This window comes from Pinus tabuliformis, chromosome Q (genome assembly GCF_031772625.1).
Source record: "Pinus tabuliformis cultivar Carrire ecotype Pingquan chromosome Q, CPIR1, whole genome shotgun sequence".
NCBI lineage: Eukaryota > Viridiplantae > Streptophyta > Pinopsida > Pinales > Pinaceae > Pinus > Pinus tabuliformis.
Genome location: NC_142296.1, coordinates 917,543,221 through 917,615,309, shown reverse-complemented (window position 1 = coordinate 917,615,309; position 72,089 = coordinate 917,543,221). Strand labels below are relative to the sequence as shown.

The 72,089-nt window shown below is 41.9% G+C and overlaps 1 protein-coding gene across 1 annotated transcript; it reads right to left on the bottom strand.

Moving 5' to 3' along the window:
- Positions 1-25,823: 25,823 nt before the first annotated feature.
- On the bottom strand, positions 25,824-66,467 carry LOC149222449 (putative rhamnogalacturonate lyase B). The gene is made up of 2 exons (XM_089387599.1): positions 65,010-66,467; positions 25,824-26,134 (listed from the first exon to the last, which is right to left on the bottom strand). Exons 1-2 carry the CDS (start codon positions 66,403-66,405, stop codon positions 25,824-25,826), a joined length of 1,707 nt encoding a protein of 568 aa, XP_089243725.1. The 5' UTR covers positions 66,406-66,467.
- Between the last annotated feature and the right edge of the window lie 5,622 nt (positions 66,468-72,089).

The window sequence follows — 72,089 nt, the reverse complement described above, 5'->3', positions numbered from 1 at the left end:
CAAGAGGTATGGACTGGTAAGAAACCCTCTCTTTCACATCTGAGGGTATTTGGATGTGATGCATATGTACATATTCCAAAGAAGAAATGAACCAAGTTGGATAGTAAATCTGAAAAGTGCATCTTTATTGGGTATAAGGATGGTTTAAAGGGTTATAAGCTTTGGAACCCAGTCACACGGAAGGTTGTGTACAACCGAGATGTGGTGTTCAGAGAGGTAAAAGATGTTATTAAACATGAAGTCCAACCAAAGGAACTTGAGAAGATAGAGTTTGAGCTTAAGGAGGAAGAATCAGACTCTACAGTAGAGGAGGAATCAGAAGATGAAGAGCCACAAACTCTGGGTGTGAGAAGATCAATTCAAGAAAGAAGGCAACCAGAAAGGTATAGTCCATCTACTTTCTATTCAAATTTTGCTTTATCTATTACTAACGATGATCCCAGAACTATGAAGGAAGCAGTAGATTCAGAGGATGGAAAACTCTGGAAAGAGGCCATGGTTGATGAAATGGCATCTTTGCACAAAAATGAGGCTTGGGATCTGGTGGAGTTGCCGGCTGGAAGGAAACACATTGGCAGCAAATGGGTGTTCAAGAAGAAGACAAATGCAGAAGGAAAGGTGGAGAAATACAAAGCTCGGTTGGTAGCAAAAGGTTATTCCCAAGTGCCGGGAATTGATTTTGGTGATATTTTTTCTCCTGTTGCCAAGGTAACTTCTATTAGATTACTTTTATCTGTTGTTGTTGCTTTTGATTTTGAGGTAGAACAGATGGATGTGAAGACAACATTTCTTCACGGGGATCTGGAAGAGGAAATCTACATGAGGCAACCTGAAGGCTTTGCGGTGAAGGGTGAGAAGGAACTAGTATGCAAGTTAAAGAAGTCTCTGTATGGGTTAAAACAGTCACCAAGGATGTGGTTAAACCAGAGGAAGTATGTCGAGACAATACTGTAGAGGTTTAATATGCAGGATAGTAAACCGGTGAAGGTTCCTATTCCTATAGGTGTAAGGTTATCTTCTAAACAGTGTCCCAAGACACAAGAAGAGGAAGAGGACATGTCCCGTGTTCCATATGCAAGTGCAGTCAGTAGCCTGATGTATGCAATGGTCTTTACTAGACTAGACATTGCACATGCAGTGGGAATATTGAGCAGGTTTATGTCAAAACCAAGAAAGGAGCACTGGATAGCAGTGAAGCGGGTTTTCAGGTATTTGTGTGGCACTAGTGATTATGGTTTGTGCTACCAAGGAAGACCAGGATTGGATAGAATGTTGGATATTCATGGCTTTGTTGATGTAGACTGGGCTGGAGATTTGGATCAGAGAAGATCTACAAGTGGGTATGTGTTTAACCTATTTGGAGGTGCAGTCAGTTGGATGAGTAAGAAACAATCTGTAGTGGCGCTATCAACTACAGAGGCAGAATACATGGCAGCCACTCATGCAAGCAAGGAAGTAGTTTGGTTGCAGAGATTGTGTTCAAATATGAGGTTAGTACAGGGAGCTATGAGGATAGACTGTGACAGCCAAACTGCAATTTTCTTGGCAAAGAACCCTGCATATCATTCAAAGACAAAGCACATTGATGTTGAGTATCACTTTGTGAGGGATATGATAGAAGAGAAAAAGGTGTTGCTGGTAAAGGTGGACACTTTGAAGAATACTATAGATGCATTGACAAAATCTGTGCGCTCTGAGAAGTTCTCTTGGTGTAGAGAGACAATGGGCGTTCAGGGTTGGAAAAATGACTAATCTCTCTTGTGGCCCCCTGTGGAAAGAAAACAACAAGTGGGAGAATGTTGGGTTGTGTTTTATTCTTTCCACGACTAGCCCACATAGTTAACCAGGGGGTTAGAGGGGGGGCAGAGCCCCCCTTCGTTGCGCCGATTATGTAGCAGGGAGGGGGGTCACAGGGGGTTTGAGGCATACCCGTAACCCCACTTTATGGGGTCTGGGATAGCGCCCCGAAAATTTTTGGTTTTGGACCCTATGTTAGGATGGGCGGACCCACCTATGGTTTTGTGCATGATTTTCGCACATCTTTTTGGACGCGATGGTTTTCGGTCCATGGTATTCAACGCGATGGTTTTTGGTCCATGGTATTAGATGCTTCGACATGTATAAATATGTATTATAACATTGAAAGGAACATAATGAAAAATCAAGCTGGTAGTCTTGGTTTTGGGATCCAGGGGAAAATCTCTATGTATATGTGTTTTATGTGTTATGCTCTCGCATTGTTTATTTTCTGTGTTCTAGAATTCGTATGCAAGTAATTTATGTACGGGGTTAAAACCTACATTTAACTCCCAACTAGAGTTATAAATTTGACCCTTTTAGAGTCTCCTTCATAGTATCCATGTGGCTAGCCCATTTTCCATGAGTAATGGGGGAAAATATGGCATCCTTTTAGAATTATGATGGTCAATCACGACAAATCAACTTCTGAGAGGCATAAATTTTGTATTCGTAAACCTATTGACTTCTTTCTTGAACTCTTGGAAAGGAATCCATGTGTAGAATAATGCATTGGGTGTTTCACCTAGGCAAAAAAGTTTTACCCCCAAAAAGCATCATTTAAGGCCTCAAACTAGCTTCAGAAAGTTTCAAGCCCCAATTCTCCAAACTAGGTCATATTGCTAAAACTGTTTTTGTAAGTTGTTTCCTTCAAATTTTTTGGTCTGAAAGCATTAAGATGGATGGAAAATTATGTAGTTATCTAATACGAACTAGTGGGGCATATTTATCATATGTGATTTGATGTATTTCTTAGTGACATAATTTTACAAGTTATTCTATTGTTCTCTAAGACTATTAACTAGTGAATTTTATTGTAAGATTAGTAGAAATAGGGTCTCTAGATCAACTTATTTTTGAATCAAAAGAGTCAATTTTATCCCACAGGGTGTATAATAGATGGTGATGGGGAGTACTACTAAGTCACTTTGTGATGTGAAGGTCACTAGTTCGAAACTTTGTGGGAAAAAATCTAGTCATGTTAAGGGATGGTGTGGCCCACATCGAGTGTGATCCATGGGTGATTTTGATGGCTTAGATTATATTGGGTCACAGTTTCTCAAGCCATAGGTCAAGCCTGATGTCAAATGTAGACAAATTGACAAAAAATAGGGTCAATTTTGTCACCACAAGACCAAGTCGACCCTCCAGATGGACAAATCAGCCAACCCATAAGTTATGTCTCTTCATATGGTCGAACAACTATATATTATCTATTGTGATCCACATTTTGGCAACCAATTTGATTTCTGTGAAATCAAGAAGAATAATTTCATCGAAAGTCAAAGGAGAGAGAGAGGAAAGTCAAAGAAAATAGAAATTTGAAGTTTTCTTCCCTAGATCTGCTCACATGTGCGATTTTTTCTGAGGAATTGTAGGGCCAAAATATCAAGAGCGCTGAAATTGCAAGGGCCAAGATTAGAGGGCCAAAATTTTAGGAGGTGACCAGATTTCACATGTTTGACCAATGTTGAATTTGTTGAATTTGAATTGATGAAGAATGTTTGAAGGAGGGTTTTCTTGGGTATGCATGGAAGTATTTGTTTTGGTCTTGGGTCTAGGATATCTCACTTTGATCTGATTCTATAAGAAGATAATTTTCTTGGGTTTTCCCCCTTTGTGGGGTTTTTTCCCTAGATTGGAGCCTATATCTTTGTGTTCTTTGTCTCTTGTGATCTTCATGTTTTGAATTTTGGTAATTGCTTGATGAAGAAGAGAACTAAAATTTAATAAGAAGCTAACAACATTCACAAGTAATTATCATGACAAATAAATTAACCCTAATCTACCAACATCTTAATTTCTCAACATGGTATCAGAGCTAAGGTGAAGGGTAGGCAGTATGAAGATCACATATTTCTAGCATATCTAATATACCCTTATAATAGTTATATCTCTCTCTATCAAGGAAATAATTTTTAAAGAAGACATCATTGTATATATTCCTATAGCAACTTTCAATATATGTCAAGAACACTTGTAAGATAACAAAAATGTTGAAGAGAATTCAAGTCACATGTTTGAGAGTGAAATTATGAGGCTACTCTAAAAGATATCAAAGTTATTAGATCAATATAATCCAATTCTGTTGATGGTTGGAGGTGACTGCTAAGAAAAATCCTAAAGGAATCTAAGTTGAATCCAAGAAAAGTGATTCAGATCTCTGTTTTGGAGCTATATATTTCTGAACTAATTCATCTCTGCAATTTACAAAGTCACAAGGAAGGTTGAAGAACGAAATTTAGAAGAAAGAATATATATGATCTCGCTCAAACAAGAAAATAAGTGATGCAAGTTTTTGTAATACATCTACAATGATCTGAGTTTGTGTAGCATGTCTCTCAATATTGATGCAAATAATAAGGAATGCTTATTTTTGCACCTACATATACATATAAATAGATTGCCTAAACTATCTCTGTGGACAAGTTCACGATACAAAATATTTAGAAGCCTACTCAATGCAAAATACTAGAACTTGTATCTATGAGAATCAATTTTTTTGTGATGGCACCCAAAACTTCTATGACATCTCTACATTTTGAATCAATTTTTGTGGCATAAATATGGAACATAAAAGGACGTGTATCTTCAGTGGCGTATTCTATCATTATGAAGCAAGTGCAAATTTCTCTCACTATAATGCAAATTTTCTATGACAATACAAGTTTTAATGATGAATCTTTATCAACATAACTCTAATATTTTTGGACATATACTTATCAAACAAAGAAGAAGATTAGAAGGTGATGATGGTGACTTGAAACTTGAACAACTAAGCTTACTGTAGCATTATACAATTGAAATCCGAGATCTGAGCTATCCAAGTTTATACCAAGAACAAGGAAGATGTAAAACCACATTGAAATAACATCCTAAACTTTCCATGACACTTTGACTATATGAAAACTTTGAAGGATATTATTTATATAAAGGATTGGATTGTTTCATAAGGGTTCATTGTATGCATTGTAAGTGTACCTATAAAAGGAACCAAAAACTCCGAGGAATCCTTGAAACAATAACTATATGAATGATATACCTTTATGCAAAATTCTATGATCAACTCCATAATACAATACTGATAGACAAAGGAACTACATCTATGAAAGAGACCGAAATCATCATTAGAACCCAAGAATATATGACAAAGAGATGAATCATCTTCCAAGCTTGATAAGGCCTATACTTGTGAACTCTAATCATCAGAACTAGTGTTATCTCTCCCTGTAGAAGATCTATGTCAAGATTGGCAATGATGGTTGTTAACATCACAAAATTGTACACCTGTTAGTACAATCCAGAAGACACTAAAATGTGTCCAGCAGAATGCACAAGTGAACATTTTCCAGCTAAATACATAATGAAGTTAAAAATCAAATTTCTCCTAAGATCCAAAGTTTATAAAGTAAAAAAAATTAAGACTGCGTGTCTATTTCTTCGATAGACGCGCGTGTCAAATTTCCTTCGAAAGCTGTTTGGTTGCAGAAAAGTATGACTCAGTGATCTGGGACCACTCTACACACTTGGGGCCAATTATCTGACATGAGATCAGTCCAGTACATCCGAATTTGAGTCACCTTGAAGATATGCAACCCTTAATGGAATCATCTTGTCCTACTCATGTGTCATTATCATGCATGAACCAATAGGGGGAAGATGGATTCAAAATTTCTATATAAATAGGCCAAGGGAGAGCCAAAATATGAGACATTGTTATGTTGGCCAAATTAATATCTGAGCAAACCACCATTGCATTATTGAAGCCAAATAAGGGAAGACCACTAGCATGTTGTCGATATTGCTTCTAAGAAATCTATCATCTTAGTTAGAGAAGATGAATCCACCATTGGAGAGTCTTCATACTTCTTTGAGATAGAGGAGAAACTTGCAAAGAGTTTGAGGAAAAGAAACCCCCTTGCTGAGGATTTTTGAGCACCATAGCTCAAATAATTCCCTTCAAGTGTCTAATATTCATCCATTGTATTCAACCTCTACTACTAGTAGTCAATAAAGGGATATTTTTCTGTTATCTTATTGATTTGTTTGCTCCATTTGAGCATTGTTTGTGTATTTACCTCTTTGTTTAGTTTATGTTTATGTATGCATTGTTTCCACTACTTACAATGTTGTGTTTATTTAAGTATGTCCACTAACAACACCAATTCTGATTGTGATCCTTTGCAGGGAACAATCAACTTCTAAGGAGGTGTCTTTTGGTACACCTTTTCCACAAAAGCACTACCACAAGAATGGAGACCATACTGGGGACTTTTCATTAATCTAAAGATTGTTTTTGTAGGACCTCCTCTCTGCACAACCATCCTACAAGGCACTCAACACCTCTTTGGAATTTTTACAGACCCCAAGGACCTGTTTTAAGCCCACAAAAGTGAAAGTTTTCCTTTTCTTTCTCGCCCATGCTTCTTTTTCTTTGACAGGCACACACAGGCATCTATGTGCGCTAAACATGTGAGATCAATAGAAAGAAAAAAGGAGCCTTGTATTTGTCTCTTTTCTCAGGTGATTGGAAACCTTTAATGAATTTCTTTCACCTCTACATTCTGTATTTTCTATTTAATACCCTTGGTTTCTTTACTAACCTCAATTGGTGAAGAAATTAGAGTATTTTTAAGTTTGCATTTACAAATGCACACATTGCTTAATTAGGGAGAAAAGTAAGTGGCCAAATTCCACATATGTTTTTCAAACTATTTTGCTTAAATTTTCTGCAAATCACATAGCTTAATTAGTAAAGAAGTAAGTGGCCCATCATCCACAAATATTGCTACTAACCAAAGCATTTCATTCATAACGTTTGGGTACTAGGAGCAAATTTTTTAAGAGAAAGTAAGTAATCTCTGCTTCCCTTGCATCTCTTAGACGAACTTGGGCTTGCATATGAAAACTTTCTCGAAATCATTTGAATTTCCATCTCCCTTGTTAAAATCCACATAGTTTAATAGGAAAAGAGTAAGTGGCCCATAATTCAAAAATATATTTCTTTTTTTCCATGCAAGGAACAATCAACACTTAGTGTAATTAGAAGGACATTATAAAGGATCGCCTCATATCCGCATCTTATCACACTTTGTATGTTCATTTTCATCACACACTAAGATTCCATATGCTTTGTACTCAAGGGCATCCAATTTTCAGAGCTTTTGGTACTTAGTCTATTTTGGCTTACAAAATCACTCCATAAGTGAATTAAGACTCCTTAAAAACAACCATAAATTGAACCAACTAAGTTTCCCCACAGGGTCCACTAAAAGAATTATAGTTCAGGTTAGGACCATTGGGGGTAGGCAACCCATAAGCTTCCATGGTCATGTTACACCTTTGAAACATAGTTGTTGAATTTTTAGGAAGCTTAAAATCCTTCAATCATCTCGCAGAAAAGAATACCCGAGCATGGCAGAGACCCGATTTAGAGGGGGTTCGACTTAGGTCTAGTGCATGCGATACTCTTTGGGGCTACCTGACCCATATAGTGCTCGGTACTAGTAACTGAATCCAAGAAGCTTAAGACTCGAATGCTCACATGGGATGAAGGTACTTTAGTGACGAAAATCTAGGGAATCCTTTCCCTATAGGTGACGGTGCAAGCAACACTTAAGCCTCATTACCATTACCTTGGTTGATTCTTCGGCTGCTGGAAGGCGTCGCTAGTTATTTTAGGACATTTCCCCAAGACCCATTAGAAGATATATTCACAAGGCCCAGTTACTTTGAGAGTGGAAAGGACGATTAAGTCTACATAGGATTTTTTATCATACGCAATAGACAAAAACTTTTTCTTATTTTCTTGATCACACAGTTTAATTATTAAAGGAAAATAAACCATTTATATTTTCACTTCTTTTTATGTATGCGATCATATTGCATTGATACTTATCTCCTTCCCTCACCATACACAAAGTAGCACACACTCTACTCGACACCATACTAGGGACCCCACAACTCCCTGTCGATCTAGACATTTTTTAAACCTCCCCTTATTACTGGGAGGTGTTCTAGGACTCCCGCCATTTAGGCTTAGAGGACGTCATGCAACCACCATTATTGGATCTTCCTTTATTGGTGCATATTTTCTCGGAACCCCTCCCCAAAAAAGTACACCCTTCACCACTCTAGAAAGATCCCCATGTGCTACCCTATTTGGGAGCGCACACACCTCTCCTTTGGGTAGTCCTCGAGACACCCATCGAGGTAGTTCTCCTGACACTTCCCCACAAAGGACCCCTTTGCATATAGCTGTCCAGAATCATTTTTCGATGGTAGGTAATGCACAGATACCGTTCTTAGCTTTACTAAAACTACAAGATTTAAGAAAGCTAACCAATGACCCGATCGCCCATAACCAAATTTGGTTGGCTATGCCCACCAACCTCCCTTCGAATATTCCAAAGTTCGAAGGAAAATAGGGTGAAGACCTAGGGAACCATGTCATGAATTTTCACCTATGGTGTTCATCTAATAGTATCACCAACGATACTATTAGATTACAATTATTTCAACGCACCCTAATTGGACCTGCAACGAAATGGTATGTTGACTAACCTGCTACATCACACAGAAACTTTAGCTCATTAGCTACAACTTTCCTCATGTTCTTCCAACACCCGGTCCACCATGATTCGGGTCTGGAACTCCTCACCCACTTCAAACAAACACCCACTACACACATCTCAGATCATATCCATGAATGACGAAAATGTCGTAGCCTGTGTAAAAGCCAATTTGAAGATAAATTCCTCTTAGACTTGTTCCTGAGATCCCTCACATATAAAATCTCTAAGGACATGGAAAATTCATCCCCAAAGACCGAGGAAGAAGCCATTAGTAAAGCCCAATAGCTGGATCTTATCCATACCCAAGTCGAGTACATTTATCATGTGCTCCCAGATGCCCTGCGCCTGCAAACTTATAAAGAGATCCTAGGTGCATCCAATGTTGCTGATGGATTAATTGGGTCCATATCTAAAAATCAACACATCAATAACTACCAATACCCTAGATATTCATTCAATGACCAATAATTTGATGATACGCAAAATGCACCACCATTGAAACATACAGGGTATTATCATGGTCAACCCACACCTATGCAAAATACAATCAACAGGGTTAACCAATATCAACCCCCTCAAGGAGGCTCATATCCTACCCCACAGGGAAACCAATACTCCTCTAGGAATACATACATGATGTTCTCTTCCCAGAATCCATACATTAACTAGGGACAAGGAAACCAATATTCTCCTTTCCCAATGCAACAACAGAATAACCCACCAATGCAAAATAATGCAAGGGTGAATCTAGTGAAACCTTCTCTCGCTTCACAACAACAATCAAAGGAACAACTAAATTCAGAAAATCCTTTAAATGTTGCTAAGAAAAAACCCAAGATTAAGCCAAAGGGAGAACCCAAATAGAGGGGAAATAACCAACAACAACCCCCATGGGCATAGGGAAGGGGCAACCCCAACCAGAATCAAAAGTAGGGAACAACCAACAATAATCCATAGAAACAAGGTAAGAACACAAGTCTACGGACTAATCATTCATGTGCTATCTATGGGGAATAAGGTCATTATACCCACTGTTTTCCTCAAATTCTTGACTTAAAAAGGATGCAAGGCAGTAGGGGGCAAGGAGGTCAACAAACAACATTGATGCAGGACCCCTTCCCCCATTAAGGAGTAGTTAACATGCAACAACAAAATCCCCACCCTCATCCATCTAGAGGGATACCCCATAAAAATCCTAACCATGATATTTTCAATATGGGAGAAGATATCCTCTTGTAAACACATAATCAAAATTATGAAGCTCCCTGAGAGCCCAATCCGTCCACCTCGTCTACGACAACACCTACAGGGTTGTTGACCATCCCTTGACCTTATGTAGAATCTATGCTGAAAATGGTCAAAGGACCTTTACGATGCATAGGAAACAACTCAAAAGGTGCTCATATATACAACATTGTCGATGACTTAGCACAATCACCATTAGCTATGTCAACATTGGAAGTCCAACAAAGATACCCAACCCAATTGAAAGCCTTACCTTCTAATCTAGTCGCAATCAACCCATTCGATTCTCACTTAATGGTGTTCAACTTGGATAAAGCTACCCCACGGCTACCATCAGCCATTGCTTTCCAAATCCCAGTCTCATTCCAAAACATCAACATTCATCATTGCATCGTCGACGAAGGGGCTTCCACATGTATCATGTCCAAATCTGTGTGGTAGAAACTGGTATCCCCTGAACTCAAGCCTTATGACATTACGCTTAGAGCATTCGACGGGCACCCTTCTCGTCCCATTGGTTTATACCCTAGCGTGCCAGTTAATTTGGCTGGAAAAACTATGTTAATAGACATCGAAGTACTAGACACCCAGTTGGATTACAACATCATACTAGGCCGAACCCATATGTACGAGATGCTCGCAGTCGCATCATCAATTTTTAAAACAATGATGTCCCCCCAAGAGGGAAAGATCGTCACTATTGATCAACTCACATACTATGAGAAGGAAACCTCACCCACACATGATGGTGTGCTACCCTTATTATTGTCCTCCCACGAGTTGATCACTACTTACACTGAGCTTATCTTGGGCTAGTTTAATCAATCAACACTCCTAGGGACATTCCCAGTGACCCTCCGGTGCTACAAGAACTTTGCTCCAACACCAGAGCACTAATGTGCATGATGACCTCATAAAAAACTACCCAAAATCTGGAACTAGTTCCAAACACCACACATTCTACAACTATGGATTCTATGACCATACCTCTTACTATTACACAAACCCCCTTTTTGTGCCCCCCACCTGACTTTGTCTCACACCAAGTCATGGCAACCCTTACATTACCAAATATGGATCTCATGATACCAGTTTGGTATCTGGTCCCAATGACCATTTCGACTGATCCAGGACACATTCTGGTAGGTAGTATCCTTGTACCTCCATCTCAGGAAACCATCCCTACTCATCATTGTCCTACACCGACACCTACCGGGGCCGGAAAAAAGGCTAAACAAAACGATAAAAGAGGAGAACCCTCAAACTCCTCTAGGACAATACAACCTTGTGCGTTATGTGAAGAATTTGGGCACCCAACACACATGCCCTGAGTTAGATGAGTTAAAAATCCTCATGCGCGCGTCTAAAACATCGGTAACCTTAGCTCCACCAAAAGGAGAAAATATGTGCCTTTACTTAATAAAGAATTTTGCACCAACCATGCATGTGCTATATGTGAAAAACATGGGCACTACACTCATTTATGTCCTGATATCCCTCGATACCGAGAGACATTAAGCACACTCATTCAAACCAAAATTATTGAGCCGATAGCACCAACCCAACCTCAAATGGATGATGGATGTAAGAACATCTTCTACATTCATGAAGAACCAATTTCATGCTCTAAAAAATCTTCTCGCAACGCATGAAGGCGATATGAACAACCAACTCCCTCCTTTGCATTACCATGTGCTCTATGTAATCACCCTACTTATCCAGTAAACCTCTGCCAAGAACTATGGAAACTTTACCAAAACCACCCAGTCACCTAGGTTGCTCAAAGAAGAAAACCTAGATGCCAACACCATACATGCACTATTTGTGCAGCACTATTTGTGCAGGAAACCATCATAAGAGAAGGTGCTCCCACCTTCCCAAATTCCACAAATCATTGAGTTTTGTACGTCGATTCATGAACGAAAACTCTTATCTGCTAGACTCATATACTAAGTCCACAGAACCCATTCCCCCACCCGGGGAAGAAGGACCCCTAGATTTCTTATGTGTGTTTGAGGAGAAATGACAACCAACAATAAAGAAATCCCCTAGTCATCATACCTCCCATTACCACCATCAATCCAGATCGGGCCAAAAAGATATAAAACCACCTAGAAAATAAAATCATCCATCACATGCACCCTATGTGATAAAACCAACCATTTGATAAATGAATGTTGTGAACTGAGAAATTTCAATGACATCTTCCACTTAGTGGCCCAAATCCCACACAAGCATCTCTCCAACCAAGAGAAAATCACATGTTGTTATTGTCGCATATGCTCTCAATTCCACCACATAATGAATTGCTAGTATCTTCCATGGTTCCACACCAAGAACAATGCTAAAACCAACCCATACAAGGAGGCCATGTCACACCAATCCCACGACCCAGAGATGGATACTGCTACAGGATATCCCATCTAAACTGTGTTATAATGAGGCTCGAAGGCCTATTTATTGTTGAGAAACAATGGAAAACCCTTAACATCCCAAAACCTAACCCTAGAAGATGAAACGCCAAATTGTGGGCCCCGTTTTGGGTAAGTTGGTACATCAACTTCCCGGGGTCGTAACTTTGGCACCTGATCTCTGTTTGACGCGTACAATAGCTTGTTAGAAAGATCTATCCAAGCACTACAACTTTGGGAAGAGAAACATCAGTCCATGGACCCATGTTGCTCCCAGATTTCCCAAAAAACATCGTTTAGGGCCTCAAAATGGCTCCGGAAGTTCAGGACCCGAAAAACTGCTAAAAATAGTAAATTGTGCTACAATTACGGAAACTGAAAAAATGAAAGAGATAGTTGTGGGTCTCCAAATGGGATAGGTGGGTGGCCACCAAAATCCACCTGGATCATCCCTAGTAGGCCGCACTAGTACTTCTAAAACCGATCGAAACATAACTACCCACTCATACAAAATGCCACAAAGCACACTCCCATGGTGAAAACTCCTGAGTGTACCACACTTTACTTGCGTAAGCTGTGACAACATCCCCTGATGTAGTAATCGAGTCCAATCAAAGAATTTCCCAGCTGTAGTTGCTGCAATACTGCTATATGGGGCCCCGATGCTCTGTTAGGGGATGCTGACCCCATCAGTTTCACAATCATAGCTAGCGCTGCTCGCTTGGCTAGGTCTAACACAACTATAATCTTAATACAACCCTCCTCATAGGGGTCATACCCACAATGAGCGACAACCTCTACCTCTGCCCAATGCCGAATATCCACATGCTCAACTGGAAGTGGATAAGGTAGCACCCCCCCATGAGGCAACAAACCAATAACAAAGTAGATATCAGTATGAACTGATATCGGAAAATCTGTTAGCTGAATGGCCATCACCTGACGGTCCACATCCCAACATCAGATCAAGAAATGCAAGAACCTATCCTACGACCTCATCATGGGGTTTTAAAGGAACTTCAGAAGCGGCCACCGCACCAGGAGTTGGCTAGCTGTTGGATCCTGATCCACAGATGTACACAATCACTCCCAATCCCTCTCCCTCCAAATAATTCTTCCACCCAAGATACCATGTGTCAAAAATATAATCCTGCAAGGCTATTAAAAAAAATAAAAATAAAACCCATGAGAAACCTTTTTCTCATAACAAAGCACCTATGAGCCTGACAGATGGGATGTCGCACATTTTTTTTCTCAATAAACGCTAGATGCATGGATGCGAGTCTGTCAGGCCCTTAAGACGCGATGTCCAACACGCCCATGACCGCGCACCTATTTCTCACATAGGAACATGGTTCATGCGTTTGTGTCTCACATAGACACGCGACCATCACGCGATAACATAACCAATCCGTGACAAACCCCACAGGGTTTTTCCGCGACATTTCTCCCCTTAGACACATGGTGCATGCATTTAAGTAAGACTTTTGCATGGAGTCACCGCACAAAACCCTAAGGTTTGTGTGATAACTGTGCAACTCCAACCGAGTCGCCCATGTGACCATGTGAAATTAACCCTAAAAGGCCATACATGGGACCCCTGTATGAACTGCCTACCCTAAAAAATACTAAATTGATGAAGAGAAAGGTACAAGCTCTTACCTAGCTCTCCCCGCGTGCATTCCAGGTACTCTGGCTGACCGCAATGGCAAGAAAAACTCCAGGAACTCGCTTTGAACTCTACAACTCATGTTGGGCATGATGTCGTTTATGCCCTAAATCTGCCTTTGCGTAGATCGATAAGCCTTTAGGGTTTATCAATATAACTCCCCTTAATCAACTTCTATACCTTTGTGAATGTTTACGACTGTCTTTCATGGACCCTGATTAGGCGGATCAAATACTTACGCGCATCAAAGATGACTTATAACCCAATAATTACTCTGATTGGCTTAAGTGTTCAATAAATTCAACATATAACAAGATATCCTTTGCGTAAATAGTTAACAGTAATTGCGTTCATGTATTAATATAAATCATGTAAAGTTGCACATCAATACATCATTATTTCATAAACCCATTATAACATAAGGCACATTCATATAACATAAGTAAAGAGATAACACAAGTATTTATGCAACAATATTCTTTATTGATAATTAGTTCAATCTTATAGACTCGAGACTTCCCTGCGCACTCAACTGCAGGGGTCCGCGCACTCAACTGCAGACTCTATTCTAGGCCTCTATGCACACAGCTGCAGAGCCTTCCTTCTATTCTAAGACTTATTCACTCTTACTATTACTAACCCATTAAATTCGTCTTCACCATCCGTACTTGCCTTAGACATCCTAAGACACACCTATTTATACAATCCCATGGTCCGTGCACCATGGGTAGATCTTCAAAAGCTGACTCAACTTATATAAAAGAAGGGTAAAAATCTTTATGACACTTTAACTATCTATGCACTCCGCGACCACAACTTGTAGATACTTTACATTTTATACAACAAAAATTGTGCTTTTGCCCCAAAATTGACCCTATGGGACCCCATCCCAACGGGCCCCCAACACAAAGATCGTGACTCACCCTCAAGTCACTCTGCTGGTGCGGAGATCTTACTGTGAAGACCCCCCAACAATACTTCTGCCACTGCCACTTTAGCCGCGCTCTGCATGGCTGCCTATTTGATGTGCTCCACCAGCTGTTCTGTTGCTGGTCCTGCACTGTCTTCCTTGATTTTCTACTGCGTGCTTTGTAGGCTCGCCAAATTCTCCTGAATGTTGGTGGAGATAATGTAGGCCTCATCCAGCCAAGGCCCCAATCTGGCCTTGAGGACCACCTCTTTCTTCTGCACTGCTTCCACCTGTAGATGCAGTTGCCTGGCCTCCTGCAACTTAGCAAGGCATTGTGTAGCAACAACGGTGCGCGTCGTTGCTCTGACTTCATCATACTGTTGCTGGAGTTCGCGAGCTTGTGTATTCAAGGCTTGCAGGGTGGGATCTTCCTGTAGAGTTGTGACTACCTCCATTGCTTTCTCAAAGAGCGCGGTGCAGTCTGCCACCATGACATCCACTATTGCAAATCCATCCTTCACATCGGCTTCACTCTGTTCCCTGATCTCCGGTGGAGTTGAAGGCTATGACTTCAATGCTAACTCTGTGATCTTCAAGCTAAGCTCAAATTATATTCTAGCCATTTCTATCTTGGTGTCGCGTACAACTGCAACCAACTTTCTGATTTTCACCTCCAACGATGCTTCCTCTGGTATATGCATCTCAGGTACGATTCTATAGGCTTCTACCACCGTGGCTACAAGCTGGTTGTTCTGTGCCTAGAATTTCTTTTGTGCCTCTAGTGCCTCTAATTTCTCAACGAACCTTTGTTCATTGTTGACTCTGTATTCCTAGCTACTTGTATCACAGTTAAACATGACCTTTCACATCTGTGATTCACTCCTTTTTCTGAAATATCTACATGCACAAAGGTTAGCTATATATTTTGATCATATCACATTTACACATATACCAAAGGATCAAAATCATACAACTGATTGCATCGCTAATCAAATCCTAGAATGACATGCATCACATATATATAACCATCAAGATACATAAAACATCAACAAAAGATACATCTAAAACCAAATGTAGAAATACACAAGAAGTATAGACACATCCAACACATCATGAGAGCCGCCGAAAAATGATCTCGTATATACATCAAAAAATATATGAGTACAAAAGATATCACTTTCCCATGACCAGGAAAAATAAGTCAACAAAATATAGGGGAGAATCCTCATAATGGGTGCTTTCCCTGGTACATACATAATATCATAAAAAAAGCAGAACCAACAAGTCTATCTAGGGCCCTAGCGGCCTAATATCTACATCAAGAGACAAAATTAGATCAGCTGTAACCATAGCCATGGCTATACAGTGCAAAACTGGTCGGTGTGCCCGGTCCAGTGACATCATCATCTCAACAATGACCTCCGCCAAGCCAACCCATCCATCGATAGGCAACCCTCTAGTCAGGATCTCCACCCGACCCCATGCATGATGGTAGCTCCGTAACTCTACCTTGGAAGCTACCAAGTGCACCTCTGCATCCTTAGCACGTTCGCACCATCGCTCTACATCCTCTCCCGCTGCAACAATGCCACCCTCTCTAGAGGGCCCACCAATCTCGAACCGGTGCTGCTGCACTGGTCGCTCAGGACCACCCCAAGGAATAGCCAGTGGCCTCACCACCCTCGGTCTCTGTGGAACAGGGGCATCCCATGCAACGCCCATATGCCTCGGATCGTGGCCTACCAAATAGGCTAGTGGTCACCCCTGTGGCCCCACATCTGTAAGTAAACAAGCATGGTGTCAACATCATCATAAATAAAATATCATAACGATACATGAAAGCACACATATGTATACAAATGCAGAAATCAAAATATACCTACTAGTCCCCAGGCATCACCCTGAGGAAGTCCCATATCCGAGTCTCCCTAAAAGTCCATTCCATGATAAAGAAAATCAAGAATCGATTGAGGATTGGAGTTAAACCAATCCTCTATAGTGGCGTTCTAGTAACACCATACCTCGTCACCCCCATCTCTCGGCATCTCACCTCCCCAGCGGCGCATACGTGGGTCCCTTGATCCGGATTTAAATAGGAACGCAAAAAATTACAGAGACAACCATAAACACAAAGATGCAGTGGAAATAATACTTCATTTAATTAATGTAAAATACTAAGATATGCTTACAAACAGAAAATGGAAATAAACAGCTAGGGAGATGGTAGCTTATCTCTGAGAAGAGCTGTGGTGGCTACATGCCTCTGAACTGTGTTACAATCAGGCTCGAAGGCCTATTTATTGTTGAGAAACAATTGAAAACCCTTAACATCCCAAAACCTAACCCTAGAAGATGAAACGCCAAATTGTGGGCCCCGTTTTGGGTAAGTTGGTACATCAACTTCCCGGGGTCGTAACTTTGGCACCCGATCTCTGTTTGACGCGTACAATAGCTCGTTAGAAAGATCTATCCGAGCACTACAAATTTGGGAAGAGAAACATCAATCCATGGACCCATGTTTCTCCCATATTTCCCAAAAAACATCGTTTAGGGCCTCAAAACAGCTCCGAAAGTTCAGGACCCGAAAAAATGCTAAAAATAGTAAATTGTGCTACAATTACGGAAACTGAAAAACTGAAAGAGATAGTTGTGGGGGTCCAAATGGGATAGGTGGGTGGCCACCAAAATCCACCTAGATCATTCCTCCCCCCTTAGGAAGCAATGGTCCCCATTGCGTTGAGTTCCTCCATCTGTTGAACTTGGTCCCTCATGAGTTGTTCTACAATCTCGGATGTGTCTAGTAATGGTGGGAAGCATGGTCGAGGGCCATACACATTGAACACTTGGTGCAAGCAAAGGAATGGAGGAATGATGTGCTCCAAAGCATTATTTCCCATAGCCTTAGTAATGGTGTAAGGACCATGTTGGCGTGGTCAGAGCTTCTGATGGGCTCTTGTAAGGCGTTCTTTCTGCAGATGCAACCAGACTTTGTTGCCCACCTGAAGCTTGTGTGGTACCCCTATGGGTGAGGAGAAGTTGTTCCTGTGTTCTGTCATGACCGTATTCCTTTGTTGCTGCTGCTACATGGAGGAACCCTTCGCGGGGGTCATGGATGTGGTGACGATCTTCCCCTTACTTTGGGAGCGAATCAGACAGAAAATGAATTTCCTAGTCTGGGAGATGAGCTTGTTGCCTTTCTTAGTAGAGATCAAAGAGGTGGCAGTAGGTGGGGCTACCTCCGGTATCCTATATAATGAATTATCCAAAGAAATAATGATAGCGCGAGGCCTTGACTCATACACAGCATGTCACCTCCACAAGTATGGCTGGCCTAATAGTACATCACAAACATCCAGAGGTGTAACATCACACAATACCTCGTCTGTGAAGGGCTTGATGCTATAGGGAAGGTGGCACTGTTGGAGAACTTTGAGATCTCATCCTTCATGAATCCACCCAATACTATATGGCTGCGGTTGTGGTGTAGTCGGTAGGACCAGCCACTTCATGACCTCTGCTGAAATGAGGTTCTTTTGGCTGCCACTGTCGACAATGAATTGCAGCGGTGAACCCTTCACCCACATCTGTGAGTGGAAAAGACGTTCCCCCTCCTCTGGATCTTCGGGCTCATTTTTCTGGATCTTGGCGGTGGCAACAGTGGCGCTGGGATCCGCATCAATGATCTGCTTCCATTTGCCATTCCCCTTGTCAGGTTTTGGCTCAGGGTCGGAACATGCATCTAATTCGGAAGCCTTCAACTCGGCCACCAACGACTGCTTGGTCCGACACTCACTTGTGTTGTGAGTGGGGTCTTGTGGAACTCACACCACTTTCCTATGTCCTTCTTTGACTTCATGGTGTTGTTATTTTCTTGTAGCTTTAACGGGTTGTCTTGGGTCACCCTGCCTTGGCTTTGTCCTTTGGTCTTCGAATTTGCAGATCCAAAGTCTCGCTTCTTTTGTTTGAACTTTTGCTCGATTTTGACAGTGTATCGGTATGCCATGCCGAGTGAGGAGATGTTCAGGAACTCCATCTCTTCCTGGATGTATCTATGTAGGCAGCCACGGTATTTGAGTACCATATACAGATCAGAATCTTTGATACCCAACTGTGTGCGAAGGGTATGAAAAATGTTGGTGAAATTTGGCACATCTTAGTCCCTTCCTTGTAGCAGTGTGGTCCATTTGATGTATTTGTCCTCATAGCTTTTGATAGGGTAGTACTGCTCCTTGACGGCATCCCGAAATGAATCCCAAGTGGGTGCGGCTAAAAATAGTGAGCATGTACTTTCATCCTTCTGCTCGCAGTAGGTTTCCCACCAGTCCTTGACATGGGGGGCTACTTTGAGAAGAGCGAAAATAATCTTTTCCCGACTCGAAAATTCATGAACAGAAAAATACCCATCTAGAAGATTTAACCATTTATCTACAGCATCTGCATCTATTTGACCCTTGAATATGGGGATTTAAAAATTAACTTGTACCTTAAAGGGCGCGGCGTTTCCAGAGTAGCTGTTGGAAGCCGATGCGTCGCCTCTGGGTAGTCGCTGAAGGATCTGCGCAAAGTTGTCCATCATCTTGTTCCTTTCCCACTTGAGGGCTTCTTCAAGTAAGATTTTGATAGGATCTCCTGCCCCCTCATCTTTCTTCTCATCCGCTATGGGAGGCCGTCGGGATTTGTGAGGCTGGTCTTGCAAAGGTTCGACCAGTTCGAGCCCTAACTCCTTATATCCTGACCTCGTTGGGGACATGCAAAGAAAAACAGAGAAAAGGCATACCGCTCTGATACCACTAATCCGGATTTAAATAGGAATGCAACAAATTATAGAGATAACCACAAACACAAAGATGCAGTGGAAATAATACTTCATTTAATTAATGTGAAATACTGAGATATGCTTACAAACAGAAAATGGAAATAAACAACTAGGGCGATGGTAGCTTATCTCTGAGAAGAGATGTGGTGGCTACATGCCTCTGAACTGTGTTACAATCAAGCTGGAAGGCCTATTTATTGTTGAGAAACAATGGAAAACCCTTAACATCCCAAAACCTAACTCTAGAAGATGAAACGCCAAATTGTGGGCGTCGTTTTGGGTAAGTTGGTACATCAACTTCTCGGGGTCGTAACTTTGGCATCCGATCTCCGTTTGACGTGTACAATAGCTCGTTAGAAATATCTATCCGAGCACTACAACTTTGTGAAGAGAAACATCAATCCATGGACCCATGTTGCTCCCAAATTTCCCAAAAAACATCGTTTAGGGCCTCAAAACGGCTCCAGAAGTTCAGGACCCGAAAAACTGCTAAAAATAGTAAATTGTGCTACAATTACGGAAACTGAAAAACTAAAAGAGACAGTTGTGGGGGTCCAAATGGGATAGGTGGGTAGCCACCAAAATCCACCTGGATCATTCCTCCCCCCTTAGGAAGCAATGGTCCCCATTGCGTTGAGTTCCTCCATCTGCTGAACTTGGTCCCTGGTGAGCTGTTCTGCAATCTCGGATGTGTCTAGTAATGGTGGGAAGCATAGTCGAGGGCTGTACACATTGAACACTTGGTGCAGGTGAAGGAATGGAAGAATGATGTGCTCCAAGGCATTATTTCCCACAGCCTTAGTAATGGTGTAAGGACCATGTTGGCGTGGTCAGAGCTTCTGATGGGCTCTTGTAAGGTGTTCTTTCTGCAGATGCAACTTGACTTTGTTGCCCACCTGAAGCTTGTGTGGTACCCCTGTGGATGAGGAGAAGTTGTTCCTGTGTTCTGTCATGACCGTATTCCTTTGTTGCTGCTACTGTGTGGAGGAACCCTTTGCGAGGGTCATGGATGTGGTGACGATCTTCCCCTTACTTTGGGAGCGAATCAGACAGAAAATGAATTTCCTAGTCTGGGAGATGAGCTTTTTTCCTTTCTTAGTAGAGATCAAAGAGGTGGCGGTAGGTGGGGCTACCTCCGGTATCCTGTATAATGAATTATCCAAAGAAATAATGACAGCGCGAGGCCTTGACTCATACACAACATGTCACCTCCACAAGTATGGCTGGCCTAATAGTACATCACAAACATCCAGAGGTGTAACATCACAAAATACCTCGTTTGTGAAGGGCTTGATGCTATAGGGAAGGTGAAACTGCTGGCGAACTTTGAGATCTTGTCCTTCATGAAGCCACCCGATACTGTACAGCTGCGGGTGTGGTGTAGTCGGTAGGCCCAACCGCTTCACGCCCTCTGCTGAAATGAGGTTCTTTTGGCTGCCACTGTCGAAAATGAATTGCAGCGGCGAACCCTTCACCCACATCTGTGAGTGGAAAAGACGTTCCCCCTCCTCTGGATCTTTGGGTTCATTTTTTTGGATCTTGGTAGTGGCAATTGTGGCGTTGGGATCCACATCCATGATCTGCTTCCCTTTGCCATTCCCATTGTCGGGTTCTGGCTCAGGGTCGGAACATGCATCTAATTCGGAAGCCTTCAACTCGACCACTAGCGACTGCTTGGTCTGACACTCACTTGTGTTGTGAGTGGGGCTCTTGTGGAACTCACACCACTTTCCTATGTCCTTCTTCGACTTCGTGGTGTTGTTCTTTTCTTGCGGCTTTGATGGGTTGTCTTGGGTCACCCCACCTTGGCTTTGTCCTTTGGTCTTCGGATTTGCAGATCCAAAGTCTCGCTTCTTTTGTTTGAACTTTTGCTTGATTTTGACAGTGTATCGGTACGCCGTGCCGAGCGAGGAGATGTTCAAGAACTCCATCTCTTCCTGGATGTATCTGTGTAGGCAGCCACGGTATTTGAGTACCAGATGTAGATTAGAATCTTTGATACCCAACTGTGTGCGAAGGGTATGAAAAATGTTGGTGAACTCTGGCACATCTTGGTCCCTTCCCTGTCGCAGTGTGGTCCATTTGATGTATTTGTCCTCATAGATTTTGACAGGGTAGTACTGCTCCTTGACGGCATCCCAGAATGAATCCCAAGTGGGTGCGGCTGAAAATAGTGAGCCTGTACTTTCATCCTTTTGCTTGCAGTAGGTTTCCCACCAGTCCTTGACGTGGGGGGCTACTTTGAGAAGAGCGAAAATAATCTTTTCCCGACTCGAAAATTCATGAACAGAAAAATACCCATCTAGCAGATTTAACCATTTATCTACAGCATCTGTGTCTATTTGACCCTCAAATATGGGGATTTCAAAATTAACTTGTACCTTAAATGGCGTGGCGTTTCCAGAGTAGTTGTTGGAAGCCGATACGTCGCCTCTGGGTAGCCGCTGAACGATCTGTGCAAAGTTGTCCATCATCACGTTCCTTTGCCACTCGAGGGATTCTTCGAGCAAGATTTTGACAAGATCTCCTGCCCCCTCATCTTTCTTCTCATCCGCCATGGGAGGCCGTCAGGATTTGCGAGGCTAGTCTTGCAAAGGTTCGACCAGTTTGAGCCCTAACTCCTTATATCCCGACCTCGTTAGGGACATGCAAAGAAAAACAGAGAAAAAGCAGACTGCTCTGATACCACTGATCCGGATTTAAATAGGAATGTAACAAATTACAGAGATATCCATAAACACAAAGATGCAGCAGAAATAATACTTCATTTCATTAATGTAAAATACTGAGATATGCTTACAAACAGAAAATGGAAATAAACAGCTAGGGCGATGGTAGCTTATCTTTGAGAAGAGATGTGGTGGCTACATGCCTCTGAACTATGTTACAATGAGGCTCGAAGGCCTATTTATTGTTGAGAAACAATGGAAAACCCTTAACATCCCAAAACCTAACCCTAGAAGATGAAACGCCAAATTGTGGGCCCCGTTTTGGGTAAGTTGGTACATCAACCTCTCGAGGTCATAACTTTGGCACCCGATGTCTGTTTGACGCGTACAATAGCTCGTTAGAAAGATCTACCTGAGCACTACAACTTGGGAAGAGCAACATCGGTCCATGGACCCATGTTTCTTCCCAAAAAACATCGTTTAGGGCCTCAAAACGGCTCCAGAAGTTCAGGACCCGAAAAACTGCTAAAAATAGTAAATTGTGCTACAATTACAAAAACTGAAAAACTGAAAGAGACAGTTGTGGGGATCCAAATGGGATAGGTGGGTGGCCACCAAAATCCACCTGGATCATCCCTAGTAGGCCCCGCTAGTACTTCTAAAACCGGTCGAAACATAACTACCCACTCATACAAAATGCCACAAAGCACACTCCCATAGCAGAAACTCCTGAGTGTACCATGCTTCACTTGCGTAAGCTGCGACAACATCCCCTGATGTAGTAATCGAGTCCAATCAAAGAAGTTCCCAGCTGTAGTTGTTGCAATACCACTATATGGGGCCCCGATGCTCTATTAGGGGATGCTGACGCCATCAGTCTCACTATCATAGCTAGCGCTGCTCGCTTGGCTAGGTCTAACACAACTATAATCTTAATACAACCCTCCTCATAGGGGTCATGCCCACAATGAGCGACACCCTCTGCCTCTTCCCAATGCCGAATATCCACATGCTCAACTAGAAGTGGATAAGGTAGCGCCCCCCATGAGGCAACAAACCAATAACAAAGTAGATATCAGTATGAACTGATATCGGAAAATCCGTTAGCTGAATGACCATCACCTGACGGTCCACATCCCAACATCAGATCAAGAAACGCAAGAACCTATCCTACGACCTCATCATGGGGTTTTAAAGGAACTTCAGAAGCCACCACCACACCAGGAGTTGGCTAGCTGTTGGATCCCGATCGATAGATGTACACAGTCATTCCTAATCCCTCTCCCTCCAAATAATTCTTCCGCCCAGGATACCATGTGTCAAAAATATAATCCTGCAAGGCTATTAAAAAAAATAAAATAAAACCCATGAGAAACCTCTTTCTCATAACAAAGCACCTATGATCCTGACAGACGCGATGTCGCACATCTTTTTTGTCAATAGACGCTAGATGCACGGATGTGAGTCTGTCAGGCCCTTAAGACGTGATGTCCAACACGCCCACGACCGCGCACATATTTCTCAAATAGGAACACGGTTTGTGCGTCTGTGTTTCACATAGACACGCGACCATCGTGCGATAACCTAACCAATCTGTGACAAACCCTGCAGGGTTTATCCACGACATTTCTCCCCTTAAACACATGGTGCGTGCATTTAAGTAAGACTTTTACATGAAGTCACCACACAAAACCCTAAGGTTTGTGCGACAACCACGCAACTCCAACCGACTCGCCCGCGCGGCCATTTGAAATTAACCCTAAAAGGCCATACATGGGACCCCTGTATGAACTGCCTACCCTAAAAAATTGATGAAGAGAAAGGTACAATCTCTTACCTAGCTCTCCCCGTGTGCATTCCAGGTACTCTCTCTAATCGCAATGGCAAGAAAAACTCTAGGAACTCGCTTTGACCTCTAATACTCATGTTGGGTCTGATGTCATTTATGCCCTAAATCTGCCTTCGCACAGATCGATAAGCCTTTAGGGTTTATCAATATAACTCCCCTTAATCAACTTCTATACCTTTGTGAATTTTTACGATTGTCTTTCGTGGACCTTGATTAGGCGGATCAAATACTTACGCACATCAAAGATGAGTTATAACCCAATAATTACTCCGATTGGCTTAAGTGTTCAATAACTTCAACATATAACAAGATATCCTTTGCGTAAATAGTTAACAATAATTGCGTTCAGGTATTAATATAAATCATGTAAAGTCGCACATCAATACATCATTATTTCATAAACCCATTATAACATAAAGCACATTCATATAACATAAGTAAAGAGATAACACAAGTATTTATGCAACAATCTTCTTTATTGATAATCAGTTCAATCTTACAGATTCGAGACTTCCCTGCGCACTCAGTTGCAGGAGTCCGCGCACTCAACTGCGGACTATATTCTAGGCCTCTACACACACAGCTGCAGAGCCTTCCTTCTATTCTAAGACTTATTCACTCTTACTATTACTGACCCATTAAATTCGTCTTCACCATCCATACTTGCCTTAGACATCCTAAGACAAACCTATTTATACAATCCCATGGTTCGCGCACCATGGGTAGATCTTCAAAAGCTGACTCAACTTATATAAAAGAAGCGTAAAAACCTTTATGACACTTTAACTATCTATGCGCTCCGCAACCACAACTTGTAGATACTTTACATTTTATACAACAAAAATTGCGCTTTTGCCCCAAAATTGACCCTATGGGACCCCATCCCAACAGGCCCCCAACACAAAGATCGTGACTCACCCTCAATTCACTCTACTGGTGCGGAGATCTAAATGTGAAGACCCCCCAACAATACTTCTGCCACTGCCACTTCAGCCGCGCTCTGCATGGCTGCCTGTTTGATGTGCTCCACCAGCTGTTCTGTTGCTGGTCCTGCACTGTCTTCCTTGATTTTCTTTTGCGTGCTCTGTAGGCTCGCTAACTTCTCATGAATGTTGGCAGAGATAATGTAGGACTCATCCAGCCAAGGCCCCAATCTGGCCTTGAGGACCACCTCTTTCTTTTTCACTGCTTCCACATGTAGATGCAGCTGCCTGGCCTCCTGCAACTTAGCAAGGCGTTGTGTGGCAACAACGGTGCATGCCATTGCTTTGACTTCATCATATTGTTGCTGGAGTTCGCGAGCTTGTGTATTCAAGGCTTGTATGGTGGGATCTTCCTGCAGAGTTGTGACTACCTCCATTTCTTTCTCAAAGAGCACGGTGTAGTCTGCCACCACGACATCCACTATTGCAAATCCATCCTTCACAACGGCTTCGCTCTGTTCCCTAATCTCTGGTGGAGTTGAAGATTGTGACTTCAATGCTAACTCTGCGATCTTCAAGCTAAGCTCAAACCGAATTCTAGCCATTTATGTCTTGGTGTCGCGTACACCTACAACCAACTTTCTGATTTTCGCCTCCAACGATGCTTCCTCTGGTATATGCATCTCAGGTACGGTTCTACAGGCTTCTGCCACCACGGCTGCAAGCTGGTCGTTTTGTGCCTAGACTTTCTTCTGTGCCTCCAGTGCCTCTGATTTCTCAACGAACCTTTGTTCGTTGTTGACTCTGTATTCGCTGATAAGGCTCAGTGCGCGTTGCTCCCTAGCCTTAACTTCTGCGATCACACCTACTTGCAGCATGTGAACAAAATCATTGGGGAGCGCAACCAAGTTGAGGCCGATGTTCTTTAGAGAGCTGACAATAGCCTTGTCAATGGCCGCCTCCGTGATCAAAGATACATCTAGCAGTGCAACTTCCTGGAGATCTAGTGATCTAAATATCTTCGCTACTTGAGTGGCACCCGGTGCCAAACCTGTTGATGCAACGCTACTCTATCCTACACGTGCCTGGATTCTAGTCGTCTGAATCTGCAGCTCGCGCAGATCCTTCTGGATGGTGCTCAGTGCTTGCTTTTTCTACTACTCAAATTGCTGCAGTAGTTTTGCGGTGGTATCTCGCACCTTATCACCTATCTCATCCAGGTTTCCATTTGTTAAGGTGATCATATCCAGTGATGACTTTGTTTCCTTTGAATTCTTCCAAGGTCCTTCCTTCCCTTGGTCTCTATATCTCTTGATATTGAAGGGAGTGCTCTCTTGATCCTCTTGACCGCCACCACCCTGAACGGACTCCTTGTCCTCCTCCGTTTGAGGCGAAGGAGACTCATCACTTCGTTCGGAGCCCCGCTCTTCCTGCTTCTTCGCGGCGCGCTCTGCTTATACCTTGGCCTTCTTCTCGGCCTCCTTCCTCCTTTTCTTAGCCAACTGCTGCACCTTCTATTTCACTGTGTCCTTCTTCTTCTTCTCTACGGACTTGCTAGTCCCTATGGCCAGATCGGAAGGACAATGCCAATCTGTTGGAAAATACTTGATGACCTCCTCGATAGCATCATCTGTAGCAAGGTAGGGTAGGTCTAACCACTTTTTCTCCGGATCCTTTCGTGCCCGAATGTATACGCAGTGGTAGTCAGCTTTGAACTCCGCGTACCCTAAAAGCTGTTCAAACACGGTTGGTGACAACTATGGCTTCTGGTTGATGGCCATGCGAATGATCGCCTCCATCAGCATCCAAAATACTTTGGTCTCTGTGACCAGCGCAACATCTTTTGTGGCCCACAGAGATGCAAATTTTGCAGCCTCTGACAAATCTTTCTCTACGGGAGGAAATTGGTTGTCCTCTAGCAAATCCCAGGCGACCAACACAATCGAGAGAAACAACCATGAATAGTGGAATGTTTTACTCTCGTCCTGCACTTCTCTACAGTTCACGAGGAACTCACTACACAAGTAGCGCACCTAGTTGAACTGTATGCCCTTCACTCACTATGCTGCCAAAGAAACCACTGGTGCCGACACCTCATCTGCACAGTACTTTCTCATAATCTGGCCAACCAAAATCTGTGTGGAAAACTTTACCGCAGGGTCAATAATTGAGGTAATCGAGTACCCATGTAGCTTCTTCACAAGTTTGAACTTGTCCTTCATCTTCTCTGCGAGGTCACGCTTGCTCGTCTTTCTGCCAAACTCCTTGGCTGGATTTAACCCTGAATGTGGCAATAGCATGATCCGATGGATCAACATATCGGTGATGGGGATCGGTGCATTCAACCATAAGAACCCGTCATGAACTAGGCACAACAATTGCTTAATGATGATCAGGTTTATGTTGGAGCAGTGGTAGTGGGGCACCCACAACAGGTTGAATAACCTCGACTGGTTCACTTTGTGAATCAACTCCACAGGCTCGAGCGCGGTGACACCAGACTCTTTGTAGAAGACCCTCTTCATGTAGGTGTCTGTAGCAAGGTGGGGGAACCGCTCATGGTCCACCAAATCCCAATCTTCCAGCTTCAAATGCGAGATCCGCGCTAAGCGCGGACCTTCAAAGGTGAGGTTCTCCGGTAATAGGGGTGTGTTGAGGAGGAATTGTCATGCATATGGGTCCTTAGGGACCTTCACTTTCCCCTTGCATGAAGGGATATACTCTGAAAACTTAGAGATAGGATCTACCCCCTCGGTGTCTATATCTTCCGTGCCCTCCTCGGCCTCCAGATCCACCACTTTCCCCTTCTCCTTCGTGCTCGGCTTTTCCTTCCTCTGGGCCTGTGTAGTGGCATGCTTCCTCGGTGACTCGTGCATCGGCACCAAATTCTTTTGTTTATCTTTCTTCGGCTTGGGGACCTCTCTCACGAGTGTAGGCTTCGGCCTAGGCAACCTCGGAGTTGTAGGTGCTGCAACCAGAATCTCCATGCTCATCACGTCTGGAGTAGCTCCCTCAGAGGCAATAGTACCTCCAGTTCTAGCGGTTTCTCCTCATCCAAACATCGTGATGAGAATGAAGCACTGGGTATGCTCGGGTAACTTCTCGAATACAGAACTAGCAACCAAATCAGCGTAAACCTGAGGATTCATATACAATCGGTAATGCAACACATAAATTCTAAGAGTGAAAAGTGTTTTTCGCTAGATGGCCATGTGTAACTTATAGGAGAATTCCTATTCAAATCCAATCATTCCCTCCAAAATTCATCCATAAATTCTGAATTGGCGGCATATTTTCCAAGATTTCACTCTTAAATTCAGCTTTAAATGCCTTAAATTCCCCCCTCCCCCCCCCCCCACTCCTCTTAACCATCTCCTGGCAGTCAAATCATGAAAAATGACTGTAACGGTTACTTTCTGGCTACGCTGTGTGGTCTCTCCCCCTATAGCGCAACTCCCTTCGTGCTTCGTCTGGTGTCGTGACACCATCCTGTTTCACGCAGACGCCCTATCACGTAGCTCTACAAACCGGGTAGTATAGTTTATAGTCCTGCGCCTCCTTGCAGCTGCTTGGAGCGCTAAGACTGTGCTACCGTCATGTAGTCATTGGGCCGGATCCCCAGTGTATGGCTTTAATCGGCTTCCATTTACCCTTCCCAGAAATGGATCTCCATTCAACTTCACGAGCTGAACTGCTCCACCATCTGTAATCTCTTTGATAACATATGGCCCCAGCCAGTGCATCTAAAATTTTCCTGGAAACTTATCAAACTTATTGTCATATAATAAAACTAAATCATTTACCTTGAAGGTGCGCAGTTTGATGTGCCGATCGTGCCAAGCTTTTTCACGTTCCTTTTGAACCTGTTGATGGAATCCAGCCAAAAACCTATCTTCCTCGAGCTCTGTTAGCTACGCGAGCCTCTCTTCTAAAGCTCCGCGATCCACCATTCCTGTGAAAGCCGCTATGCATAGACTAGGCACAATGTACTCCATAGGCATTACAGCTTCTACGCCATAGACCAACCTAAAAGGTGTCTGACCAGTAAGCTTCTTATAGGTAGTTCTATAATCCCATAACACTGCTGGTACAAGCATATCCCAATGATTCCTCTGTGCATTGCAAACCTTTGTGAGTGCATTCTCCAATATATTATTAAATGCCTCAACCATCCCATTGGCCTGAGGATGATATGGCATACTCTTCTGATGATAAACCTGGAACTCCTCTGCGCTAATCGTTTCATTGAGAAAATGCGTACCATGATCACTCATCAAAATATTTGGGCAACCAAACCTGGTCAACACATATTCAAACAAGAATTTCGTTGTTGTTGCCCCTGTACAATCCTTCATAGGTTGTGCCTCCGCCCACCGGGTCAAATATTCGGTCGCGGTGATGATATACTGCACACTTGTCTTCTTGCTTGGAGGCTGAATTAGCCCTACAAAATCAATTGCCCATTTCTCAAATGGCTGCAATGACACTTGCAGATTCAGAGGCAGCTCATCCCTCCATGATGGCCTGCCCATTCTCTGACATACATCGCATGCCCTACAATATGCTTTGGAATCCTTATGCAGTGTTGGCCACCACAACCCAATGCGTAAAATCTTCTACGCTATCGCTTTTCCTACATAATGGCCTCCCGCAGCTCCTCCATGAGCTTCAATGAGGATACTATTTTGTTCAAAATTAGGCACATAACATCGCAGTATTTCGTCCAACCCCATCTTGTACAAATGCCCTGCAATAACTGAAAATTCTACCACGCATACTACCAATTCTTTCTTCTGTTGACTTGTGTATCCCCCTAGCACTGTTCCTGTAGTCAGGAAGTGGATATTATCTGCAAATTGATTATCCGCTATGCGTACCGTGAAGAGCTACCCATGAGGCAACCCCTCCTCCAAATTGGTGGGCTCCACTCTTGTTTCAATGCGCGATAGATGATTTGGGCCTGTATTCAACCTTCCTTGCTTCACAATTACCTCGAAATCATACTCCTGAAAAAACAACAGCCATCTGCATATCCCCCCCCCAACACAGGCTTATTCACTAAATATTTCAATGTAGAATGGTTTGTGTACATCTTAAAATGTCTGCCTAGCAGGTAATGTTGGAACTTCTGGAGTGCGTATACCATAGCCAACCCTTCGCGCTCGGTCATCGAATAATTCTTTTCAGCCTTAGACAATTTCCTGCTTGCAAACTCTATAGGGTGATCCAGTTCTCCTTCACTGGCCTGGGTCAGTACTACTCCTAGCACAATACATGACGCATCCACATGCACATGAAATTCCTTCTTCCAATCCGGGAAGACTGGGATTGGCACGGTGACCATTTTCTCCTTCAATACATCCAGACTCCGCTAACATTCTTCACTCCAACAGAATGTAGCATCCTTTTTTAGTAGATTTTCCATAGGCCCAATAATCTGGGCATAACTTTTAATGAACTTCCGATAGTATCTCGTATGACCCAGTGTTGTGCGCAACTATTTAACACAACTTGGTGCCTCCAAGTTGATTATAACTACAATTTTAGCAGGGTCCACCATTAATCCTTGCCTGCATACCACATGACCCAGCAAAATTCTGAAAGGGACACAAAATAAGCATTTCTTCAAGTTTAGTGCGATCTGATACCTTCGGCATGTATCCAACATTAAGCGTAAGCTGGCTACATGGCGCTTTACTAGTCCAAACACTGTCCAATCGTCAAAATATACCTCCAAAAATTTGTGAATGAACTCTTTGAACACCATGATGACTACGCATGAGAAGATCGCCGACGCATTTTTAAGTCCAAAAGGCATTACCATATACTGAAAGCATCCCCACTCAGTCATGAAGGTAGTCTTACTCATGTCTTCTGGCGTGATCTTTATCTGATGGTATCCAGAGAACCCATCAGTGAATGAATAGGCCTCCTGCCCACCAACATTATCCAATACTTCATCTGTGAACGGAGTTGGAAAAGGATCATGAATGCAAGCATCGTTGAGCTTCCTGAGATCTATGCAAATCCTTATTTCATCCTTTTGCTTCTTTTCCTGAACTACCATTGGATGCACCCAATATGATTCCTCCATTGGTTCAATAATACCCGTTGCAAGCATCTTGTCCAACTCCAGGCAGACCTTTTCCTTGTATTTGGGATTAAGGTGATATGGCCTCTGCTTAACGGGCTTTGCGTCCAGTTTCAAAGTTATTTTCATCACTCCCAAATCACCTATGATGCCTTTCAAGTCCAAAATTTTTGTGGGAAAAAAATCTTGATATTCGCGGAGCAACTCAGTGACCTTGTCCACCGTAGCATCATCCCAGTAGTCCCCTATCTTCGAAAACTTCGGTTCCACCTCTGTGCCAATGTTTACCTGTCTAGTTTTCAATGGCGCAGTGATATCTGGATTCTCTATCTGTGGTCCCTTAACTTCGCGGTGGCCTTCTGCCTATGGGATGTTAATTTTCCTTGGATCCTCCTCTTCGTCTTCGGCAATCACATTATAGCACTCTAGTGCATGGTGTAGCTGGGTGCTCCAATCTGGTTGAATCAAGTCCAAAGGATCCTGCGATATTCTGAAGATCGCTGTCTTAACCTCCTGCAATGCCTCGTCAATGAATTTGAACCCATCCTCAAAGCTGAATGTCATCAAGAATCCCTGTCTCAAAATGTCCCACTCTTCAGTGCCATGGAGGAGCTCTGTTTCCAGGTACCAATTCATTGGTATTACATCCAAAGTGTGACAAAATAAATGCACCCACTTAGGTTGTGGCTCTGTTCCATAAACATCAGTCCATTTTGCTAAATGATTGCGTGGATCATTCCTTCCATCATATTTCTTTGTTAACCGAACTTTTTGGCGACCAAACCACAATCTCATCATTTTTTCTGTACTCGCGCCACCCATCAAAGCTGTCTTTATGCATACCCCACCATCTTGCAGGCGTAGCGCGCAACGCCAAATCCAGTGCTTGGAAGCGATGCTTATCAGGCACTTCCCTTTCAAATGCATCCAAAAATTTATCTACATCAGTTAGACCATCATAATAAGGAAAAAATCTTACCTCCGATGATACACATTGCAACAATTTAGTCATCATATTACAACGTAGCGTGGATACTTCATGTAATCTATTCTCCCAGTGTTCCAATTCCTCATCTGAATCTGATGTACAGGAACTTTCACGGTCCCATGCAATGCATCCATTAGCGGTCAGATTAACCCAATATTGATCTTGCACTATTATTTTGTAGATTTGGTCCAAATCATCGTCGCTTTCCTCATAATCGCGAACCGGTCCAGTATAGCACGACCTTTCTGTAGGGTCCAAAGGTACTACAATGCGGAGCGATTTCCTCTCAAATGACATTGTCCACTTCTTTAGATTGATTACCCCATTCATGTCAATAGCCCAATCAATTCCAAGGAGCGTGGGGTATGGATTGTTGTCGTCAACAATCTCGATCACTTCGAAATCGGCCAACGCGCTCACGCCTTCTATGTCTACTGTTACTCCATGCAATATTCCCATAGGGATAATATTCTGTTGGTTTTCCATTCTTAATTGAATCGGAGACCACTGCAACATAGGCCTCCCCATTCTTTCCCATGTCTGTATAGGAAAAACATTCGCATCTGACCCCAGATCTAGAATGACCTGGTCCATCTCATACTCTCACATTTGCGCAATGAGCCTCATCTCACGCCCTATTCTCGTCTTGTGTTTTCATATCTTTATGACTGCGTGGTGCCCTTCAGGAGCAGTTTCCTTACCAGCACACCTGTTTATCAGTTCTTGTAACCCTTTCATAGCCCTTCTGTCGTACAATAGCTTCATACAACCCTCCAAAAAGGTGGTAAGAATAGAGGGGTAAACTTCTTCAGATAAATTATCCTGACTTCCCGAGGTAGAGGCCTCAACGAAGCTTTTCTTTGCTTCCATGAATGTTTCCCTCGCGCGCTCCAGATCAAATCCCACCTCCTTTTCTAGAGCCTTGCGAACCCACTCACTTTCTTCAGGTTGCTTCCCTTTATCGTCACCGGTCATCATCCCACTTCGCAGCACAATATTCACATTGGGATCTTCTTCACGGGGCTCAACCCTCATCATCTGTAGATTCTAGGTAGGTTGTTGAGGTTGTGCCTTCTTCTCCTGCATATTAGCTCTTAGTATAGGGCATTCCTATATCACGTGGTCAAATTGAGTACAATACTGACATGATGCTCCTGTCTGGCTTGTGCACTCCCGCGCGTAGTGTCCTATCACTCCACAATTATAGCAAATAACTTTCCCTTGACCTCTCGCAGGTCCTCCTCCTCCTCGGCCTCATCCACATCCCTGATATCCTTTGCACGCTCCCCCAGTACCTTGATTCAGAGGCTGAGTTTCTATTTGCATTCGATATGTGGGCGTTCTTTTCATCATCAATTCATAGCTACGATAGTTACGCTCGTCATGGTATACCTATTTATAGAAATTGCAGAATAACTGTTGCGGTGTCTACACAAATTTTTGCAGCAAGTGGAAATTATCTATTACATGCTTTCCTGCTACCTGACAGATAGCGCACCATAGCGTGGGCCCTGTACTTGATCCAGCCTGAGCTTCCTACCTCAAGGGCATTGGCCCTCCTCCTGCCATATAATTCGCGAAAACAGGGCAATGATCCTTATCATGCCCCTAGTTCTTACACTTGAGGCACAAAACTTCTTCGTGCACCTCTGGCCAAGCCGCTTTCTCCTTTTTCAAGCTTTGAAACTCCAAATAGAGGTTCTGCAACTCCGCATGAATCTGTTGAACTCCCAATGTCATGTCCTAGATAGGTGTCTCATGTAACCTCATTGTGATTTCCAATGCTTCCGCTCGAGTCCCTATATTTTGTTGTGACAAGGAAATTCTTAAGTGGGGCAAGAGTGCGACTATAAACCAATCCCGGTGCTGACTATCTGTGAGATTCATATTGGCTTCGCAGATTCCACACTTCAGTCTCTGATCCAACTCCTAGGGTGTTTCACCGATTCTCATTGCGATTTCCTTGAATCCCACTACCGAATGCGTTTCAGATTTAGGCCTACTGAATTCCTTGTTGTTTTGGAGAATTTGGTATCTACGGATAAATACTAATTCCCTAGATAAGTAGCCGTATCTAGAACAATAGTTTAAAGTATTTTAGTCTTTCCCTATAAGCAATAGATAAGATGAGAAGACATGCTTGTAGTTCCACTTCCCTCTCGTCTCCTTCGTATCGATCCTGTCGCTCCTTCCCGTACTTAATACGCTTGAGAAGTACCTGTAAACACAACAAAAAACAAAGAATCTATCAAAGCAAAAGATCTATTGAATATAAGTGAATGGAATCAGTTACATTTCACACATATAAGCATTATAAAACAATACAAACATATGGGAGAAAGGTTCAAACACTTTATTGAATAGAAGAAAGAATTACAACAATTTGTGTTTGATTCAAAGCCATTCCTCTAGATTGGATCCCATCCACATCACATCAAAATCATGACAAACTTGTAGCATTACAATACTTGCTTCAAAGCCAAATCTCATAGCAACATTATCTCCTTACAATTCAACATAGTCTAGCCCCTGATCACTTAGATGAGTGGTCAATTTATAGGGAGATGAAGGAGGTTTTGTCATAAATGGTGGCATTGAATGGCCTTCCATACTTAGAATTAGTTCCATGGAGGAAGGGATGAGAGGATAGGATGCATCTTAACTCATTCCTCATCCATTTTTGAGCTCATAGGAGTTGATAAGTGAGGGAACCTTCTAGATGACTCCAAAAGATAAGAATATTCCCCAAACCCTATGTGAATTTCTCTCAAAATCGCCTAGCGCAGGTGAAAGGAAGCCTAAGTGCTCTGTAGAGCACCCTGGCATGGACTTAACTGCTCTGCAGCGCACCCTTACATGGGCCTACCTGCGCTGGTCCCTCTAGAGGCCATTTCTGGATGTCTTCAAGTCATGAAACTATCTAGGAAGGAGGCATTCAAAGGGGTGACTTGTTTAGGGTATGTAGCAACTAAAATTAGGGTTTGATGAGCCCTAAAACACTGATCTGAATGATGGGATTTGTTATCACCAAAAACAAGGGTTTACATTTGTTTTAAGTCATGGTCTTAGATAAGTGTCAAGTCACCTTATGTTTTGATGGGTAGGTAATAGGTTAGGAGTCTCAAAGGTTTCAATTTTTATGTCCAAATAAAGTTCAACAACCTAATCCCATGTTTCATGAGTCTTATATTCTTTTTAAGAAACCCATAGCTTAAACCAATTTTCAAAAAATTTGAAATTAGCCCCGAAACCACATTTTCGTAGCACAAATAGTGTAAAATGTCTAATTTGCGCTACAAAAACGCTGCTCTTTTCGTAGCGTTTTTCCCTGCGCGCTACGAAAGCACAGATTCAGAAAATAGTCTTGTCAAACATCAATCCATTAATATTCCGTTATGATTTTCATTATTAGATGTCAGCTAGGAGTCAGTCCTTATGCATGCCACCATCCATACTCATCATTTCAAATTTAGGGTTCATTATGTTAGATATTTTCAAATTTGAAAGGGCTGGCTAGTCTCATCATGTTAGTTTGCATGCAAACCCTCAAACAGAAATTGTTTTCAAACAGTAAGCTTTGGTAATTGTTCACCAAGGTTTTCCTCATTCATCATTCAAGCGAGGCTGATCAATTGAGTTTCAAAGGAGGCCGTTTTTGTCATAGAAATTCAAGAGAAAAGATGACAGAGGAGAAGAAACGACACAGGTCTGGTCATTGCTTGAGAACAGAACCTGAAAGCACTGAGGTCCTAATCAGAGACAAAGAAGTTGTGGAAGCTTTCAAGAAAGCAGGGTGCTGGAAGTTTTGTAAGAAATTGCAGGGAGGGCATACCTAGGTGACAAAGGAGTTTTCACTCCATTTCAGTGGCTTAAGTACAAAGGTTGGAATGCTTAATTTGCAGGTTTCTCCAGAGGTCATAGCATTGGTGACAGAAATTCCTAGGGGGCAAGAGACATGGTTCAAAAACTTCAGATTCGACATGGAACCATGCAAGGTGTTCCTGAAGCCACAGTTTTCAGAAACCGACTTAACCAAGGTAGTTCCCAAAGACTACATCAAGGACAGCTATACCAACCTGCTCTTCAACATTCAGCGTTATTTCACCTGTGAAGGCAGATATCAAAAGGTTTATTCATACCATTTTAAACTCCTTTTACATTTTACTGGTATGATTTCTCTAGATTTGCCTTACTTCTTATTTCGAAGTATAGCTAAGATGGCAGATAAAGTACAGTTAAAATCCCAAGGATGTGAGACCTCCCTGTTTCATCATGGTCTAATTAAATTGATAGTTCTACATGAGCTCAAAAGGGTCAACAAAGATTGGTCTTCGTTTTTGTTTGTATGTGACTTTGGGACAGAAAAACAAGGTGCAGACACTAGCCCTAGGGTTAAAGGAACTCCATCAGCAGAAACCAACAAGTCTGCAATGTCCAGGGCAAAAAGGTATATTAAGTTAAAGCCTAGGAAGCAGGTGAAAGAGTAGGCAAGCAAAACCTCAGCAGTCAAAACTCCAGCAGTCAAAAGCCCAGCAGTCATTCTTGAAACTCCTAAATCTACCAAGGAAAAGATATCTGAGGTTAGGGGAAAGACACAAGAGCAGTCAACCAGCAAACCACTTCAAAAGAGGTTGACTAGAAGCCAAGTTGCAAAGGAAAAAGGAAAAACATTGATCTCGGGAGAAGTTTCAAGCTTGAAGGGTGATTTAAATGATATCTTAAAGGCCATTGACATTACAGAATCCCCTTTAGTGTAGGAAGATGTGCCAAAATTTGATCAAAGGAAGTTGAAGAAAGTGAAACCCTCCAAGAAACTGGAATTTGAAGATGATGTTGCAGCTTTTGTTTTTAAACCTAGAAAGCCCTTAACCAGGAAATCCAAGAAGATGTAGGAGTCCAATTTTGAATTGGAGAGAACATAGGAAACCTTTGCTGTTCAAGAGGAGTTGACAGACTTACCATCTCCAAGACCTGGAGGAGACAAAAACACAGTTCCTGCCACTCAAACAGAAAAGGCCAGTTATGAAGTTATGGAAGAAAAGTTAAAAGCTGCCAACAATGAAATTGCTAAACTAAGAGTGAGAGCAAGAAAGCATGCTGTTGAAAAGTCAAATTTCAAAAGGATGAAGGCTTTCTGGGAGGCTGAAAAGGTGTTGTTGTGGGGGAAAGTATCCAACTCGGAATGACCCTAACCCACTCTAAGGGTGACAGTTCCTTAGCAACAGCTGAAAGCAAAGCTATCTAAAGTTTCTTCTTTATGACATGCAAGAGATAAAAGGAAGAGATCCACTTACCGATGTCTTGCGCAAATGGTTGATCCAATCTCCTTTGATTGCCGCTTGCTCCCAGCTCCAAGTCTTTTCACGGGCCCAGCTACACGAGATCCTGCAAATAAGACAAGAAAAGGAAACTACAAGAAGCATGCATTCATAATCGATTCAAGGATTAGCATAAATCAAATATGCAAGTAAGACAATACACCATTGAAACACATGCGAATAGAAGAACCTCAAATGCTTTATTAATATATGGAAGTAAGGTTCAGGCGGTGATACAACCATGAGAGGTCCAATCCAGCATCACCTTCCCGACGGAGAGAAATCTCTTCTTCACCTCCCTCAAGCAATCACCTAATGCTCACAACTGAAAACCAACAGCAATTCTTTGCACTAAATTCCGGCCTCTAGATCCCATGGGATGAGATCCTTATATAGAGTTTTGGAGTGAAGATAAGTCAGCTGAATGTGTGACTTGTTGTCCTCTTCAACCCCAGTTGTTCTTCAGTCCTTCAGTCCACTCAGAGTTTCTATCTTCCACTTGGAGTTTTAGAGCCTCTTAACTCATCATTAGGCGAATCTTCTGATCCAAGTGTCAATTTGGCAGCTTCCTAGGCACTGGCACATTGAGAAAAGATTCCTCCACATGTCAAAGTACGCCCAGCGCAGGTAGGCTTTGTTGTACTTGCTATGCAGCGCAGGTACACCACAGGGCTCTTGACATTCAGCGCAGGTGCTCAGTGGAACAGTTGACATGATCCAAAACTGACCTGTTTTTGAGTGTTTTTTAGTGGAGAACTGATTTGCAGTGCTGTGGTTTGCTGACCTTGTTCCTCTAAGGGTAAGAACAACATGTTTAGGGACTTTGGATCCCTCAGATTATTGACATTTCATGCTCCATGTTGTTAGGCACAAAAATGTCTATAACAGTTGCCCCCTAAAGTATGAGGTCATTTATCGGGTGAAATGCTTTATTAGGAGGATCTGAAGTTCATTCAATCGTCGGGAGGTGACCTGTAACAAAATACAATACAATACAGCATTTTTTCATACTTTCTTTTCGTGATCTAGCTGATGCGGGCATTTCCCATGCTCAGCTTTATAAATACATTTGTTGTACATAAACAGACGATCGTCTGATAGTAGACTGATAATTCTCTGCTTTTAATTATCATCCTTTTAATAGGATGATCATCTGCTGCACATGTCTATGTCTTTATCTCCTGAATATATATCGCAGCCCGGATGGATGAAACTAGATCCGGGGTCTTCAAATTTCTGATCTTCACACTAAGTACAAGTCGATCCATGTGAGAATTTCTTGGAGTCGAACATGGAAAGACATCGCTTGATTACCAGTCAATAATGTAAACTGTTAACAAGTGCGAGAGGAATCACCGATAATGATGATAACCCTCAAGGTACTACAGCACAATTTACGTGGCGTGAATATAGGATCTGACGTCGAACACCACGCAAAGTCTCCCGGTCGAAGGTCATTGATGTATACCTATCGCCGGAAGTGAGAAACTTGCCATTGAGGCATGCAAGCTTCAAAGTACTGAGGGGGTGTTCCTAGATCAACTTCTTGGATAGTGAGCTGATGTCGACAAGAAGCGATCCGTCAAAGGAGGGCCTTAATGAATCCCACATCAGTGACACGGAACGGAGCTAGTGATGATGGTGAAAACGATCTGTGAAATATGATTCAGGGTGGCAGTCATGGAAGGATGAAAGATGATGTATGGTAGTGGATGGGACCCGGTTGACACTTTCTGAATGACATCTCTTGAACATATAACGACACTGATGTGATGGATCGGTAGCATTACCCCATTTGGATGGTATGGCGAGACCATGGTGAAGGGATCGATGAATGGAACTAACCCAACCCGATATTTACGGAGGCAAAAAGTGTCATGTTCAAGAGCGACTTGCTACCATTAAAGCTTTGAGGTTCTTCCCAATTTTTCCCCAGTCATTTCTGACCAGTACCTCTTTATTTTTGTCAAGCTTGAGGAGGATAACATATGCTTGTTCTATAACCTGCCCTTCGGGCAAGCCCATCGCTATGTTTTAATGAGCCTAACGATAGGGAAACGCGTTCTCGTCTAAAGACAAGTTTGTCGCTATCTAATATTTTTAACGAGCCCAGCGACAAAGACAACTCGGTCCTTTTCATCTTTAGAGAGTCTGAAAAGGGTACATAAAGTGGACTCCAGGGTTCCTTTTTCGTCATCTAATCCCTTAAGTCCGAAAAAGTATAAAACAATACAGAAGGGATGAATGTTCGATATCTTTATCGAGCCGAACTAGACAAGCGCTCGATCTTTTTGTGTAATAATCCCTCAGGTCCAAAAAGATTAAAATCTAGAGGAGGGATAGCTCTTCCCGTCCTTTTAACGAGCTGGAAGGCCAAAACTCGGCAAACTTTTCATATTTTACGAGTCATTGAAAAGAGCTCAAAGAAGACTCGTGTTTTGAGGAACGAGTGATAAACAGGGATAGCCGCAGATTCCAGGTACAGGTTGGAATTTTCCAATCACGGCAGTGTTACAAGGATGGCTAAGTGGGATCACTCTTCGCAGCTGCTCCTCAAAACAGGTAAACAATCAAGTGGATGTGAATGATCGGCCAACTGAACAGTGGAGGTGACGGTGCACAAACACGACCAAGGCTTTTTTATGGCTGATGTATTTACGGTCTCAAATGGTTATTTACCGGTTCATTTTTCTTAATGAGCTTGAACTCTGGGGGAAGCTTGCTCACATGCTTATGTTTATTTTTTAACGAGCATGAAGTCCGCGTTAAAACTGCTCGGATCTCGCGTTTATTTTTTAACGAGCATGAACTTTGCCAAAACTGCTCGTTTTTACCAGTCATAAAGTAGGAAGGTCTCGTGTGAGATAGCTATTTTTTATGGAGCTTTATCTCACGAAGCTATGCTCCATATCCTCTCTTTGTGCAAGCTAGGTCCTGACTTATCTACGGGTTAGCAGGGTTAGTCCTACCTAAAACTAAAAAGTTGCCCGTGCTTGCACTCCAAGAGGTTTGCATGCCCCCAGGTGTAAGTCTAATTTCAAGGTTGCCCCTACTTTTCCGTTAAAAAACCTTTGTTTTCAATGGGTGAGGCTTACCTCTTTCAGGTTATCCAAGGTTGGTTCTATTAAGATTTAAACAGGACGTCCCTTGGCGACATCTACCGAAGTAGACAAAGGTGAGTGACCATTTGTATCAAACACATAACTTTGACAAAAGAATCTTATTCCAGAACAACCCCACTCCCAATTACCCCTTCTGAGAGCCCATCTCTCTCTTTGTCTTCTTGTCCTTCTTCTTCCACGAAGATGGCACAGAGGAAGATTCACAAAGATGAAGGAGGGGATGGGGTACGGACTAGTCATATTCTCCCGCGGAAATTCTACTTTACACCCAAGGTTTTTTCTGCCTCCAGAGCAGACCAGGATGCATGCCCCCTGGGTTCCGGCCTTCCTTTCCCGAATCACTCGCATCCATCGGGAAGAAGAACCGGAGGGAGAGACCTTTCTTGATCGAAAAGACCATTGAGGATAGGTATGTGACTACTTGCGATGCGTGATCCCGGAAGTGAAAGTTGGTCTACGAGCTTGACCATCCTTCCTTCGTATGGAAAACACATTATTCGAAAGAGTGAGGAGACTATTGCTTCCATGCAATATATGTAGTCTCGTCCAAGGAGTAGGTTATAATCCAGTGGTCCTTGGACGACCATCAAATTCATCTTGACAGCCTTCCCTTTCAATGTAATAGGCACAGTAGGTAGAATCCCTAATGGTCGACTGGTTCCTTTGTCAAAACCCGAGAGACTTCTTATCTCAGGCAAAAGTGCTGGGCAACCCAGCGCTTTCCAAGCAATAGAGGACAGGATACTCACAGATGCCCCTTCATCAATGATAGTTCCAGCCATCACCATTTTGTATATTTGGACTATAATTCTAAATGGGATACTGGCTGGTAACCGGGGTCTGCCTAGTTGGTTCCAATCGAAGGACACAACCAGGTTGCTTGGTGGTGGGACCGAATATACGGCCGGATATGATCTTGACGATGCTCCTTCCTGTGATAAAGGAGTGGGCACATTGCCCTGATGTTCATCAGAATCAGTGTTGATGAAGAGAACCTGGACGGTGTCATCCTTACTCTCTTCGGTGATGGTGTCAGCTGAAGATGAATCCTCAGTGACTGTGGTGTTTGAAGACGAAACTTCTGAAGGGAGAACCGGGTCAACTGCCGTTTCGACCTTTGGACTTTCGTCCGGTCCGGATTCAGTAGGTTCATTTTCAGTGACTGACACTTCAGCTGGCCCTATGAGCAGGGCAGCCGTATTTTCGACCAACGAAGGACTTGGCGCGAGTTTTTGATATCAAGGAGGAAGTAGCAATGGTGCAACCGGTTGATCTTCCAAAACTCTCTTTGCTTCGTCTAAAAAGGGACAACGGCAGAGGGTGTGATTGCCTTCACACAGTTCGCAAGGGAATGTCATTCCCTTTCGTTGTCTAGAACCTTCACGTTCGCTGGTCGACGGTAAGCATTCAACCTGGCTGTCAGAGGTTGACGCTTCCGAACTGTGCAAGCGAGGGGACCAGTCCCTTAGTATCCGGGGAATACTGGGACAATCACGGTGGAAGTGGTCTCCTCTACATATGACACATGGCGACTTAGGCCCGGTCCGTGCTGTGTGTGGATTTCCGTTAGATGTCTTTTGCTTGCCCCCAGCCGCCTAAGGCTCCTTCTGCTTCTTTTCTTTCTTCTTCTTCTCCTTCTTCTTTTGGGTGGGAGCTCCGTCTTCGGTGGCTCAACCTTTCGAAGAGGAAGGATCGGAGGAAGATCCGTAACAAGTGGAGGGCTAGAGGGTAGCTCTAGACTGGTCTAACTGTCGACTCGACTGTTCAGGAACCGTGGTGTTCTGAACTACAGTGGTTGAGAATAGCCAAACTGGCAGGCCAATTGTCAGCCCTGGAAGCGACAATGTGGCCATGTGGGGCGCACCAACTTCTCCCCAAGAGGAGAAAGGGCTAGGGGTCCCATCATGTGGAATCCCTTGGTTGGTGTGTTCCATGTTCTCAACCTTAAGATCAACGTAGGAATCAGGGGTAATTATGTTCCGTTTAAGATGAATTTTATATGACGACGCTTTAGACACAACTTGCTTTTTCAATTTTTAAGAGTCGAGAAAAAGCTAAAGATGACTCTAGTCTCCTTCGATGTATTAACGAGCCTGAAGTGACAAATGCTTGGATGGACTTTTTCAGTTATAGAGTTTGAAAAAGGCCAAAAGAAACTACTCTGGAGTTCTAGGCAGAGGGTGTGCCAAACCTTTCGCGAAACCACAGAATACGTTTTACGGTACGAGTGGTCGATCTTCGTGAATGCTGTGTTCACTGCATCGCGATCAGTAGGGCGGCCGACACGGCTTCCTATGGATAAAGGCTTTGTTCCTATAGGGGTCCCCCAATATACGCGACGGTACGCGGGGGCACAAATCCGTATTAGTGCTATCGTCCCTCAGGAGGAATCACCCACCTTCGTAGAGATCGACAGTCACTATGTTTAACGACACCGGTTCATGTCTCTACCTAGACCTCTACTGTGTTTCGTTATGTTTCAAAGCGTTATTAGATAAATTCAGTTCTTTTTAGGTTGATCTTGCTTAGCAGTTTGCCTTTATGGATCACCACGTGATGTATGATACAACTCCTAAATGCAGTCTAAGAATGATAAGCAAGCTTTTTTCAATTCTTTCAACTTTATGAAAATCCTAACTACTGAAGGAAAAGAAAGACATCATCTTTTCAAACAGATCATGGAGCACACACTAATGCACTTTTCCTAAATCGACATGCAAACTGTCAATATGCACATGCACAATGCAAGTATTTCTTTTCTTCTCTCTTAATGTTGGTGTATGACAAAAAGAAAGCTGTTGTACGATTTCGAATTCAATTTCAAGCGAAAGCAAACAAGTATTTGTCCAATAATCAAAAGAACACCTTAAGATTTACTCGTTTCTACACAAGAAATACTGAAATTCGAACCATATAACGAAAGCAAATGCTCAAGCAGCTATGAACAGCAATAAACTAGCTCTTAGAATCACAACGACACTTTCTTTCAGGCCTAGATCCAAGAGGTCACAGCAAGACTAGTTCACTTTCGCTACGGGAAACTGTGAATGAAAGCAAGAAATACAATAAGAACAATCACGGTTTCAACATACAACTGAGGCGGAATGAGGGCAAAGAAAGGTAGTTTCAGCTGGGTATACAGGTTGACAGCAGGCTGCAAAAACAATATTGAAAACTGGGCAACAGACAGTAGGGAACCCCAGTTGCACAAGGCAAAACTGGATCAGCGCAGGTACTGCACTGTCACTTTGACATGCAGCGCAGGTAGCCCCTTCGGGACCTACGTTGCAGCGCAGGTAGCCTTTGCTGCAGCTGCACTGATGAGACAACTCTCGTCTCTCTCAGATTCCGGGTCACAGTTTGCTCAAAAATCAACGGTTTTTGGCCAAATCAGAAGCTATCAGTCAAGTATACTCTAGAGGATGATTAAGGAAGATGAACACTATCACAAAGAGCTTAAAAGAGTCCTTGTGGATCAGCTCTTCAAATCAGGAACATGCCCAACACTGGGCTAGAGTAGCTGCCCTCTACTTTGCATTCGAAGGATTCGAATGCAGTTCGATTCGGTACTCCCTTTGTTCAAGAGATGAATAGCAAGAAACACAAGCTACCAACAAGACACGATCCCCAGCGGAGTCGCCAGTTTGTTGTGGGGGAAAGTATCCAACTCGGAATGACCCTAACCCACTCTAAGGGTGACAGTTCCTTAACAACAGCTGAAAGCAAAGCTATCTAAAGTTTCTTCTTTATGACATGCAAGAGATAAAAGGAAGAGATCCACTTACCGATGTCTTGCGCAAATGGTCGATCCAATCTCCTTTGATTGCCGCTTGCTCCCAGCTCCAAGTCTTTTCACGGGCCCAGCTACACGAGATCCTGCAAATAAGACAAGAAAAGGAAACTACAAGAAGCATGCATTCATAATCGATTCAAGGATTAGCATAAATCAAAGACGCAAGTAAGACAATACACCATTGAAACACATGTGAATAGAATAACCTCAAATGCTTTATTAATATATGGAAGTAAGGTTCAGGCGGTGATACAACCATGAGAGGTCCAATCCAGCATCACCTTCCCGACGGAGAGAAATCTCTTCTTCACCTCCCTCAAGCAATCACCCAATGCTCACAACTGAAAACCAACAGCAATTCTTTGCACTAAATTCCGGCCTCTAGATCCCATGGGATGAGATCCTTATATAGAGTTTTGGAGTGAAGATAAGTCAGCTGAATGTGTGACTTGTTGTCCTCTTCAACCCCAGTTGTTCTTCAGTCCTTGAGTCCACTCAGAGTTTCTATCTTCCACTTGGAGTTTTAGAGCCTCTTAACTCATCATTAGGCGAATCTTCTGATCCAAGTGTCAATTTGGAAGCTTCCTAGGCACTGGCGCATTGAGAAAAGATTCCTCCACATGTCAAAGTACGCCCAGCACAGGTAGGCTTTGTTGTACTTGCTATGCAGCGCAGGTACACCACAGGGCTCTTGACATTCAGCGCAGGTGCTCAATGGAGCAGTTGACATGATCCAAAACTGACCTGTTTTTGAGTGTTTTTTAGTGGAGAACTTATTTGCAGTGCTGTGGTTTGCTGACCTTGTTCCTCTAAGGGTAAGAACAACATGTTTAGGGACTTTGGATCCCTCATATTATTGACATTTCATGCTCCATGCTGTTAGGCACAAAAATGTCTATAACAGGTGTCCAAACCAGAAAAAGTTAGCAGTGAAAATCAATAATTCACTTGCACTGTTCTTGAAATCAAAGAGGCCAGATTTGTAAGGAAAGTTAATGCTCAGCTCAGAGCTACAAACAAGGGGTTGAAAAGGCAAATTGAAGATCTGGAAATTCAACTAACCAAATCTGGACAAGGGTCTACAACAATTACGAAATAGGGTGTTGAAAGGAAGCAGTGAAGGAGATATAGTATAAACAGTTTTGGCACACAAAAAGAATTTTGGCATATGAAGAAGAACATCTATAAGAAGAAGTGATTTTGATTTTTTGTGGTTGATCATATCAATCCTCTTGGAATTTTGAAAAAACTCCCCAAATTACAGATGTTTGAAGGCCGTATTGGAAAAAGAACATCACACAGCAGTTTCGTAGCGCGCTACGAAACTACTGAAGATGATTATTTAACACTTATGGATGCTTTCTGAAGGTAAGGTTGGATTAGTTCCAAATTTTGAGGTTGCTGGTAGATAGCTGATCATGTATGAACTCTCAGATGGCAATGGTGTAGATAGCAGAGCTTCAAGGAGTATTTCATAGGTGATATAAAGGCTGTGCTACGAAAACAGAGTATTTTCGTAGCACAGTCATGTTTCATTCTTTACACCATATGCTCAAGTTTCTTTTTGCACAAGTGGAAAATGATACCTTAACAGATTATTAATGTATGCCACATATACACCAGCAAAGCACTGTTTGAAGATAAGCACAAAGGGTTAAGGGCTTGAAAAGGAGGAACTTTGTCTCCTAGTTTTCAGGACAGTTAGGTCATGATTCAACAGGTTTTGCAACAGCACTATGGACATCATCAAACTCGAAGACATGGTTGGAAGCTGATTAAAGAATGTATTGAAGACTCAGATAAGGTTGTTGACAACATGTTTTAGGAGTTTTACTCCTATTGGAATTAGGACTCTTAAAGACAGCTAGCTGTCAAATTGTAATTAAATAGTTTGTTTTGTGAATAGATAGGTGTCTAAGTTAGGAATTCGAATTCCTCTAAAGGTGGATCATGGTATCCAAGGATGTAAAACTCTATATAAAGCTTGAGAATCGAATTCCTCAGGGTTGGTAATTTTATTAGCAAAAGCAAAGCTGTGTTATTGTAAGAAATTGTGGTTTTCATACCTAATACAGAGATCAGTTTGACTACTCAAGATTCACAAGGAGTTTTATGTGTTTGATGTTCTTATGGCCTTGTTCAATTACTTATTTGCAGTGGTATGAGCTTGTGATACTTAGAATTCATTGGAAAATGCTCTAACTTCCTTCACATGCTTGTAAACTGTGTTGTTTTACTGTGTTACTGTTTCACTTGTAAACCTGAACTCCAAGTGCCTTGACTTCCATGTTTGTTGATCATGATATTTTGTTGAAGACTACCTTGACTCCATAGCCCAATGAATGTTTGCTAATCCTTGATTCAACCAAGTTATATATTTTGTTCGATTTACTACTAGAGTTAGCCATCTAATCATTAATAAAAAATCTTAAACCTATTGAGAGAGCCCTCTCGGGTTGAGGAGGCTAAGCCTCAACTAAAAGATTGGTTTGAAAGAGTTACTTAGAGCCTACTTGATCAGCAGCCTATCAAGGTCATATTTTGTGATAACAGGATTGATGTGCCCAAATGGATCTGTAACAGACCCAAGATGGAGGGAAAAGTTCTCCGCAAAATCTATATAAGGAAGGCAACTCTCCTCATTTCATCATCTTTGGCATATCAAATTTCTATTTGGTTGCTTGAGCTGGTTAGTCGAGTCACTTGTTGTTTAGCAAGAATTCTTCAAGTGAAGAGCTCACCCTTTCTTTGGGGGACTTTGAGTGCCACCCTAGGAAGTTTTTTCTTCATTTCTTCAAGAGGATGATCTCATTGTGATTTACAGCGATTGCATTCATCTCCGGGTGGTGCGTATTACTGGAGGGTGCAATGAAGAGGAGGTTGATTTTGCTTGTGGTGTCTTGCAATGGATTTTGGGTGAGATATTTTCCGAAGAGGAGGCATCGTAGGATTGTTGGCATTTGGGAGAGTTTTGGAGGTGGAGGAGTGTGCTACCTTGCAAGGTGATTGCTCACGTGGAGGGTAGAGTATCAATATTTGAGGCTGATCTTCACTGTGGAGGTTAAGGGAAATATTTGGAGAGGTGATTGCTGCATTTTTGGAGCTTGGAGGAGGATTTAGTTGGTGTTCCTTGTAGGCCATATTCCTTGAGCAATTTGGAGGGCGTAGGGCCTATTAGAGGCCAAATTTGGAAGGTCAAAATCTGGCCAAACCATTTCTAGGATTTTCTAGGTTTATGACAAGGATCTTAGATATAAAGTTTTAGAATTTTCTGAGAACTAGAAGTTGGGTTTCCAGCCGTATCTTTACAATAGACAGTGTAGAATTGCTGGAGATTGCACAGTGCCTTTGGGGGTCGATTTTGGGAGGTCAAAATCAGGCCAAACCATTTCTGGGTTTTTGTGAGTTTTGGTCAAGGATCTTGGGGGTTAAATTTGCATCATTTTTTGAGCATCAGAGGTGGAGTTTCTTGTAGTCCCTTTCTAGCCAACAATGTAGTTTTCTGGACAACACAAAGCATTAGAGGAGTAGTCATTTCCAGCATTTGAGATCATTGTATTAGCACATGGGTTCTGTCACGCTTTCCATTGAGGCAAGCCCAGGTTCATTCCTCCATACTATTGTACTTGCTCCATTGATTAATAAAATGGCTCAGCTGGTTCTTACTTCTGGAGTTTTTATGAGCATTTGTTGATTGTTTAAAATTTATGTGTTGTAAATCGTTTTTGCTTTGCATATCACTGTTTATTTAAGTTAGGAACATTACATAAGGCTTGTTTGTGCCTGAATTTTAATGTACTTTGTTGGTTATTTTGAGATCGGGGAATCCCTTCTTGGGTTCCACTTATTATGTGGAACAAAGTTCCAGCTGGGAAATAAACCCCATAACTGCTAATTTTATGCTTATAAACCCCATAACTGTTCAAGAGCGACCTGCTACCATAAAGTGGTTTTCCCCTTTTTCCCATTTTCCCTAGTTATTTCTGACCAGTACCTCTTTATTTTTATCAAGCTTGAGGAGGATAACATATGCTTGTTGTATAATTCCACCCTTTGGGTGAATCCATCGCTATTTGATGTTTTAACGATTCTGACGAAGGTGAAACTCGATCTTGTCTAGATGGACAAGTTTGTCGCTATTTGATGTTTTAATGAGTTTAATGACAAATGTAACTCGGTCCTTTTCATGTTTAGAGAGTTTGAAAAGGGACAAAAACAAAACTCCACAAGTTCTTTTTCATAGATTTGTCTCTCAAGCCTGAAAAAGCGTAAAACAATATGAGAGAGAATTTATTGACCATGTTCTGTCAACGTATTCCTTTTTCATAGTTAATCTATCTCAGCCTGAAAAAGGGTTAAACTTATACTAAGTAGATGTCATTTCCAATCCGTTAACGAGCTGAAAAGGACAAGCGCTCGGCAATCTTTTCATATTTAGAGAGTCTAAAAAGAGCTTAAAGAGAACTCCACTTTGAGGAACGAGTGGTGTCTAGGATAGCAACTGGTTCCAGTGATGTTGGAACTTCTCAAAACATGTTGATTTATGTGAAGAGGTTGGCTAATAAGACCACTCATTGCAACTGTTCCTCAAAAAAGGGTAAAACAACCAAGTGAAAGCGTATGATCAGCCAAAGGGATGGTGGCGATGGGATGAAAACAACCAAGGCTCATCTGACGAAAAAGGTTGATAGAATGGCAATCACGAGGGTTAAAAATGGAAATGGGTTCATTTTTACACAAGCTTGAACCATAGGGAACTATGCTTGGATTCAGTTTCATGTTTACACAAGCTTGAAACGAAAAACTATGCTTGGATTCAGTTTCATTTTTACACAAGCTCGAAACGAAAAAAACTATGCTTGGATTCAGTTTCATTTTTACACAAGCTTGAAACGAAAAACTATGCTTGAGATTGGTTTACATGCCCCCAGCATGATGAAAGGGAGAGTCTCCTGTAACTAGATGGAAGTCACTGCGGTGAAGTAGGACGGTTATCCAACACCTTTTTGGCTTCGTCCAGATAGGGACAAAGGTGAATGGGGTGATTCCCTTCACATAACCTACAGGAAAACTTAAATTTACCACTAGGTGCATGCCTCCCAAGCTTCATTACATTCACCTAAGTAGACTACTCGTGGCTATCAGGTGGATGGAATGAAGGTTCTTTTATGAGATCAAGTGAAAGACTCGACATGGATTTTACGAGATCTAATCAAAGACTCGACTTGGAACTTTGATCCAGGGGAACTTGTTTCATTTTTTAATGAGCTTGACACAAGACAAGGAACTTTGCTCAGATTCCTTGTTTCATTTTTTAATGAGCTTGACGCAAGACAAGGAACTATTCCCATACTCCTTGTTTCATTTTTTAACGAGGTTGACACAAGACCAAGAACTATCCTCATATCCTTGGTTTCATTTTTTAACAAGGTTGACACAGGACCATGAACTATCCTCGTATTCTTGGTTTGATTTTTTAACAAGGTTGACATAAGACCAGGAACTATCCTCATATCCTTGGTTTCTTTTTTTAACGAGGTTGACACAAGACAAGGAACTATCCTCATGGGAGCTGTTTCATTTTTTAATGAGGTTGACACAGCAAAAGAACTATCCTCATTTTCCTTATTTCATTTTTTAACGAGATTAACACAAGACAAGGAACTATCCTCATATCCTTGGTTTCATTTTTTAACGAGGTTGACACAAAACAACAAACTATCTTCATTTTCCTCGATCATGACTCATAAGAGGTCATGACTTCCAAGAGGTTCTCATCAGATGGGAGAACAATGCTTTGGAAGGGATCCATATCAAGGAAACCGAGATATGGTTCTAATGCCCCCAATACATAATGTACAACATCACTGAATTGATCGTCAGTTGATGTAGGCATGGAACGGGTTGCCACATAATTAACCCATGGCGGGGATGATACCATTGGTACAAAAGGACCATTTAGGGAAGATGGTTGACTGGAAGCCATATTTGGACTGGGAAATGAAAGCTGGTCAACGGTGATAATTCTTCCTTCATGTGGGAAACAAATCACTCAAAAGAGTGTTGAAACAATAGCTCCCATTTCATAAACATAGTTGCGCCCAAGAAGTAAATTGTAATCTAAAGGGCCTGGGACTACCATCACATTCAGATAAACGATTTTTCCTCCCAAAGTAATAGGCAACTGAGGAAGGATCCCTAATGGTTGACTGGTTCCTCTGTTAAAAGCCAGTAGATTCTCGGTAACACGCACAAGCGGTGGCGAACCGAGCGCTTGCCAAGTAGTTGAGGAAAGGATACTCACAGATGCACCTTCATCTATAATAGTGCCAGATACAATCATATTAGAAACCTATACTATGATCTGGGAAGGCACATACGAAGGAAGATAGAATCTTGCCTGTCGATTCCAATCGAAGGAAGTGACTAGACTACTTGGAGGGGGTGCCATAGAAACAGGAGAATTAACCCCTTGAGTTATGATAGTGGGAGGATTTTTCTCCTGTCTTGATGGAACAGGAGGACTTCCCCCAAGCTCATTAGAATCTGAAGGAACAAAAAGAACCTGAGTGGTATCATATTCACTCTCTTCAGGAAAGGTATGATTATCTGAAGGTGAAATTGGGTCAATTGTTTCCTCGACCTGTTGATTTGGGTCGGGTATAGACTCATGGGATTCACATTTAGAGAGAGTGGGTTTGACCGACAGTTGATTTGGGTCAATCACTTTATCAACTAGTGTAGGATTAAGGGAGATTCTCTTATAACCATATGGAAGTCGTTGCGGTGAAGAAGGATGGTTATACGACACTGTTTTGGCTTCATCCAGATAGGGACAAAGGTGAATGGGGTGATTCCCTTCACATAACCTACAAGGAAACTTAACTCTACCCTTCTTTCCATGAACTTTACTACCACTAGTTGATGGTGTGTCACCAGCATGATCTCTAGAAGTTGATGACATGGGATGATGTGAATGAGAAGACCATTCTTCTAAGATCTGAGGAATATCAAGACAATTTCGAAGAAGATGGTCTTTTGCACAAAGTTTGCATGGATATCGAACTTTGTGAGGCTTGATGTACAGTTTCTCATCAGATGTTGCATTCAAAGCAATTGTTTCTTGGTTGCCCCTCTGTTGAATTTGCTTCTTCTTCTTCTTCTTCCCTTTCTTCTTCTTCTTAGCCACTTGGTTACTAGTACCAATACTTTCACCAGGTGAAGAGGAAGAAGGGGAGGAAGAAACAACCTACGAAGAAGGAAAAGGGTCAACTTTAGGATCAACTGGAGGTTGATTTTTTCCAGTTGGAGGTGTACTCGATTGCGGAGAAATCATGAAATTTTGAACCAAGGAGGTTGAAAACAACCATATTGGCAAGCCAATGGTAAGTCCCGAGAGGGATAATGTAGCCATATAAGGAGAACCAATATTTCCGAAAGGAGGAAAAGGACTAGGATTCATCAAAAGGAATTCCTTGATCGGTGGATTCCGGATTTGTCGCCATATGTTTCAACATAAGATCAACTAAGGAGTGAGTGTGGATGATGTTATCTGCGGTCAATTAATTTTATTTTAATCAAAGTAACATAACAAAAACAAAAGAGGGATAATCTAGGCAAAAGGTTTACCAAGCAACTGTGAAATGCATCATACCTCCCGACGAATCGAGAAGTACAGGGAGGAAATCTCCCCGAATGCTATGTTTGGTGTATCACAGTGTACAAGGTGACCCACTCAGCTACCTAAGGATGGATAGCAACCTAGTGTTGTCCTCCCATATATACCCAAAAGTAAGTGCAGGCCCAATCCGTATAACCATTGTCTAATGCAAAACCGCACAGTGGGAGCATTCCCATATACTTTACGTATTGTAACACCGCCCTATATACCCGAAGGTACATGGACGAGCTACGATATACTCACGTACGTGGAATGAGGTATCACACTTGGGATGTATTGTAGACAAGTTAGCAACAACTGCTTTGTTTTACGACGCCGGAACACGTCTCTAGCCTAGAACCACTAAATGTTTTCGTTAATGACAATGCTCCATTAGGTAAATTGATGTTAATTTTAAGTTGATCTTCTTTAGAATTTTCCTTTCAAGGTTCACCATGTGATGTATGTTTGCAATTCCTAAAATGAAACTAATATGATAAGCATTATTTTCATTCAATTTAACGATGAAAATCCTAGCTACTTAGGGATAGAGCAATCAGATTTCTTTCGATCAAAGAGCAAAGAGCACAATCTAATGCAATTTCCCTACACTATTCCTATGAGCACACACAAACTTTTTCAATGCAACATGCATGTATTTCTTTTCGATTTCCTTAATGTGAATATGAACAAAAGGAAATATGCACATACAATCAATCAATCTTTCATAAGAACGAAGACTTTTACGATAGTTCTGTTTCGAAGGAAAAGAAGACTTTACAACACTTTCTTTCGAATGAAGATTAATCAACTATATTCTAACTTTGACTATGGATTGATAATGACAAAGAAAACATTAAAGAAACATTAATCAATCAAATCAAAGTAGGGCTAGAAAAGGAGATAGAAACTTGTTCTCTGAGACATGACATTCATTGATCAATCAACAAGCAATCAAATAGAGGAAAGTTGGTAAAAACTCAATCCAAAGGTGAAAATTTTCCCTAAGGTGGATCAACACAGGTCAAAGAGGGCCTAACTGCATTGTAGAGCATTGTCTCTCACTCAAGGGTGCTCTGCAAAGCACTGTCTCCTGACCAAGCCTGCACTGATTCCTGAGAGGCCACTCAAGAGTCATCTAACCTCAATTTTTGACCAAAATTCAATGCAAAAGAGATGAAATACAGTCAATGAACACAAGTAGGGTCTACAAGAATGTCCTAGGAGGTGGATAAGCTACTAGGAAAGAGGATCTTCCCCAGTGGAGTCGCCAATTTGTTTTGGAGAATTTGGTATCTACAGATAAATACTAATTCCCTAGATAAGTAGTCGTATCTAGAACAACAGTTTAAAGTATTTTAGTCTTTCCCTATAAGCAATAGATAAGATTAGAAGATGAGAAGACCTACTTGTAGTTCCACTTACCTCTTGTCTCCTTTGTATTGATCCTGTCGCTCCTTCCCGTACTTAATACGCTTGAGAAGTACCTGTAAACACAACAAAAAACAAAGAATCTATCAAAGCAAAAGATCTATTGAATATAAGTGAATGGAATCAGTTACATTTCACACATATAAGCATTATAAAACAATACAAACATATGGGAGAAAGGTTCAAACACTTTATTGAATAGAAGAAAGAATTACAACAATTTGTGTTTGATTCAAAGCCATTCCTCTAGATTGGATCCCATCCACATCACATCAAAATCATGACAAACTTGTAGCATTACAATACTTGCTTCAAAGCCAAATCTCATAGCAACATTATCTCCTTACAATTCAACATAGTCTAGCCCCTGATCACTTAGATGAGTGGTCAATTTATAGGGAGATGAAGGAGGTTTTGTCATAAATGGTGGCATTGAATAGCCTTCCATACTTAGAATTAGTTCCATGGAGGAAGGGATGAGAGGATAGGATGCATCTTAACTCATTCCTCATCCATTTTTGAGCTCATAGGAGTTGATAAGTGAGGGAACCTTCTAGATGACTCCAAAAGATAAGAATATTCCCCAAACCCTATGTGAATTTTGCTCAATCTCGCCCAGCGTAGGTGAAAGGAAGCCTAAGTGCTCTGTAGAGCACCTTGGCATGGACTTAACTGCTCTGTAGCGCACCCTTACATGGGCCTACTTGTGCTGGTCCCTCTAGAGGCTATTTCTGGATGTCTTTAAGTCATGAAACTGTCTGGGAAGGAGGCATTCAAAGGGGTGACTTGTTTAGGGCATGTAGAATCTAAAATTAGGGTTTGATGAGCCCTAAAAACACTAATATGGATGATGGGATTGATGTGCCCAAATGGATCTGTAACACTTGTTCAACATAGTCTGAGTATCCGCTAATGACGCCATTGGGTTATCAGTGTAGTACTTAATGTGCCACATCAAGTACTAAATACTAATTCCCTAGATAAGTAGTCGTATCTAGAACAACAGTTTAAAGTATTTTAGTCTTTCCCTATAAGCAATAGATAAGATGAGAAGATGAGAAGACCTACTTGTAGTTCCACTTTCCTCTTGTCTCCTTTGTATTGATCCTGTCGCTCCTTCCCGTACTTAATACGCTTGAGAAGTACCTGTAAACACAACAAAAAACAAAGAATCGATCAAAGAAAAAGATCTATTGAATATAAGTGAATGGAATCAGATACATTTCACACATATAAGCATTATAAAGCAATACAAACATATGGGAGAAAGGTTCAAACACTTTATTGAATAGAAGAAGGAATTACAACCATTTGTGTCTAATTCAAAGTCATTCCTCCAGCTTGGATCCCATCCACACCACATCGAAAGCATGGCAAACTTGTAGCATTACAATACTTGCTTCAAAGCCAAATATCATAGCAACATTATCTCCTTATAATTCAACATAATTCAGCCCTTGATCACTTAGATGAGTGGTCAATTTATAGGAAGATGAAGGAGGTTTTGTCATAAATAGTGGCATTGAATGGCCTTCCATACTTAGAATTAGTTCCATGGAGGAAGGGATGAGAGGATAGAATGCATCTTAACTCATTCCTCATCCATTTTCGAGCTCATAGGAGTTGATAAGTGAGGGAACCTTCTAGATGACTCCAAAAGATAAGAATATTCCCCAAACCCTATGTGAATTTTGCTCAATCTCGCCCAGCGTAGGTGAAAGGAAGCCTAAGTGCTCTGTAGAGCACCTTGGCATGGACTTAACTGCTCTGTAGCGCACCCTTACATGGGCCTACTTGTGCTGGTCCCTCTAGAGGCTATTTCTTGATGTCTTTAAGTCATGAAACTGTCTGGGAAGGAGGCATTCAAAGGGGTGACTTGTTTAGGGCATGTAGAATCTAAAATTAGGGTTTGATGAGCCCTAAAAACACTGATCTGGATGATGGGATTGATGTGCCCAAATGGATCTGTAACACTTGTTCAACATAGTCTGAGTATCCGCTAATGACGCCATCGGGTTATCAGTGTAGTACTTAATGTACCACATCAACGCGCGATCTTGTAGAGCACTAACCAATGGGGCTTTCTTCATGTGATCATCTGTGATATTATGTGTTGTCCACACGACCTTCGTGACGAACCAAAACTAGTCTGGGTCCTCATTTCCCAAGCCCTTGAAGACGGGCAACTTCATCGTATTCGACATATTGAACGGTGGCGGAGGTGGTGGTGGTGTGGGCAAAGGTGTATGCTGTGAAGGTGACGGTGGAGGTGGTATGGGCAGATGAGGTATTCACGGAAACACTTGTCTTATTAACTAGACAACGCTCTGCGATGAAGCCTATGCTGCTCCTTCATCGTCACTCAGAGGAGGCTCAATCAACGGGCTATATTCAGGACCTATTCTCCCTCTATCCCTGAAGAAATTTCCACTTCGCGTAGCTCCAAACATCAAGGTAATGACATAACCCGCTTTTCACACAAGAGAATTTTAATCCAAGTATTCAAAGATCTTAAATACTTACCTCGTGGTCCCTTGAAGAAGTGTCGCTCTGCTTTGCTATAGCTGACCGAGGTATCGACCGCGAATTCTGTCAGAAATCCTCCTATGACTTGATCAAGCCAGTGATCGATGACGCATGCGATTTTATCTTCATAAGCTTCCAATCTCCACACTAGCTCCGGGGTCCACACTATTGGGCTGTCAAGCCTCCACCTTCCTTGGCCCCAGGTTCAGAATTAGTTTCGCCAAACAAATCCCTACAGTACTGGCCCTTTCAGCATCAATCCGGGGAGTGCGGACTGAAGTCTCACTGGAAGTAGTATGGGGGTATTCTGGAACCAAGTTTCTGCACCCAGAGATGAGCGTGATGTCATTTATGCCCTAAATCTTCCTTCACATAGACCGATAAGCCTTTAGGGATCGATATAACTCCCCTTAATCAACTTCTATACCTCTGCGAACATTTACGACTGTCTTTCGCGGACCCTGATTAGGCGGATCAAATACTTATGCGCATCAAAGATGACTTATAACCCAATACTTAGTCCGATCGGTTTAAGTTTTCACTAACCTCAACATATAACAAGATATCCTTCATGTAAAAAGTTAACAGTAGTTGCGTTCAGGTATTAATATAAATCATGTAAAGTCACGCATCAATACATCATTATTTCATAAACCCATTATAACATAAGGCGCATTCATATAATAGAAGTAAAGAGATAACACAAGTATTTCTACAACAATCTTCTTTATTAATAATCAGTTCAATCTTACAGACTCGAGACTTCCTTGCGCACTCAGCTACAGGGGTCCGTGCACTCAGTTGTGGACTCTATTCTAGGCCTCTGCACACACAACTGCAGAGCCTTCCTTCTACTCTAAGACTTCTTCGCTCTTACTCTTACTGACCCATTACATTCATCTTCACCATCTGTACTTGCCTTAGACATCCTAAGACACACTTATTTATACAATCCCATGGTCCGCGGACCATGGGTAGATCTTCAAAAGCTGACTCAACTTACATAAAAGAAGGGTAAAACCCTTTATGACACTTTAACTATCTACGCACTCCGCAACCACAACTTGCAGAGACTTTACATTTTATACAACAAAACTTGGGCTTTTGCCCCAAAATTGACCCTAGGGGACCCCATCCCAACAACTCAATAGTGAAAATGAGTGATATTTGGGCCCCTTAGCCCTATCTATCGCCATTTTTGCCATATTTTGGGGTTCATTACATAAGCTTGGGATATCCATTGAAAAAACTAGAAGAGACGCAAGGATCAATACCACACCATCTTCAACATGGAACTCTCTGTTCCAGTAAATGCAAAAAACTCATTTTTGGGCCTGTAGTACACTCAACAACTCATGTCAAGTACTCCTCCATTTCTTTAATTCATATCATTCATTATATGTATGTCTTGAACAATGCTTTCAATTGGGGTATTGGTTATGTCCATTGCAGGAACATCGCACATGATCTAGTTCGGCCAACACCCTGATAAGAAAACAACAGAGCATATATCATTTTCCACTTAGAATGATAGTCTTCCTCCTAAAGCTTTGCATATCTTGACATCATTTCTCCAAAAGGAGACATAAGGTCCTTCATCTCAACCATGTTTATCACCATATCACCTTTACATATGATAAACATCTGCGCCGATCGATAGAAACCCTCCCTCATGGCTCACCTAATGTTTGTAGACCCTTCTTCACTAACAGGATCCATGACCAATTACCCCAGCCCAAGTACCATCCTACTTACATTCTTTGAAGTACAAACTCATTATGCTACACTCATTACACATGAACACCATTTCCCGGGCCATCTCTGGTACTTTACGATGGATCTCGATGGATGCACCTACGTGTCCTACATTTGGGATATCGTTCACCCGTATTGCATAGCCCATCTGTGTCACTTCATCCGCCTCAACAACACAACACGAAGACCAACCAATGGGACCCCATTCCTCAGCAAAAAAATGCCACACATCCATACAAGTTATCGTCATTATGGGGCACCCGTCTCTGTGGTTGTACATCCAAACCACCCTCATATTCTTTTGGAAAGTGTACAAAGATTTGTTGAGAATAGCAACAAGAAATGCTAAAAATAGCATTCAGAATATTCCAATTTTGATTCGTCCTTGAATTAGAATTGTGAATTAAAATTTGAATTTAGTCTCACTAGCTGCTTGGAAAATAATTAGTTAATTAGTTGGAGAAATTCAAGCTAGAAGTCTTTGTGAAGTCATGCAACAGTTATCCCTTAAATTAAGGAGATTATCCCTTAATTAAGGAGATAAGAATGAGTTGTATTTGAGTTGTAATTAGTTAGCTCAGTTAACTGAGTTAAGTCCAGTTAAATTAGTTCCAAACAGTTTGAGGAACTAATTGTGAGTTCAGTCAGTTAATGCATGCATGCATGCAACTAGTGTACTCCAGATAATTGAGGATTATCTCATAAATAACTCATGCATGTCAGTTCAGACAAAGACCCAGTTGAGATTAAAGACAGGGACATTGTATTATCAGTTGGAGGAATTTTCCTATAAAGGAAACTCATCCATGCAAAAGGAATAAGGTTCCTTGAGGATTGCGTAGTTTTACAGGGTGTGAGATCAGTGTGAGTGATCAGTGTTACACTTGGTAACAATAGGATCACCCATGAGAAACAGAGCAAGGAAATAGGAGGATTGGAGGGCAGAGGAGAAGGTTTATGAGAAGCCTTGTTTGCCTATGAGCATCCTGGAGGATTGTACTGAGAGCTGGCTAGCTGTGAGAGCTAAAGATCTGTATTATTCTGATGTATTTCCACCTTGTATGATAATACAAATAGCGGGGTTTTTAGCTGAGGCTTTCCCCAGAGTATTCTTCTGTGTTTCATGTGTATTGATTCTTCTTCTCTATTATATGTGTTCTGCTTGATCTTGCTCAAATCGATTAAGCTTCCGCAAGTTTGATTGTAGAAGTAGATTAAGTATTTTTCTTTAGTTATATTGCATAATCAGGTTAATCTACAGTGAGAATTTCTACATGGTATCAGAGCAAAGGTGATCGAAGCTGTGAATAGTATACTGAGAAGGGAAATTCGAAGTTTGAAGTTTGGGATTGAAGGTACAAATCGAATTCATCTCATACTTTAGGTTGGTCAATGGCATTCTATGGCTTGAGACTCGAGTATGCCTTGGATGGAAACTCGAATTACATAGCATGGAAAGATCGCATGGAAGCTGTATTAGAAGACAATGGTTTGAAGGATTTCATTGATCAAGAAATCCCAAAGCCAGGTTCAACTAATGCACAAGAGTTGGTTGAATGGAAGAAGTGTGTGGCGAGGGCGAGATGGATCATCCTTGAGGGAGTTTGAGACCATATTTTCTCGAGTCTGCATGGGAAGGAGACTCTGTTTTCAATGTGGAAGACATTGAAGGACCTTTATCAGAACAGTAGCGACCAGAGGAAATTGGCGCTCAAGGATAAGCTTCGAAGAATCAAGATGGAGAACGGTGATACTATTTCCACATATCTGAACAAGCTCACCACCTGTAGAGATGAGCTTGGAAGTGTGGGAATAACTACTACCGATGATGATATGGTGAGCCTCACTCTCCTTGGCCTTCCAAAGAGCTGGCATAGCTACCAGGACTCTATGAATGGAAGGGAGAAACTGCCGGATTGGGAATGACTGTGGTCGGATCTCATGCAGGAGGAGATTAGGAGGAGCACACGAGATGGTTCTTCATCCAAGGATGATGAAGAAAATCTGGCCTTAGCAAGTAAGGCAAGGAAAGGGAAGGAGAAGGATTCTCATCCCAAATCAAATTCTTCTCATGGAGGGAAGAAGGGTGACAAATCTAAAGTTAGATGCTTTAATTATCACGAGATGGGTCATTATGCGAGTAATTGCCCATCGAAGAAGTCCAAAAAGGGATCCTCGAAAGGATCTGAAGGTGAGGCATTGGCCTCTCAGTTTGAAATGGACTTCACCCTCATTGCATGCATGGTGTCTTCAATGATGGGTTGTGGTTGGTTTCTTGACAGTGGAGCCTCATTCCACATGACAGAAGAACTGGGTATCGATTGCGATGTTGGAGGACAAAGGCTACGATGTTGTCTTCAGTAAGGGAAAGGTTTTCCTTAGACACATCACCACGAGACAAGTGAAATAGATCGGTTCACGAGTTCAGAACCTATATGCTCTTGAGGTTCAAGATGCATGCAAAGCCTTGAGGAGCAAGGCCAATGTTAGAGACTTGGTGGTTGAGAGGGAGAGTAAATTACCTGTCAACATGTAGCCCCAGAAGAAGTCTCAAACAATTGTGGAGGATCCACAATTGGAGATGCTGAGAGGAAACCGAGTGGAGGCATCCACTCATGTAGAAACCTCCAGTAGGGGGAAATTTCGAGCCAAGTGGGCAGAGGGGTCACATGTAGCCATACCTCTAGGTGTGATGTGGAGCGATGTGAAGTGAGAGTCCCAAGAAGGTTGAAATTGTGCAGGGTTCATTGAGAGGTTTTATCTCATGGATCATACCTTGCTACGGGAGCCAAAAGTACATAGTAGTGGGAGGAATCAGTGGGATTGATGCAATCAGAAATCAAAGTGACAGAGGCTAGAGCAGTCAAATACTGAAGAGTGCAGAGAAGGATTGACAACAGTGTAGAAAGGATGAGTCATCAGAAGCGTGGAGTTTTTCAGTTGACAGAGGCAATAGCAGTAAGAGACTTTGATGACAGATGCATCATTCTGATTCAAGTTGGATGTTTTTTTTTGTTTCTGGAGTTGCTAGAGCAACAACACTAGAGAGAAGTGTTTCATGTATAACATTCCAAAGGTTTAGGATCAAGATCAAGTTGAATTCCTTTCTTGTTGAGAGGGAGTGTTGAGAATAGCAACAAGAAATGCTAAAAATATCATTTAGAATATTCCAATTTTGATTTGTCCTTGAATTAGAATTGTGAATTAAAATTCAAATTTAGTCTCACTAGCTACTTGGAAAATAATTAATTAATTCATCTTGAGTTAATTAGTTGGAGAAATTCAAGCTAGAATTCTTTGCGAAGTCATGCAACAGTTATCTCTTAAATTAAGGAGATTATCCCCTAATTAAGGAGATAAGTATGAGTTGTATTTGAGTTGTAATTAGTTAGCTCAATTAACTGAGTTAAGTCTAGTTAAATTAGTTCCAAACAGTTTGAGGAACTAATTGTGAGTTCAGTCAGTTAATGCATGCATGCATGCAACTAGTGTACTCCAAATAACTGAGGATTCTCTCATAAATAACTCATGCATGTCAGTTCAGACAAAGACCCAATTGAGATTAAAGATAGGGACATTGTACTATCAGTTGGAGGAATTTTCCTATAAAGGAAACTCCTCCATGCATAATGAATAAGGTTCCTTGAGGATTGCACAGTTTTACAGGGTGTGAGATCAGTGTGAGTGATTAGTGTTACACTTGGTAACAGTAGGATCACCTAGGAGAAACAGCGCAAGGAAATAGGAGGCTTGGAGGGAAGAGGAGAAGGTTTGTGAGAAGCCTTGTTTGCCTGTGAGCATCCAGGAGGATTGTACTGAGAGCTGGCTAGCTGTGAGAGCTAAAGCTTTGTATTATTCTGATGTATTTCCACCTTGTATGATAATACAGATAGCGGGGTTTTTAGCTGAGGCTTTCCCCCAGAGTATTCTTCTATGTTTCATGTGTATTGATTCTTCTTCTCTGTTATATGTGTTCCACTTGATATTACTCAAATCCATTAAGCTTCCGCAAGTTTGATTGTAGAAGTAGATTAAGTATTTTACTTTAGTTATATTGCATAATCAGGTTAATCTACAGTGAGAATTTCTACAAGATTTTTTAGGAAAAAGACTCCCACCCACATTTTTTTCTATTCATGTCTTTTACCTAGCGGAAATTTCCATTCACCCTTGGTCGAAGCTTACACCTCACCAACAATCACTTTCCATTTTTTACGCCTATCAAAACCTACTTACACCCACTGTTGGGATGGGGTCCCTGGGGTCAGTTGAGTCAAGTTTTGGTAAATTTTGTAATATCTTTTTGTAACGAATGTAAAGTCTCCACGAAATGTGGAAGCGGAGCGCGAAGCTAGTATGAGTCAAAGGGACTTTAGTCCCTTAGGTGGGTAAGTGATAGAGTGGTTTTGAGACCCACCCATGGCCCATGGACCATGGTATAATAAAGAAAATGCTATATATAGATTAGTCAGAGCAAGTCTTAGGAAGTAAATTTTAGAGAAGAATCATTGTAAGGGAAAGGTGCTAAGGTAGGAAATGTCTATTTCCTGTAATTAGGTGAAGGGGGGAGGCTCCTCCAGTTGAGTGCGCAAAGACCTTGGTAAGTGCACAGGCTGAGTGCGCGGGCCCCTACAGCTGAGTGTGCAAGGAAAAGAAGTCTATAATTTACCGATTATACTTAATAAAGACTATTTTGAGCCAATTCTGATGCATCTTTGTCTTATTTATTACTTCTGCAAAGTTTATATATCTTTGCTCTATGTTATGATTTATATGAATTAATGCTTATTTGTTGTGTGAAAGTAGTAGATCTGTAATCTTTATGCATGTTAAAGACAATTAAGGACCTTCGCGAAGATCTACAAGTTGTTTAGATAGATTTACATTAATTGTCTGTTCAAAAGGGTTAGGGGTGCGCGAAGGTAGATCTGAGCCATAAGGACTGCAGGAACCCATCACACAAGCCTATGGATGAAAAAACCTGGTTCTTTCATCCCCTAATACTGCTTCAGGTGAGACTGCAGCCTGTGCTACGTGGGTTTTTGCCGAAAGGGCCAATAGTTAGGGTTTTGTTGGTTTGCACAGATAACATTGAACTTGGGTTAGGCCCCATCAAGCCAACAAATGGTTCCATTGCCAGGAATGGGATCTATCTGAGGAACATGTGATGTCGAATAAGTGGTTCCCTACTAAGAAGGAAATCGAAAAGTGGATCGATCGGAAGTTGCACGCATTTGTAGCTCAGGAGAATAGAAACCTGCGATTATCTAAGGAACAATGGTTGAATAGATACATGTACACAGATGAAATGAAAGCCTTCTTCTGTTTCTTTCATTATGAACTGCACGAGTGGTTGTCTAGGTTAGTGGATAGTCAGGGTACGTGGAGGCTTGACGACCCTATTGTGTGGACTCCAGAACTGGTGAAGCATCTAGAAGCTTCATAAAATAACATCCCATGTTCCATTTATCACTGGATTGATCACATCCTAGGAGGATTCATCACTGAGCTCATGATTGATACGGCCATCAACTATAGTGAAGTAGAGCACAGGTTCTTTAAGGGACCACAAGGTAAGTACTTAGAATCTCTGAAAACCTGTATTAAGATACTGTTGTGCGAAAAATGGGTTATGCCATTACCTTGATGTTTGGGACTACATGAAGCGGAAAACCCTTCAGAAAAAATGAAGAATCAGGCTTTGAATACAGTCCGTTGTTAGGATCCTCTTCCAGTGACGACGAAGGAACTATTCTGAGTACACCGCGAAGCACGCTGCAGATAGTAAGTCAGGGTATCTAGGGGATACCTCATCCATCCACTCCACCTCCACCCCCACCTACACTGCAGACACCTATACCTATAGCTCCACCTCCACCTCCACCTCCGCATCAACCATTCAACATGGCAAACACAATGAAGATGCCAATCTTTAAAGGGGTAGGAAGCGAAGACCCCGAACAATTTTGGTTCATTTCAGATGTTGTATGGACAACACAACAGATTACTGATGATAATATAAAGAAAGCGCAACTGGTCACTGCACTTCAGGACAGAGCTTGTGTTATCACAAAATCACTACTGAGGGCTGCAACCAAGCAAGATTTCATGTAACTGTTTCAGACCAGACTTTAGATTAGGAATTAGCCTTCCTAATCAGAGAGGGCTCTCTCACAGGCTTTTTGATAGAGAATTAATCACAACAACAGAGGGCTAACTCTTCACACACTTATGAAAATATAGCTGGTTGGACACACATCAAATTGGTCTTCATTGGGCTATGGAGTCTCTCACATTTAATAAACAAAATCACAATCATCTCATGGAAGTCAAGGCTCTTTGCATCAGATGTTCAAACATGCTTCACCAACACCACAGCTTGCCAAACACACAGGAAGTCAGAGCATATAATATGAATTCTGAGTGATTGTGTTATAACAAAGCTGTAAAAGAACATTAAGAGAATACACCAACATCACATTTGAACAAAATGATCCATTGAGAATCTTGAGAAGAAACAACCACTGTTTACTATTGCTGTAACAAGTCTTACATTGGCTCCAATAAAACTCTCTTTTTTGTATATAATATCCAACAACTTCTACATTCTAATCTGATCCCTTTATAGGCAAACAAACTTCTCCACCTCGAGCTTCCTCCTCCAGCATGAGGGGAGCCTCGAAGGTGGCTATTCACTATCCCTATCTAGTGCCTAACTAATTTATTAATTACAACATGTCTAAACTGAAATCACAAATGGTTTTCATTTAATCAAAATCCTAAATCTTTGCTCCTTGTCGCATGATGCTTTTCTGGCTCTTGACACATGTCCTTTAGCTGTTTAGGTTGAAGTATCTTTGAAGGAGAGTACATAGAACGAACTAGCTTTGGATTCTAGTTACGTGTATGCTTATTAATTGATCAAGAAGAATGCTCTGTTTTCACGGTCTTTGTTTCCCACATTCTCCCAAAGTATAGCAGCCTGTTCCCAAATCTTTTAATAACCCCAGACATGGAATGCTGCCATGTTTCAGATGTGCTGTAAGTGATATTAATAGACAGGTGCTTCTCTTCCTCAGCTCCCGCTCACAGTATCACACTAGCTGCTCTGCACTTTAAAATCATCACCTACAGCAGTTTCGTAGCGCGCTACGAAACTGCTGTGTGATTTAAATAAACCACAGTGTTCCTTTAAACTTCTCACAAAATTGAATAGCTGATGTTGCCAATCTTCAGTTTCACCTTTGCTATGCTGAGATTCAGAATCACATTCCCTATAACATGAACCTCCAATAGATGAACCAACTGTAATTGATGAGACCACCATGATTTTACCATCCCACTGACTCAACACAGCGTCATATAAGCCAAAACAGAGCAAGTTTGCTAGAGATATGCTATCTGCATAAGTGTGATGGGGAGGTATCTGAAACCCATCAAGCAGAGGATGTAATCCATTGTTTTCAGCCCGGGCTATTTGGATGGGTACAAGACAAATAAGTTGACAGATCCAGTTTCCAGAAACATCAATGTTAAACAGATGGTACAAACCATGGTTGCCATGACGAGCAATGGCATTATCTTTCCCAAATTGCATGGTATCAAAATGTGGTTTATATATATTTGCATCATTGAATCGAACCTGAATGGCTGCATTGGTTAATGATGCAATTGCTAATCGAAGCTTATAAAGACTGTTTTGTTCCACACCTCTTAGCTGGAATTTTATTTGCCATGTTGCGGGACGAAAGCTTCCATCATTTTCAATCCTGCATGTGTGTGCAAAGCACCAATCCCTTCTCCAGTCACTAGTCCCAACTGTATATATCAAATCGTTGTCTTTGAAGATTTCAGAATATCTTTCCCAAAGGCCATATTGCCGGAACCTTTCAGGATGATTGAGAAATAGTTTGTTGATGTGGCAAGGCTTGGGATCTGGAATGAAAAATTCTGCAGCAGTGCGATCTGGTAAACCTATCTCCCATATAGTAGGGCCATCTCTTGGGGGCTCATAGATCAAAATCCCAACATCTATCCTACAACCTGAATATATGTTAATCAAGCCTTCTTTCATATAGTCACCAAGAACACCCGGCACCCAACCATAGAGATTGTAGGTACCAGGGCAAACATTTTCTATAGAGAAAAGCCCATTCTCATCAGCTTGACTCCAAAATTGGTAGCTCTTACTCTCTTTTTGCCAAGAGCCCTTTTCCCCAGGTGTGGACAATCCCAGAAAAGCAAAACGAGCAGGGTGAACATCCTCAACAGCATATTTATCATGTACTAACAGTTGTCCAGTAATATATCCTCGTTCTGGTCTCTTTCTAAATAATGGAGATTCAGGCCACCCATAAGGCCAACTTTGTACCTCCTTTATCATCTGTAACTTTGCATCTTGCCACAAGGAGAATGGGTGAGCCTCTCTTGATGAAGAATTAAGATAAATGAAGACTGGGCCAAAAACCTTTTGCCACGCTTCTCCAGAACGAAACTTAGGACATAGCTCTTCACCCGCATAATGAGCACTATGAAACATTGCAAGCGATGTTGGCCCAACATGGGATGTCAAGTTTTGTTTTATTGGACCTCCATTACGAAATTCATCGCTAGGAGTGATGACCCAGAACCCAACCATGGGATCAAAGCTGATCCATCCATGGACTCTGTTCTCCCTATTGTCACATGAGTACTGGTACTTATCATTATCCTTGTTAGCCTCGACCACTTTAAAAAATATCGCACTTGGCACATCAAACGTATCCTTCCCTCCTGGCTCGTTCCAATTGAGATCCTAGTATCCTCTGTTCGTTTCTTTGTTGAGAATTTCGAGCAAATTGTCAAGCCCTCCATAACCTATGCCTGTAATTATCCCCGCTGGTTTTGATATGGTGACATCGCACAATTCCATTATCTAATGCAATGTGAGCATCCTGATCCACAAAATACACATCGCCCCCCTAACACTTCCGCTACAGAGTGCAGAACTAATAGCATACTTATCAAAAGTGTGATAAATGTAATCTAATGTAGCGCAAGTCTTCTGAGAGCCATGGTTCTTGGAATATTTACAATCTCCCTCTGAATTTAACTTGTGCTTTGGTAATTCTTTAAACTCCAAAACTTCTGTGGCTGGAAATCACCAACATCTTCAGCGATATTATCCAAGGAAATGTTCTTCAAAAAGGACATGGCATCACCTAGCATGTAAACTTTGAGCTCAAATTCTGATGAAGCCTTGCTTACAGCTTGAGAAGTTTCTTGGTCGCCAGCTGGAGCATGTAACCGGCACGTTACCACGTTTGTAGAAGACAATATCTAAATAATACCATCCACCTTGACAAAGGAAATTCATCTATTTCGAACTCTGCCATTTGCGCCATCCTTCTTTTATTTCTATTTAATGCGCACTCACCCTTTTAACGACACCAGTTAACCTAAAACCAGCTCTTGTGCCACTAATAATGGCGGCCTTGTAGCATATAAAACTACTCGACACTTGGCATTAATCACCGCATTTGAAAAGAGCACTTTCATGTCTTCAATATATGCATTAATAATGAACCAACGTGCTCGATAATACTCAAGACATTTTCATTTATATCAGTCATTTTAAAAACCCCTGTATTTCTTAGATCCATCCATGGTGCCATCATGTTCTCCAGAAAGCAAGGCGGAATTAATAACTCCATTGGTACTAGCCAATATCAAAGGCTTCTTTCTTCCATCCATTGTCAATGCCTCAGCCAGATTTAGGCTCGATATGCTCATTTCTTAATAAACCACCCCAAATTATACTAAGCAACAACATAGCAACTATCTGCTTTTAGAGCTTCAGAGTATTTCTGAATTCCTTCATGGACAATTTCTACAAGTTTGAAACTGGTCCCAAGGTCTGTCAAAACAATTACTAAGTACTCCGCAGCATGAACAAGGTGTGAACATGAACTTTATCATAAATATTTTTCAAATCTTTCAATCCATTGTGGCGCCCTGCTTTGTGAAAGAAGTTACAGATTGTGAAAAGACAATCCCAAATGTCAAACACTCTATGACTTATAAAATTTAATAGATTCTTTGTCTAGAGGATTCAACACAAAATCTCCTGCAAGTCTCCCACATTAGTATGTACATCTTTCACAATCACCCATGAGCCAGAATTCAGAGATAACTCCCTTAATGTATTTGATGGCAATCCTACAATAGCTGCATCATCATAAGGTGTCTCCTTGAACATACTGCCACTGCTCTCATCAACATTCCTGGAGGGAAGTAGAACTCTGTACAATAAGCATGCTAGGATTTGGACCTTCACTGAAAACTCAAACAAATCCCCAGTTTCGTAGCATGCTACGAAACCACTCAAACAGGTAGCGCTGCGAAACTGCTAAAAAGAATTCTGGCGCTGCGAAAATACCCTGACTTTAAGCTAGACTAAAAAATTTTGACAACAGCATTTTCAGTGATAACAGCTTGGACTTGGTATATTAAATTCTGTCAAGATAGACCTGGCGCGACGATGTCAGAGACTCAGTAGGCGTTGAATAATGAGTTTAAAAAGCCTAAGTCTTAGGTGTAGTCTGTAACAAAGTTTAAGGAAATACAACAAAGGGTAAATGAGTCTGTGTGGGACTTTGATCAGAGGTTGAAGTGCTTGATCCGACAAGCTAATATGTCTATCACGGATTCTCAGCATAGGGATTGGTACATCACATCTCTCCTTCCCCATCTAAGATTACCATTATCACAACAGAAGATAGGAAAGAAATCAGAAGTTGTGGAGATCGTGATGAGGTTGGAAGCCTCACCAGTGCAGGATACGAATATTGGAGTTCAATAGATTTAGTTGCAGCTAGAAAGCCTGCATATGGAGTTTTAGAGTTTGAAGACAAGAAAGGATGCTCAGACCGAGGTGCACACTAAAGTTTGGTGCATAAAATGTAAAGACAAGGGACATGATAAGAATCACTGCCCTGTTTATCAGAATTATTTGATTGGAGGAGGTCATGTTCCTTTGAAGCCTGAAAAATCATGGGACCAAGCGCAGGAGTACCCTTATGGTGCGCTATCTGCCAGATAGCTAGAAAGCATGCAACTGACCATTTTCATCTCTTGCAAAATCTTGTTCAAAGACCGCAACAATTGTTTTTCACTTTCTATAAATCGGTGGGGCATGATGAGCGAAATTACCGAAGCTACGAATTAATGATGGAGTGGACCCCTACGTATCAAATGCAGGCAGAAAATCGGCCTCAGGATTAGGGCACGGGTGCAACCCACAGAGGATTCCAAGGCTAAGGAAGAGGAAGAGGAGGAGGGGCTGGTAGAGGTTATGGACAAATCATTTGTTATAACTGTGGGGAAGCATGTCATTTTGCACGCAACTGCCAGAAACAAATGCATCCATGTTGCCAATATTGTAGAGAGTTTGACCATGTGATAGAAGATTGCCCAGTATTGATAGCCAAGATGCAGGAGAAAAAGATGCAACAGCCCACACAGAACATACATATGATGAGGGCGAAACCTCGCGAAGAGGATCATAACATCAATATTGTAACGCAAAGTGGTATTTCTATGGGTGAAGATAAAGGAAAGAAGCCAGAAACTGAAGGATGGGTACACAAGGCAGCCAAAAAGGAGGTCGAATTTGATCTCAACAGGGCAAAGGAAAATTTTATGGAGGCCAAGAAGAGCTTTGCTCAGGCTTCTACGTCAGGAAGTCAAGAGAAATCAGTTGAACATAGTGAAGTACAGGACGTGGATCCCTTGCTATTGGCCATGTTTATGAAAACTTATATGAAGTTTTTGAGGGATAAGAAGGCAGTGGAAGGGCTCCAGGAGCTAATTGACAGTTGTACCGATAAAATAAAGAGTCCTTTTGAACAACACACTATGAGGAAATTGCGTAAACATAAAAAGCAGTCAGGACGTGAGATGAGGCTGACCATGCAAATTAGAGAGTATGAAATGGATCAAGTTATCCTAAATCTAGGGTCTGATGCGAATGTCCTGCCTAAGAAAACATGGGCAAGGATGGGGAGACCTGTGCTACAATGGTCTCCTATATAGCTATGCATGGCCAATCAACAAAAGATCATTCCTATGGGGCGCCTGTATGGGGTAACAGTCGATATTGAGGGAGCGAGCGCTCTGGCTGATTTTGAAGTAATTGAAATAGTGGATGAAAACAATCCTTACCCTGCGCTACTAGGAATTGATTGGGCCTTTGACATGGTTGCAATAATTAATCTAAAGAAGCAAAGAATGAAATTTGAGAAGAAGGCACTCTGAGTTATTGTACCACTAGATCTTGCTAAAGGAGCGCTCTACATTGAACTAGTCCGCGACTATGAGGAGGATGATGATCTAGATCAGATATACAAGATTACTGTGCACGACGAATATTGGATCAATCCCACTGCAGATGGGCGAATCACGTGGGATAAAGATATCTCCTGTACCTCAGATTTAGATGAAGAACTTGAGCATTGGCAGAATAGGTTGCATGAAGTATCTACGCTACGTTGCAATATGATGACAAAATCGCTTTGGTGCGTATCTACGGAGGTAAGAAATCTTCCGCATTATGATTTCTTAGATGATGTTAATTTATTTTTGGACAAGTTTGAAAGGGATGTACCGAAAGAGCATCAATTCCAGACACTTGATTTGGCACTTTGTTCTACGCCTGTCGGTTGGTGGGGTATGCATAAGGGTAGGTTTGCTGACTGGAAAGAATACAAGCGAAGGATGAAGCTAAGGTTCGAGTACACTAATACCCGTATGACTAAAAAATATAGTGGAAAGGATGATCCGCATGAGCACTTAGCGCGATGGACTCAAGTTTGGGGAGAAGAGCCTCAACTAGAATGGGTACATATCGTTTGTGACACCTTGGATACAATTCCGATGAATTGGTACTTGGAAATGGAGCTACACCATGGGAGGACCGAGTGGGATATCTTGAAGGGAAGTTTTTGTTAACTTTCAACTTTGAGGATGGATTTATGTGCATTGATGAAGCGCTCCAGGAAATTAAGGCTGCAATCTTCAAAACGCCCGAGGAGCTGGTAAAATGGGTTCAACCATATTGGAATACACAACTGCACCATGCATTGAAATGCTACAACGTGACTGTGGAAGAAGAAGAGGAGGATCCACAAAATATCAACATTCTAGATACCAAGGGGCTGCACGAGGTTGAAGGCCCTAAAACAACGAATCTTGATATAACCGAACCTCTAAAGACTAGGCAAGTAAACATTGGATCCGACCTGCAACCTAAGTTTGCAAAGATAGGAAATTATTGGGATGAAGATACAATTAACAAAGTTGCAAAACTACTACACGAATACCAAGACTTGTTTCCCATGAAATTCTCGGACCTAGAGGGAATAGTAGGGGATCTGGGAGTACTGAAGATCACCTTAAAGCCCAATGCCAAGCTTGTGAAATAGAGACCCTACCATCTAAATCCCAAGTATAAGGAGAAGGTGCGCAAAGAGCTAGACAAGATGATGGATGCTGGAATCATTGAGCCGGTAGAAGAATCTGATTGGGTAATGCACATGGAATATATTGTGCCGAGTCTACGGATTGCAACATTGACTGATATGGCAGATCACGAGACCATGGAAGAGTGCCTCGCACAGTTGCTAGAATTAGAAGAAGACAATTCCACCAATAGGTTCAAAAGGAGCACGAGAAGGCCTGACATGATTGACATATTAAGTTGCGCACCTTTCAGGTGAATGATTTGGTCTTACTTTATGATAGAAAATTCACGAAGTTCCCTGGGAAGTTCAAAATGCATTGGCTGGAACCTTATGTAGTCAAGGAAATTACAGATGGTGGCGCAATTCAGATCGCGAAGCTGAATGGGGAATTATTTACGGGAAGAGACAATGGAAGTCAATTGAAGTTATATAAAAGGGATCCTACCCCTGCGCAATGACTACATGAAGGCGGGATAGTTTTAGTACTCTAGGCAGCTACAAAAAATTATGGGACTATAAACTACACTGCCCAAGAAGTGGAAAAACGAAGTCAGGGAGCAGCGCGCGCTGCTAGTAATCAGCGAAGTGAAGACCAACAACAAGAAGATATTCGCAGAAAAGGAACGGGCACTGAGAGAGAAGGAAGAACTAGGCATGCGCAACAAAAACTTGGAGAGATCCATTACATAAGAATGTAATGCACTGCCAAAACTCAACATTCCCAAAGACAAAGCATCAATAGAAAAGATTCAGAAGTTGGCTGCAACAGTTAGGGAATCAAATGAGGAAATCGACCGAGTCCGATTTGAGTTACAAATGCAGA

Bases quoted from the DNA above. Each gene is read 5' to 3' on its own strand.
- LOC149222449 (XM_089387599.1), bottom strand. From the start codon at position 66,405: ATGGTTGGGTTCTGGGTCATCACTCCTAGCGATGAATTTCGTAATGGA. The intron at 26,135-65,009 runs GTGAAACTGAAG...TTGCATCAACAG, and splicing joins TGAATCTCAGCATAGCAAAG to GTTTGGCACCGGGTGCCACT.